Genomic DNA, 72,089 nt, shown 5'->3' on the forward strand with positions numbered 1-72,089 from the left:
CTTCGCAGAGTGGAGTTGATAATTCGTTCACATCATAGATGTAAACAGTGTCCAGGATAGCGTCGACAGTTTTGTCATGCTTTGGCATAGGTGCAGTGATGACATTTGGAGTTTCTGGAGGATCGAACTCAATTTCCCCAGCATCTATCATATCTTGTATTTTATTTTTCAGGGCCCAGCAGTGATCTGCGTCATGTCCTGGACAGTTTGAGTGATAGGCACATGTCGCATCAGGGCGATAATTCGGAGGGGAAGTGTTGACATTCTTTGGAGGACCTTTTAATGTGATCAGATCTGCTTTTAGCAAGTGCTGCAATGCCTGAGAGATTGGCATGTTGATTCTGGTGAAATTTCTTCGTGGTGCATTTGATCTTTTTGAGGTGCAGATGTGGAGATCAGAACTGCCCCTACAGATTGATGCTGCTCACTTTTGTGACTTTTCTGAATTTGTGTTGCATTGACCTCATTTCTCCCGCTGATGGGCCTTTTTGTAGTACCAGAGGAGGAACCTATTTGAATTTTTCCATTTTGAATGCCACTTTCGACACGTTCTCCGGTCAGTATCAGGTCAGTGAAACCTGATGATGAGCTTCCCAGCAAATGGCTATAGAAAGGGCCAGTTAAAGTGCCCATGAACATGTCGACTAGTTCGCGATCAGATAAGGGTGGTTGAACCCTTCCAGCCATATCTCTCCACTTTTGTGCATATCCTTTGAAACTTTCTTTTGGTCCCATATACATGCCCCTTAGTTGAGTACGGGTTGGCGCAAGATCAGCATTGTATTGGTACTGTTTGTAAAAAGCAACAGCTAATTCTTCCCAAGTATGAACCTTGGTATTTTCCAGCTGGTAGTACCACTCGAGTTGTGTACCCGACAGACTTTCTTGGAAGAAGTGAATCCACAATTTGTTATCTGTTGTATGAGGTTGTATCTTCCTCACATAGGATCTCAGATGTAGTTTCGGGCAAGAAACTCCATCATATTTTGCAAAGACAGGAACTTTGAATTTTGGAGGGATAACAACATCCGAGATGAGCCCCAGATCATTGAAATCTAAGCCAGGTACTTTTTGTATCTCCGTAGCTTTCATACGGTCTTCCAGCTGTTGGTATTTGTCATCATCCGGTTCGTCCCCGGAATGATCATCTTCTTCATTTGAAGAGAGAGAGGGTTTAGCAGAACCCTGGTTGCTTTGATTGTCTTCTTGTTCACCATCACCGACTGTTTCAGGGATCGGTGGTTTTTTGATCTTTTTGACTGGGATTTTGATCTTCCTTTTCAGGTGACTCACGCCTACAGATCCTTTGGGCTTCTTTTTCTTCTTGATTATCAGGGCTTTCAGTTCTTGCTGCCCTTTGCCAGTTCCAGAATTGCCACTTGAACTTGGGCATTCTGTGCTTCGAGATTCTTGATGCTTGTCTCAGATTCCATCTCTTCTGACTGAAATAAACAGCGAGGAGATGAGAAATCCGTCATGAGAACCTGCTATGCAATGTGTATGACTGGATGCAATGTATATGAATGAAATGTATATGCAATGTATATGAATGCAATGTATATGCAATGTATATGAATGCAATGTATGAAATGCAATGTGTGTGCAATGTTTCAAGGGTCTTAGAGTTTAGATTTGTTAAAGAAGAAACAAACGTTAGTTAATCAATTTATTCTTTTTTTCTTTGCCTCATTTGGTCTTACAAGACAGAAATAAAATAAATGATCCTTCAGGTCTCCCTCGAGCGCTTTCTCTTTGCCCCCAGGAATGTGTTGATCTGCTGTTCTTCTTGAAGCTGTCCGGTGAGCTCCAATATCCTTCTCTCATAGTCCTGACAGTGTGCTTTGAAGGTGTCTCTTTCCTCTTTGAGTTGAACCCAAGATTTTTGCAACTCTTCTAGGTCAGTTGGCATATCCGGGTGCAGAATAACTTGAGGTTCGTATCCTTCGACCTCTGGTTCAATAGTCACAGGTAGAATAGCGGGATATGGCATAATGATTTTCTGAGCATGAGTGCGGACCCATATGAGGTAAGGTTCCATAGGGATAGAATTCCATTGCCCCAAAGTTTTGCTTTCTATTCTATAGACATTGTCTCATGCCCGTATGAACCTTCGTCGGTGTCTATGAGAATCATTCTCGTAATCAAACACAATGCCACGGATAATCATGTCATGAGGACCGTTGCTCCTTGCATATCCGAATTGGCGTAGAGCTAAAGAGGGATTGTAAGTGATGCCTCCTTTGATGCCAAGGAGTGGCACATTAGGGTACTCTCCACAATGATCAATGATAGTAATGTCTCTTTGAAAGAAGTTGTTCCACCGGATATCTGAATGAGACAAAGACATAATCCTGCGAGACCATTGCATTCTTTGTTCATTTCTCAACACTGATCGGGGAAGATGAAATGTAAACCACCTAGCCAGTAGTGGTATACAGCACATGAGAGTTCCTCGTTTCTTCATGGTACGAGTGTGTAGAGAATGTAGAATGTCTCCCAGCAATGTTGGTACCGGGTTACGGATTAGGAAAAGGTTGATGATGTGTACACTTATGAACTGGTCGGGATTAGGGAATAAAACCAACCCATAGATCAAAAGTGCCATAACTCCCTCAAAAGCTGGATAACTTTTGTTTTCTAGCAGTAGTCGAGCTTTTTCCAATAAGAACTTGGCAAGCAAACCCTTAACTCCACTCTTTGTTTCCCAATTGGACTCGATTTCTGATTTTCGCAGATGTAAAGCAGCAGCAATGACTTCAGGTTTTGGAATCCTTTCTAAACCAGTGAAAGGTAATTGATTTCGAACAGGCAATCCAATTAGTTCAGAGAATTCTTCCAAAGTGGGTACCAACTGGTAATCAGGAAAGGTAAAGCAATGATGTTCAGGGTCAAAGAACTGGAACAGGACCCGTATCATGTCTTCTTCAAATTTTGAGGTAACCAAATGGAGTAAGTGACCATGCCTTTCGGTGAATTGAACATTCCTGGGGAATTCTGACACTAAGTCTTTTAGTTCAGATGGTACCGTTGAGATGTTGATTCGGATGTAATCTCGGGTGGCGGGAGCCATTACCTGCAAAAACAAAGGTAAACTCTTTGATCCTTGAAGTGTTTTGTGAGAAAAATGATATGCTTATGATGCAAACATGTGGCACACAAAAACAAATCAATCAATAGCCTTAGGTTTAAAGGCTTGCATGGAGCTGATAGGTGATACCCTCCCCACTGAAGTTGAGTTGGTTAAAACCTGTCCTAGAATAGTATTCGGGTTCTATGATCCTTGGAAGTAACATCTCAATACGTCGCTCGAGCGGCCGATCAAAATATTCCTCGAGCATAACTAACTTCGATCAATTTCAAAGCTAGCCACTTAATAGGCCACAAGTCAAGTTCAACTAAAAAGGTTCTAAGACAGATTAGTGTTTAATGACATTTCGGAAGCCTAATATACTCCTTGATCGTTTTCAAGGGACATCAGTATAAACCAAAGTATCGCACTAATGATGACTACCAGATCAATCGTATCGGTACATGCCGTACAGTTTCCTTGGTCTATTGTCATATACTTAAGGTATCTCGAGATTCGGGTTAGAATCTTTCACACAAGCAAAATACCCAAACAAACCTTTGAAAAATAGAGCAATCAAGTCAAACAATTGAAAACATCGAAGTAATCTATTCTCTTAAGGTAACCCCTTTTGAAAACATTTTGTTTTTGAAAGTATCTCCCCAGCAGAGTCGCCAGTTATGTGGACCTCCGTTTTTTTCGGGCCATACCTCTGAGCGTGAGAGATACGTGAACTGACTCTTTTTTATCGCTTATGCTTTCGCATTTTTTTTGAAAATTCACAGAGTCGCCACCGACCTTTTATTTTATCCAATTAAGGAAAGGTTTATAAAAGAAACAGAAAAAAGACCTTTAAGAAATTATGGGTAAGGGGGTAGGTTATACAAAGGGAAGGTGTTAGCACCCTTTGTATCCATGGTTATCCATGGGCTCTTAAGTTTGCTTAGCTCACTTGTTTTTTGATTACTTTTCAATTGCTTTAGAATGCTCATATGTGGTTTCAAATACCTTTGTAAATTGAATTTGTAATGATCCTTGTGCGGATGTATACAAAATCGTTTGTTTATCTTTCGAAAGATGTTTTGAAAAGAACGTTAACTTTGTAATGATCCGTGTTTGGATGTATACAAAGTATTGTCTTTTTGGAAAATTTTGTTTTGAAAAACAACAGTGTATGAGAATTTTGTTTGTTTTGATTTGAGCAAGCAAACTAGGAGGTCTACCCTGAGTTGTAAGGTCTTTATCCTTATTTCCTTTAAAAATCTATCCTTTCACCGGATACAAACAAAAGGTTCGATTTTGTACTCGAAACAGTAGAATTTTGACTTTGATTTTGAAAAGAATGAGAAGGGATTACCTTAAGAGGTGCAAGTGTGATTTGTGTTTGAATTCAGATATTTTATCTTTTGGAGTTAGTGATCTAACGGTTCAATTTTATCTTTGACATACACGCAGTTTATATTTGCTGGAAATTAAAATGCGGAAATGTAAAGTGCGGAAAGTAAATCTACGCTATTACATCGATTGTGCAGGAAATGTAAACTAGCCTATTTACATGAATTTGACATCCTATACATTTATCTAGGAATTTAAATTGCAAGAAAAATATAAGGCATATTTTTGGATTTTTTATGATTTGATTTTAATTATAATTAATGCATGATTAATTAAATTAAAATGAAGAAAAAAAGATGAAAATATATTTAAACCTAGAAATTAAGTTTAAAATATGTACAAAATATTTGTCAATTAATTTTAAAACAAAACTAATTTTTTTTGGAATTTTTGAAATTGATTTGAAATTGATTTGAAATTGATTAAGCTAATTAATACATAATTATAAATATAATTATACAAATAATTAAAACTCAAAGAGAAAATTATTCAAAATATGTACAAAATTAGTTTATAATATATAAACAATATTTTATATAAAGAACAATTTTTTTTATGATTTTTGATTGGTTAAGAATAATTAAAAAGCAAATATATAAATATATACTAATTAATTATGCAAAATATTGAAATTTTGAAGAAAAATAAAATATTTTTATTTCAGAAAATAATATATTATTTTAGAAGTCTAAAAATATTTTTTGTGTATTTTTTGGATTTTTAAAACTATTTTTAATTAATTTTGCAAAGAAATTAAAATAAAATAGAAAATAAAAGGATACTGATCAGATGTGGAAATTCATGAGGGGACATGGTAAGGATGAGTGTTCTGGAACGTTGGATGAGCTGGCAAGTGGATCAGAAGGTGACTAAAGTGGGGGACCATCGCACGTGGTACACCTGCAAAACACTGAATCCAAGATCAGTTTAAAAAACACGCGCACGCCCTCCAGCCAATCAGAGGACGCCACGCATCATCTTCTTCCTCAGGATGGGTCTTTTACACCTTTCAATTGCAGGTGGTGTAAAAACTCCAACCTTTTACACCTGTTGAAAATAACGAATGCAAGCAAACATTAATATAAATTTGGCGCGATGCCATGGTTCAATTCGTCTTGTTCATGCGAGTTTGAAGGTACTACTTAGAGTTCATAATTTTGCATGGATCATAAAACCCCAAATTTAAAGGTTCGAACCCTAAAATGGTGATCCTTCGTATAGGCGTCCAAACTTCAATTAAGTTTCCAGAAACGATTAGGACCTCAAACCAAACACAAATATATGTCTACATCTTGCTAAACATGCATGGATTATGAGATATAAGTTAGTTTTAGTTTGAACAAACCGTGGCCTAGGTAGCTCGATTTATGAGGTTTCAGGACTTGGAAATGATTGAGATATGTTCAGTAATGCTTGAGGAAGGTGATTAAGTGTTTAGTTTATATTGAAAATGTATTAAACTAAAAATTCGAATTTGAAATTTCTTTGAAAAGTTTAAGTGGTTACAAGCATGGTACAAGCATAAGAATGGCTCTGATTTCTGTCTCCTTTGATTGTGAAGTGTTTTAGCCTTTATATAGACTATGTTGTGCTTAGAATTGAAGCCAAGAAGCATCTAGTTGCCTTTGTGTGTCCTTTTGAAAAAAGTGTCTTTTTGTTGAATTTGAAAATGACCTGTAATGTCTTTGGTCATATTTTTCAAATGGTGAATGCAATGACCATGGGATCAATTGCATTTGAAAGATAATTGAATTTCCTTCAAAATGAGCTTTGGTTTGAATTTTTTGGATGAAGGATGAGAGAGTTATGACCAGTCAAAGTTGAGTTGACTTTTCAGGCAAAAACCCTAATTTTGAATCTTAGGGTTTTGTTGATTTTTGATCTTTCCTTGATGAATTATGATCATCCAATGATAAAATGATGAATCCTTTGACAAAATATGGACTTTGACAAAAAATTTCATTTTTGACTGTCTGTTGACTTTTTTGGTCAAACGGGTCGTCTGTTGACTGTTTGAGCTGCTGACGGTGCGTCTGAGTGAATTGAAGTTTGAAAATTTGTATGATGGCACTTTGAGATATATGGATGTGCATGAAATCCATTTGAGGTCTCAAAAGCTTGTTTCTCCTGTAAAAACAAGAAAACCCTAGTCAGGGACTGTTTGTGTAGGAGACAGTTAAGCGTACCTGATTTTTGTGCAGTGTTGAGTCTCTGCTAATCGCGTGATATTCAGAAGACTTCTAGAACAAAAATCTTGGAATTTTGAATTGTGAAAGATTGATTTGATTGATGGTACAAAACACTGAGAATTGTACTGCCAGCAGTTTGGCTGTCAACTGACTGTTCAGGTATTGACGTAGCAGTTAGAATGAAAAATCAACAGTCAAAGTTAATTTTCTTTTGTTGTTTTTGTTTTATGTGGAAAATGAAAGTTTATTTACATGACTTGTTAAAAAAAACAGACATAATAAATAACTAATATTTACTGTACGCGAGCAAAATTACCGATAATAACCCTGAAAATCATTTAATGCACAGAAAAATGAATATTTGACTGGCAGAAAACACACAAAATATTATCTGAGTAATTAAGCAATATTATGACAAATAGTACAACATTTAATACTGACAGTACAAATATTACATACTATATTGAACAGTACGACGAATAAACGGTACATTTAAGAAATAAGAAATACGGCAAATTTTAAGAATGACGATTGATAACCCATGCTACAAATAGTAACATGTAGATGATTGGGAGCATAAGCATCCCAGGTCCACAGTGTTCCGGGCTATGTAGACAGAAGAAAGACATGATCACCGTAGCAATGGTGATGACCATAAGAAAACACGTTTCCCACCGCTTTGCCATTTTGTCGGGGAAGAAGAAAGGATGGATTATGAAGTAGAAATTTGAGAGATGAATTAGAATTTGATGTGAGATTTTTAAGAGAAAATGAGAGGTATTTATAGAATGGAAAGAAGGATAGAGACGTTGGGGAATGATGTGATTCCGTACAAAAGGAAAATTTGAGTGGAAGTAAGATTTGAAAGAAAGTGTATGATAGTGTTGGGAAAAAGAGAGATGTAGAGAATAAAGTTAGGATTTGATTTTTTGGAAAAGAGATTTGAAAAGATTTTTGAAAATAATGGGATATAATACAAAAATTAGTGGGAAACAAAAGATAATAATAATAATACTTATTACCAGTACAATCTGAGTTTCCTGATTCTGCGCCTGCAAAAAGATTTAACTCTGTACCAATTGTGTCAGTACTATTTATCTGTAAATAAATAAATAGCATGTGTGAAGTAATAAACAGTATTTGGCGTTTGCGTAAGAATAACTTCAACTGCAAGCCAAATTACTGTATATGAAAAATTCTAAAAACTAAGTATTTCATATGTCAGGATATTTGTTGAAATAAAAATCCATGATTATATGAGACTCTTAATTTCCAGATTGGAGTTTTCTTGAAAAAAGATGCGGGCAAATTTTGGGGTATAACACATATACTAGAACACACTTTGACTACAGTATGTAAGTCTTCGACATATTCTCTGTCGAAACAGGAAGCTACTCTTTGACCCACTAGAGTTCGACCAAATTCTCACAATTTTTTACAACCTTGAATAACAAAAGATCCAAGGCAGTTGACAGTAGCTCAAAACAATGATAATACAATGAAATCAAGGACAATTCAGATTAGTTAAAACAACATAATTTTGGGGATGCCTACAAATTTTTACGTAATCAACTAATACTGATTTTGATTTTGAAATTTTAATTCTGAAAATATTGAAGCATATAATTTTCATGTAAGCAAGCATCATAATTTTGATTATGAAATTGGTACACTGAATCCAAAAAAAATAATGACAAAGTGTTGAGAATATATAGCAAGTGTGAGTAGTGGGAAAATAGTCTCACATTGAATAGGAATGTGGTGACTTGAGCATTTATAAATGGGAGAACCCACTCACCTATCACCTTAAGGTTTTGGACGAATAAGTGGTGTGTCACAATGGTGTCTAGTCCTACACTATATATCAATGCCCCCAACAAATGATATCGTGAGCCTTTGGTTCGAGAAAGGGACCGACTTAGTTGTATCGAAAAATCAACAGCGCCACAAGGGTGGTGAGTAAGAAACGTTATGTGCGGTACAAGTATGAGGGAGCATTGTGGAGTCACACTTGAGGGGGAGTGAGGGGGAGCATTATGGACTCACACTTGAAGGGAAGTGTTGAGAATATATAGCAAGTGTAAGTAGTGGAGAAATAGTCTCACATTGGATATGAATGTGGTGACTTGAGCATTTATAAATGGGAGAACTCATTTGTTAGATCTGTTCAATGCATTATGTATCTCTATCCATATAGAGGTCAAAAACAGAAAACCTTATGACTTCATATCCCATCAACTCATATCTCTTAAACTCATACTAGAATTCAATCAGAGAATGAAAGCGGAAGCGTACCAGAGTTTCCCATTAAAATCGTTGAGGGTTGGAGGTATGTGATATTCCAATTTGTAGGGTTCCTTAGGGTTTTTTTAATCTCTTTAAGAGAGAATCTTGTTAAACCGTGTGTATCGACCGCTCTACAAATAAGGACTATAACCCATATAAATAATCGTATGATTATTTTTTAGTTTTCAATATTCTAATTTAACCCTTCATCATATTAGATATCCGCTTATGGTATCTACACAATAACCTTATATTTAATAACATTTATGTTTTTAACCATAAGTTTAATATTGATTAGACCATTATAATTTTAACTAATTAAATAATAGTCTTAATACATTGTAATATTACATTTTAAATACAATAAAATAATAGAATAAAATTTACGAATAAAACTATTCTCACTAACATGTCAAATCCCATACATACTCGACCACAAAAATAACAGAATAAAATTTACGAATAAAACTATTCTCACTAAGATATACTTGATTATTGACAAGTAATTTGTAACATATTCCTCATAGACCAATCAATATTATAATCAAAGATAAATAAAGGATTCAATATTATCACTTTCTCTTAAAAGATAATTTATTTATCTTTTATAACCTACAAAGTTATCATTATAATATAGCTTTGAATGCTTGTTGAGTTTTGAGGTCTGATCTAATCTTAATAAAAAGTTCAAATCACTTAAATTTTCTGAAACCAAAAAAACAGTTATCGTTATAAATATTAATTTTTATATTAATTAACAATAAAATTATAATAGATTACATAAATCAATTTCACAAAAATCAATCAAAGAGATTTTTTCTTTAGCCACCTCCCTATGGGGGTCACCCCAGCGAAAAACCAAAACTACCCCTGCTTCGAAAATGAACTTCCGAAGCGCTTTTTTTTTTGAATTTTTTTTGTCTTCGGAAATGAACCTCCGAAAATGTCAAAACCGTTAATATTTTCGGAAGTTCATTTTCGAAAATATTTCTGCATATCCAAAACCGCTCGCCATCGCTTAACGACGAGGGAGGCATTAAGTTCACACCTTTTGAGATCAAGAACGACGAAGATTTGGCGGTTATGTGGACAACGTTCGACCGATTTTCTTTGAAAGGCCCGATCGAGTTGGACGCGAAACTTCAAAGATCGGCGGACGATGTTATCAAAATGTTGACTCATCCCCACCTACCTGTGATCAACAATATGTAACTTTAATTATATGTAATATTATCGTTGTAATCTTCACCCGATTAAATAAAGCGAATTGTTGTTGTTTTTCATTTTCTTCTGTCCAGACATATTTTCGGAAGTTCATTTCCGAATTCCCCAAGGGGGGTGCGTTCGGAGATGAACTTCCGAAACACCACATTTTTTGAAAAAGTAACTTTATTTCGGAGATGCATCTCCGAAATCAATATTTTATATTAAAAAAAACACGTTTTCGGAGATGCATTTCCGAAAACACCTTTTTTAAGAAAAAAAGTACAGTTTCGGAAATGAACTTCCGAAACAAGGGGTATTGTGGTAAATTTACCAGGGATGGGCAAGAAGGTTGGGAGGTGGGTGAAAAAATTTTCATAGAATACAAAAGAAAAAGGGTTGATAGGCTTCCTTATATATATATATATATATATATATATATATATATATATATATATATATATATATATATATATATATGTTTGAGTGGCTATAAGCACCACACACAAAGTGGAGTCTGACAGGAATCTTTCTATCTTGTGCTAAGAGAATATATACTACTATACCTTTTCTTTTTTTTTTTTTAAAAGCAATATACTACTATACCTGATTTGCAATACAATACACCCATTTGTCAATTCATGTTAACCACTTAACTATATTATATAAAGTAGGAATGATTAAAAATTAGTTATTAATTCCTAAAAAGTGTAGATCAAGTTAATACTTAATTTGAGTTTTTCATCCAAGTCTTCCTCACCCACCACTAAAAGAACCTTTACATTTGAGGTCCAAATGAAAAGAAAAGAATTCAAACAATTAAATAAAAAAGGAATATGTATTTATATCAAGTATGATTTTATGAGATTACTTGAACATATATTTTACTAAAAACTTAATTGACATGCATTAAGAGTGTAAATTTACATTGTCGCTCTCATAATCACATCTGTTAAATTTTTAATTTTTTTTAATCACAAATAAAATATTATTTGTGAATGATTCTGATACACACTGCTTACGTATTTTACATGACACTACATAACAATTAATTTATTTATTAAAATTTAATTAGAAAGCTAAATAAAACCCGTGACACAGCAAACAAAATTTCCTAATCCATATTTTGTATTAATCTGTTTGCTAACTTTACCTATATTACACATAAATCACAGAACAAAGATTCTATTCGTTTCTTTTAGAGCAAAAACATTTCACGATTCCTTCGAACAAAGAAAACAAAAGCAACCAATCAATTCAATGTTCTCTTCAAGGGTAGTTTCGTCAAACCATACAAAACTAAACTCTATATATCACCATCGAACAAAAACATTCCCATAACAAAACTTTCAAACTTCCAAAAACTCACCTCTAACAAACAATAACACAAACAGATTCAAGGCATGTTCGCAAAGAAGCTTACAACTGTTAACCCCTTCGCGAAGAAACGATCGCAACACGTCGTCGTTTCATCCACACCAAACGCGAATACAAAGAAGCTATGGAGGCTTCCGCATGTTTTCGCCAGAATGCTCGAGCTTCCTTTTCCTTCAGACGCCGACGTTTCGATCGAAGAAACACCGCAGTTTTTCCGATTCGTTGCTTCATGTAACAAGACGAATATTTTCAATTCCGGTGGTGTGCGTGCGCACGCAATCGAGATTCTTCCGGGGATAACTAAGATTGTGATAAAGAGATTCGACGGTGGTGATGTAGTGGTGGATGGTAAGCAGGAGAGACGGTCTTCTTGTAGTGTTGATTTATGGCGGTTTCGGCTTCCGCCTTGCACGCAGCCGGAGAGAGTTACCGCCGTTTGCACCGGCGGGAAGCTGGTAGTGACGGTTCCCAAAATCAAAGGATAGAAGGAGTACATGAGAGGCATGCACTTTACGCTATAGTATGTATATATTCCACTTTAGAGGCTAAATTCTTCACGGGACTCATAATCACACATATGAATTTATAACATATATGTGTGTGGTGTATATATGTATTTGGCCTCTTTTTTCATTCTAAATAAAACGAGGATTTCATGCCATATAAACTTACATGCAGCTCTCTTTAATAATTTCCTCATACACAAAAATCTATCTCTTTACTAATGTTTCAATGAAATAATTTGTCTATACTATTATTTATAGGTTATTTATGAAACTATTTGTCACACATATAGTGTTGTACATAATGAAGAGTAAAAATCATGTATGTTTTGATGTAGACATGGAGCATGGGTTAATTCATTTAGAGTTGTTATATATACTTGAATCCAGTCGTTGAATTAGTCAGGAATTTTCGACCAAAGCATGAATAAAGGCGTAAGAGTTTTGAAATCAAAGGACAAAGAAAGAATGATTAGTCGAAATGAAAGGTGTCGAAGAGTATTTGGTTTGGAAAGATCACAGCTTAGATAGTCGAAATTTACAGGAAAATTATGTGGGGACTTAACCAATTTTTGCTTCAGATTATGTAAGCTAGTGTTGGAGGTGTAGGCACTTGAAAAAAGCAGCTTTTGCAAGCAGTTGCCAAAGACGTGTGGAAGTTGTCAAAAAGCAGTTGTGCATGGAATGAATACGTGGCAAGTTGTGATTAGTCGAACGTTTAGTAGTAATTATTTTTAACATCTATATAAGTAGAATTTGTATTCGGTGTTAGAGGTTGCATTTTGTAACATTGCAAGAAAAACTCAAAGTATCTGTGTGTTTACGGTGATTTCCGGTAAACAACTGCTAGTCCTCCAAATTATTAAATATATTTTAGTTACTCGCAGGATCGACTAGATTGATCCTAGGACATATGTCGAAAAGTGTCTATTGTGATAATTGAAGTCATATTTCTAAGTTTTACTTCTACAAGAAATGCTTTAATCTAAGGCTTGATGTAAAAGATAATATAACAGACAGTGCAATGAGAGAAATTGCATAAAGTAATTCGAAGTAACTGGATTGTAAATGTAAATGATTCGACGGGAAATGTAAAGACAATTAAATGACTCGTGTTTATAAAATGAAGGATAAATATTGAAAATGTAATGGTGTTACACGTACATTTCTCAGCGAAAACTCTTTCTCTTACGCTTGGTACTTGAGTGATTTGTGAGTAATTTGTACAAAATGAACACCCCTGGATCCTACCACTAAGACCCTTATTTATACTAATTTGACCCTAATGGTCCTACTCTAAGGAGATGCCACGTTGCTCGTTTGCATGCGCTTTGAATTCCTGAAGTTCCACGTGTCCTTCTGGATTCAAACGAAGCACTTTAAAATTCAAATCCTCCCGCTCGAAACTTTTTTACGCGAAGCAACGTGTCTTTGCAAAATAATAATAAAATATATCAGAATATCCTAAGTCTTTTCAGTCCTTAGGCTTCGAAGGTAATTCACTTATATTTTACTTCGATTAGGAAAAAAATCCTAACACATAATAAAAAATAGTCATTACAAGCCATTCCTTCCTCGAGACATATGTCTTCGAAGAACACATACATTATGTCGAAATCTCCAGCTAACAAATTGCCCCAATAAATGCCTGTTTCGAAACATAAATAGAAATAGGCATTTCTTGATACTTTTAGATTTCGACCTCTCAATATCTTTGAATTCCAAGATTCTGAATGACGTCAGAGTCATCATGACCTTTCTTTCAAAACGTCTTCTCAAAATCATGCGCCATTATGTCTGATCATTACTCTTAGGAACTAGGAGTGAGGCTATTAACTGCGAAACCGTCTAGCGAACCAATCATCTTTGGCCACGTGCCTCACTAACTCCATTAATAAATTAATTAGAAATTTGAAGGGGCTATTTTCTGACCCTATAAATAGTGACTTTAGTCACTTATGTAACTTTTCCCGTTTCTTTCACAATCACACTCTTTGCTTTCTTCTCTAAAAAACGCCAAATTTCTTCAAATCTCTCTTCATCTTCTTCAAACAAACTTTCTTCATCAATGGCTTCCTCAACTGAACATGCCCAGTAAACACAAATCACAGAAGCTTCTCAACCTGTTCTAGAGCTTCACCATCCAGTACTTGTTGGGAATCAAGAATACATACCAGAACCTTACCTATAGGAAAGACGCTCCATTTATGCTTCTTAGGTAATAATCCTTTACAAAATTTCTGGTAAGGCTCATGCATTCATGGGTCCTCTGCTTGGTCCTAATGCTCATTTACAGGATAACTTTTTCCTAGCTTACTACAAAACTAGGCCCCTAGTTAGTAAGGATAAACTAGATGATAAGGGTAAATTGCTCTTTGTTGAGAACACAAATGTTGTAGGTTCTTCGACTAGGACTTCTCTAGCCCAAGAGACCATTAGGTTAGAGTACATGACTAATACACTTAGGGTATTTAGGTCTATCCCTCTAGCAAAAGATCTTGAACCTTACTACGCCTGGTTAGCTAATGTCGAATCAAAGAAAGCCCCTTTCGGGAAAGAATTAGGGATTTATGACTTAGTTCAGTTGTCGAAGACTGGATTAGCATATAACCGGTCTATGTTGGTAGCGTCCATGTATTTATGGGACGCATCTCACAACACTTTTCATCTCGCATGTGGGATGGTTACCCCTACCCTATTCGATATAGCTGCTATCACAGGGCTTCGACCAACAGGAGTAAACTTCAACCCTAACTACATGGATACTGACACCATTAAGTTTGGCGAAAGTAAAGCCACCTACACCACTTTCATAACAAAACATCATATCAAGGATAGTGACGAAGTCTCTAACGAAGAACACACTGCCTTCTTGGCACTTTGGCTGTCGAGATGCGTTTTCTGCTCGAGGTCTCTACAAGTGGCGAAAAGGTATCTTTGCATGGCCAATCAACTTAATGCAGGCATGAAGCTGGATCTGAGCCAAATGATTCTAGGGTACCTTTATGAGAGCCTGGGTGAATCTGTTGATTTCTTGAGAGCATATGAAGCTGGGACTTCTCTGCTTTTTGCTGGGCCCTTTTGGTTATTACAATTGTGGCTCAATGCAACCTTCGAAGTTGTCCTCCCAAAGAAGGGATTAGTTGACGAAGATGACACAGCTGTCAATAACCAGACGGTCGAATGGACGAGGCTAGCCTACTTAACTCCCCAAGAAAAAGGAGGTCAACTACCAGAGGCATTTCGAGCCTATATAATGATGTTTGCTAAACGTTATAGTTTTAGTCCTTCAATGGCTCCATTTGTCAAAAGGAAAGTAGGCCCTGAATGGTTTACACGAAAATTTCCTGCTTCTTCTCCAGATCAACATGCTGAATAAATGGCCATTTGGGAGGCCTTTTTAACTCCTAAAATGTTGTACCATCGATTGCGAATCACGAAGAGCCATTATGGCCTTCTTAGCTACCAACCCAATCTCGTTTTGAGACAGTTTGGGCTTGTACAAATTAAACCCAAATGTTTGTATGACAAGAAGAGTCATATGTGCTTGCACACCATGTATTCGACCGAAGAGAGCTTCGAATCAAAGACTGCCAGATACATTGGTGTCACCTCTCTATCAGCTCCCATATCTTTCGAACCTACATTCTATACCACCATGGAATTTCACAAATGGTTGGCTGACTACTACAACCAACAAATCTTTGATGTTGCTGGCGTTTCACATGAACTGACTGAGACTTTTGCTTCTACGCAGGAGCATTTTCAGAAAGGTACTTCGACGCATATTAAAGAAATACAAGCATTCCAAAATTTCATTGAAACTATCTATAGGCTTAGTGATCTTAGTCGGACCCTTCATGAGGCAGCGATTACTTTAAGCGAAAAGTTTTCTAAAAAACTGGACAAATTGAAATTACCTTCATATGTTCGTCCTAAATAACGTTATGAGACGGCTTTCAAAATGTATCCCCCAAAATTCCCTCTATTACCCAGTGCTGATTTTGGTGTGGCTTTAAGTCCCCCTTTTCCAGGCTGGTTCGTTTGTGGGAATGTCCCTAAAACTCTTTGCGAAGAATCTAAAAAACATGTCGAACGAGTGGTTCCAACTAAGCACACCTTAGACAGTTTCAAAGGTTGTCTTCATATTGGCCTCGAACACGTTCGTGTTCTGACTCCAATACCCGAAGGTTTAGAACTGAAGAAACATTTCAATTGGTATTTTTCTTTCTTTCTTTTATGTCTTTATATTAACTTGTCTTGCTTTGATTACAACTCTCAATCGAAGACAAAACATCAAGGAACCTGATGCCAATACTCGCAAGCCTGTTGTTCCTTCGAAGGACAAACAGACTAGCGAAGAATTTAACAAGACCAGCAAACCAAAACCTTTGGTAATTAATTTTTCTTTTTGGTTTGAAAAACCTTTGGTTTCTTACGTAATTCTAACATATTTCTTTTCAGAATACTCGAAAACCATCACCCACCCCACAAAAAAAGGAAAGGTGCCCCTGAAAGCATCACCATTGAATCAGATGGTGAGGATAAATCTCCTCCTCACACAAAACTGGTGACCAAGAAAAGGCAAAGAGCCACCACCAGTTTGGTCCAAGAGAAGGAGTCTGGGGCTTCGAAGCCCACAGCTTCGAGTGGCCAAAAATCATTTGACGAACAGCTTCAAAAGCCGGCTGGGAACACCCCCGTCGTCGAAAGCCACAATTATAGCCCAAACAATATTCTTACCAAGGTAGAAACTTACTTTATTATTCTGTTACAAGTTCCATACTGACTTTTGAATTCGATCTAACCTTTTCTGTATGTGTAGGATGATGCAGGCACTATCACCTCTAGTCTCAAAACAAGTAACCCTTTGAATGACATCCCCTTAGTTAACAATCCTCCGGGTGTGTACCTGTGTCTATCCGCTTTATTTAACAAGGTTTTTCTTCGAAATATCTGATTGAGGACTTGATGATACTTGTAGTTTCTCCAAAACAAACTTCACAAGCCAATCCTCTTCTTACTTCAGAAATTGAAAATGATGGTGCTCCAAAAGTTGTTCAGAACACTGAGCCAGTCGAAGACGATCGTTCGAATGATTCATCGCCAGACATTCCCCACATTTATCAAGACATTGACATGGGGGATAACCCTCAGTTGTCCAATATTGATGAGGGAGACGAACAGTCTGTAGAGAGCGAAGAAGTTGATCCTAAGGATGAAAACGAAACTAAGGACAAAGCTTCTAGCCAACTCAAGTCTAAAAAGGAAAAGGATCAACCCTTTTGGAAGGTGATAGGAAAATAGCAAGTGTACTATTTTTGCCTGTTGTAGTAATAAAAGGAGTTTTCTCTGAATGTCGATCTCAAGGACTGCTTGAGGACATAGAGTTGAAAGATGAATTCAATTAAACAAAAGGTCTCTGGTATTTGGTTTGGTTGGTAAAATTATGACTAAAATTTTCAATTAGAAAGAGCAAGAAAATAGTTAAACGAGTAACAGATATGAGTAGTATGCTAGGGGTAGGTGAATGATTCTTCATGCTATAATTTCGACTTATCAATGCAATAATATAATTCACAGCAGTCAATTACTGGTTCTCTAGGGCATCTAATCCTAAATCCTTAGTGGGAAGATCTTTGAACACACACCCTAATTTCTATGTCCATAGTCAATTACGGTTATGATCAAGCATTCAAATATCGAGAATTTTCCGGTTAAGATAAAGTATCCCTAGTCCTAGGTGAAATTTATTATCAGATGTTCTTATTCAGGTCGATAAACAATGGTTGCCCAGCTCAATATATTTATAAAAAACTCACAACCCGTTTTTCCGACGGTTTACGCATTAAGAACGGTAATAAGAACAAATCAATTTAACAATGAATAACAAGATTACTGCATTAACAAACTCGAATTCATTACATTCAGAATCAGGGTCACCCCCCTTAGAAATGGGGGGTTTAGCTACTCATGATTAAAAATAAAACGATGAAAAGAATTGTTATCATTACAAAATCTGTCGAGGAATCAATCTTCAATTGTGTAGAATCTTGAATGATGTGAAACCCTTGCCAAATTCTGAGTTCTCCAGCTCTTCAGATATGTTTTTCGTCCTTCAAAATCTCCCCCCCCCCCCCCCGTGAAAAATAACATTTTTCTGGTTAAATAGTGCAGCTTGGGCTTTTCAGCCAAATTGGGCCTTCATACGCGTATGGAGCAAACTAATACGCGTATGAGCAGAAATGTTTTTTACACTACAAATCGCTAGAGGGCGTATGGGACGCGTACAAGCCAAGTCCATACGCGTATGACAACACCATACGCGTATGAGCAGAACCATTTTTTGCCTTGAGAATCTCAGAACGCGTTTGAGGTGCGCCACTTTGTTGATCCATACGCGTATCAGTTGTGCCATACGCGTATGGTCTTTCTTACCTTAGATTTTCTACTTTCTCCACTTGCCTGGCCCAGTTCCGTGCTCCTGTTTTGAACATCCATACTCTCGAGCCTGAAACCAACACAACTATACCAAAAGAGCGTAAAAAGAACTAGAAAGAGATTGCTTTAAACAAACTATACTTTGACACAATACGACTCAAATGACTTAAAATCATGTGTTAAATCAGACAGTTTTACCTGAATTTTTGCTTTTTAAATGGTGAAATACTACACAACTGGTGACTGATCACAACCCCAAACTTGAATTGTTGCTCGTCCTCAAGCAACTTTGAATCAAAACCAATCATATCACCCCAAACTTATTTGAAACAACTTCTTACCACAATACTTGTGAAATCTTTCGCACCTCGTTCAATCGTCACCCTTGAATTTTTTCAGCTTGTTGCAACCATTGCTCAGACACACTTCCATTTTGAGCATCATTCGACCTGTCAGCTTATTTCAAACTCTCACCAATTCTCTCAAAGGTTAAAGTGTTTACACTCAATTTCATAATATGTAATACTCACTCAATAGTTCGAACAAATCCTATTCTCTGTTAACAAACATAATTCACACACTTTTGAGGTCTTTAAGGTTGTAATGAGGTTAGGGTATAGGTGGGATAAAACAAAAGGATATACAAAGATACAAGTTACAAGTATGCATCACGTTACTTAGCACGGTTACTGTTGGATCTTTATATACTATTTTCCGGTAGTTCAATGCAATTATTTATGAGTACCTTTTCATTGTAAGCTTATTAAGCTCCTCTTCTTTTTTTTTTGTGCCTAATTTTCTTTACGGTATTCATACTGTGAATTCATCTTTTGAATATCAGTGCATAGCTACCCCAAACTTACATGTTGCTATTCCAACAGCAACCCCAAACTTACACCAAAGCCGACAAACAAACAATTGTAATTTGCATACTTGAAACAGGGGAATGAATAATTAAACCAGGGTGTGTTAGAAAGAATAAAAGAAACAATAGTTTTTTTTCTTTTTCAGGCTCGAAATTGGTTAACAAGGGATAATCATGATAAGGTGACTACAAAAGGCTCTAGACTGAAAGAACAAACTTGCCTCAGTGTGTTATTATGCAGTATACAAAAGAAAAGGACGCATGCAAACTCTGAATAGTAGAATCATACCTGAATATCTCTCATGGAAATGAATGAACTATAGGCTGTATCTGATCTCACCATGGTAGGTTGAATTTGACAGGTCTCCTGATATCTCTCTATATGGTGAATTTTCACAAAAGTCATCACAAAGTTGTTTGTTTTTAGGGATGACGTTGACTATAGTGCGTCCGATCTTGAGTCAAAATTATCTATGAGCAAGGTAACATGATTGGATGATTTACACAGATGGAGTCTAGAATCAATGTCACCCAATATAGTTAGAACCACCATCTCTATAAACAATAAATTCAGACTGGATGATAAAAGCATGAGATTCATTAATAAGTTATGCCCAAACGGGCGATTATAGAGAAACTGAAAATAGCACAAAAAGAAACAACATAACAAAAGACTAACAAAAGTACATCAGGACAAAGAGATAAAAACACACTAACACAAGAAACAGAAAATAAAAAAGGGTTCGCTACATATCAGTCTTGCCATCCCTGTCCTGCATGTCCGTATCAAAACTGATGTGGGTCTCGATATCAAAATGATCACCCTGTACGAACGCATCCAATGGAGACACTGGTAGTTGCTGATGTGTAGGTTGCTGCTGAGGTGTGGGTTGCTGCTGAGGTGTGGGTTGCTGTTGTGGCTGTTCCTGCTGAACATAGGATCCCCCCATCTGAAATGGTTGAGGGAATCCTTGAATGTGAACATGTCCGAAATTGGGATCATCAGATGGGCCAGAGTAACAGTCACAGAAACGTTGAGCATCGTTCCACAAATTAGTCTGGTGACACATGTATCGTGTTGGGATACCCCTCTGAATGCACTGGTTTTGCCATATACACCACCCTGACATCATAAACCGATACAAACGGGAGTTCTCATCCATCATTTCTGCAGCAAAAGATGATGAACCAGAAGCTGAAGCTGTTGGTGCAGCGGTGGTACTCTTTGGTGCGGAGGTGGGAATCTGAGGTGCCGCTGTGCCGCTCGGTCCTGAACAATCCGCCCTAGGTTCCTCGCTCTGTATGTTGTGAGGTGCAATGAGGGCCAACCAACTCAACCCCAAAGGTTTAGCCGGCCTCACCACTGGTCCATCAAGATCAGGTACCCCTGCTTTCCTGCATAGCAAATAAATCACAGATGCGTGACCCAGTGCTTTCTTGGAAAAAGATTGCGCTATGTCATCCATGTCTGAAGAGATGATTTGACCAATGTTCACAGGACGATGGGTTAGAAAGAAATGCAGCAACAATGCTCTTTCAGCAATTAGATCAGAGCCACTTTGATTTGTGCTCAGAGTGTGATGGATAAAGAAAGCCCAAGCTTTTGGAATTGGAGCCAAATCCACAACCATCATCTTTGAAGGTGAGGCTCTGGTAGTAGGTTGCTAGTTTTTTTCCTTCTTGAAGCAACATATTTTTCATCTCTTCATACGGTCAGAATCTTTTCATGGACATTTTATTCTCCTGGTATTGGCAATGTTCATCAAGGGGTTTTAATTTCAAGATCCGATTAATCTTGTCAGCACTGAAATTCACTTTTTTACCCCGAACTTTAGACTCCAAAACTGGATTTTCCTCTGAGCCCGTCCTGAAGGCGTTGGCATAAAATTCTTGGACCAAAACTCTGCTAACAGGTTTAATACGCTCGTTCAGATATGTTAACTTTTGTTCCTGAAGAACAACTTGGACTTCAGGTAGTTCCTCAGGTGTTAGTGTCCAGGATCTTTCTTCAATGATGTTTCTGGTGGCTAAACTTTTGAACTTTGCTTGATGTGTAGCAGATCTGAATCTGTTTCGATCATAAGGTGCCATGGTTGAGAAGGAAGAACAATGAAACCTGAAAACTTGGGAACAGACACTCAGAAATCTACAATTTTGCAGAGAAAATAAGAGCAATACGAGAACTGCGCGTATGCAAAAATAGAATAATGAACAAGAAATGTCAGAAAATTATAAATAGTGGGGCCAGAATATGATACGCGTATCATACACGAAATGGAAGGGCCATACGCGTATCATATGCTCCATACGCGTATAGGCAGAGGGGTTTTTGTTGGTAAAAATTTTAGATCTCGTACCAGGCAGACCCATACGCGTATAGAACCTTCCATACGCACGTACCAACGGTCAAAAGTTTAAAATTGCGTATTCAGATCTCGTATGTAAGCTCATACGCATATGGGTACGTATCATCCCTCCCATACGCGTATCATACGCAGACGACTAGAGTAAAAGTCACCAGTTTCCAAAGTGCCATACGCGTATACCAAGCTTCATACGCGTATGGACAGCAAAAAAATTTCATCTCTTTTTCTTTTTCTTTTTTTTTTATTGCGTGAAAATTAAAGAAATTTTTGGTAAAAATAAATTGTACCTTCCTTGGGTTGCCTCCCAAGCAGCGCTTCGTTTAACGTCGCATGGCTCGACGGTCTCCACATCAAGATGTGAGACGAAGATAGTGAATCAGACCTACCTCTTGAATTTGATAGTAAGGTTTCAACCTCTGTCCGTTGACTTTGAAAATATCCCCATTATGTGGGTTTTTTACCTCCACCGCTCCATGAGGGAATACTTTAGTGACCACGGACGGTCCAGACCACCTTGACTTTAACATCCCAGGGAATAGCTTCAACCTAGAGTTGAACAATAAAACAAACTGGCCTTCCCAAAATTATTTCTTCTCGATCCTCTGATCATGCCATTTTTTTGTGTTTTCTTTATATATTTTGGCATTCTCATAAGCATAGTTCCTAAATTCTTCTAACTCATGGAGTTGGAGAATTCGAGAACCATCAGCTTTTTTGGAATCGAGATTTAAGAATTTGGTGGCCCAAAATGCCTTGTGCTCGAGTTCGAGCGGCAAATGGCAAGCTTTACCATAAACAAGTTGATAAGGAGACATACCTATAGGTGTTTTGAATGCTGTCCTGTAAGCCCAGAGCCCATCATCCAATTTCACAACCCAGTATTTCCTAGAAGCACTAACAGTCTTTTCCAATATATGCTTAATCTGCCTGGTAGAAACTTCCACCTGTCCACTCGTCTGAGGGTGATAAGGTGTTGCAATTTTGTGCTTCACATTGTACTTTCTTAACAAATTCTCCATAAGCTTATTCAGGAAGTGAGTGCCTTCATCATTAATCAAAGCTCTCGGTACCCTAAACCGGGAGAAGATATTGTGTCTGAGAAAACTCACAACTACTTTAGCATCATTTGTGGCTAATGCTATAGCTTCTACCCACTTGGACACATAATCGACCGCCACCAAGATGTAATTATTTCCAAATGATGGTGGAAACGGTCCCATAAAATCAATACCCCACACATCAAACAGTTCTACCTTAAACATGGAATTTTGTGGCATCTGGTTTCTCCTTGTAATGTTACCTGTTCTTTGGCATCTGTCACATTCTCAGACTAAGTAGTGGGCATCCTTGAATAGAGTAGGGCAATAGAACCCGGATTGGAGGACTTTTGCTGCCGTTCTATCTCCACTAAAGTGTCCTCCATACTCAGAATCGTGACAAGCCTTCAGTATATCTCTCTGCTCTTCTTTGGTAACACATCTTCTGATTAGGCCATCCACTCCCCTTTTGTATAGGAATGGGTCATCCCACAAATAAAACATGCAATTATAAAGAAACTTTTTCTTTTGGTTAGCACTAAAATCATCAGGTATAACTCCACCTACCAAGTAGTTTGCATAGTCAGCAAACCACGGGATTCCAGTAACAGCTAGGATTCTTTCATCAGCAAATGTGTCTTGGATTGGATGTTCCTCCAGTTTCCTTAATCGGGGACATGCGAGATAAGTGATCTGCAACAGTATTCTCACACCCCTTTTTATCCTTGATTTCAATATCAAATTCCTGAAGGAGCAGTATCCACCTCAAAATTCAAGGCTTGGATTCCTGCTTAGCAAACAAATACTTTAAAGCAGCATGATTAGTATAAACAATAACTTTAGACCCAAGCAGATAAGATCTGAATTTGTCAAAAGCATAACTGTAACACCCTTCAAAACCCTGCGACAATTTAAATAATTATATCAGAGTATCATGAATACAAGGGTGCCACAATTCAATTTAAAACAATTTATCATAAATCAATTGCCATGCTTCACTTAGGAACGAATCATCAATTTAACAAAATCATGTTTCTACACAGTGGAACATTAACCAACGGATAAGCATAACATCATCTATGCAATACCTCACAAAATTAATCCGATAACAACAAAATAGAGTATCATCATAAACTCTAAACTAGCGTTCCCCCAGTGTTACAATATCAGAGCATGACACTGACGCTATACAAAACAAACTGGCCTATGAGCTAATCCTCACCAAGCCAAAAGCCGTTACTCGCCAATCTGAAAATGTCAACAGTAAGGGTGAGTCTCATTCAAATTAACAAATGTTATTGAATCATAAATAATAACACATCATAGTTACATCATTCACCCAATTGAAAACATATTCAGAATTCAGACAAGTTTCATCCTCATCAAACTAACACATCATAACAAAATCATAACACTGGAAAACATCCAATCATGTTATAAAATCATGCATATGAATGAACTGAAACTATGCATATGGTACCAACATCATCAATGGGAATAACCCACCGACCGATCCATCCTCATCCAGATACGGCCCTGCCATCACAAACTCCACACAACGGGAATTATGCCCTTCACTGAATCCCCACATCATCAGGATTCAGCCCTCAACAAATGATTATGAATGAATTCAAACATTATATGAAACATACTTATACCATCGTCAAGTCTATGAGTAACATCATCCAATACTCAACCATCATCATCATCATCATCATCAAAGTATGTTTATATACATTAGCATCATTCAAATACAATCAATCAATCATCATCATCATCATCATCATTAAAGAACATACATGTATCCACATCAATCATCATCATCATCAATAAGAAATAACATACATGTATCCACATCTTCCAAAACAATCAATCATCATTATACAATTCTCAACAATCATCACATAATCATATTCTCAACGCATCTTATATTGTCACATTTCATCATGTATGTCAACAATACATCATCCATCAAAACTAACAAACAGTCACATCATACTCATATCCTCGCATAGGATGTCTCATAAGCTTCGTCATACAATTCAAACAAATCATCATACGACTCATATTTTAAACATAGCATACATCGTCATATCTTATCATATATATCCACAACACATCATACATCAAAACGAGCAAATGATGATAAAATAAATTCAAGATGCTGCTCATTTCATTATTATAAAACAAAGAATATTTCATAAGCTTCATCCGGCTTGAAACGGCACTAAAAACAGGACAACGGTTCGAAAGTTATGCATCTTTAAACTTTTCAAAAATTACTAGCAGCATGCGGCACCACGCATTGTTCGCGACGCGCTGCCAGGAAACGACACCTTCGCGGCGCCAACAAGGGATGCGGCACGGAATTAGTGAAATAATTTTCCTTAAGCTTTCTGCCAAGCAGTTCGCGGTGCCAACAATTGGACGCAACGCGAACTGACCAGATCAGAGATCCCCATCGCAATTGACAGCATACGAACCTGAATCCCAAATTCCTCAACCTCGACCAAATCGATTCAAGTTAATAAAACACCACAAAACCGCCACACAACATATATCATACACACATATAACATATATTATGCATCATCAAACATCATACAACACCAAATTCATGGAATTCATCAAAACAGATAATTATCCACAAACATCCCCAAAATCCCAACTCTATCATACGACTCAATTGACATGAAATAATATACCTATATCAGTCATATTATCCATAACCCGATAATAGATGTTAATCGGAAGAGTCCCTCCTTACCTTAATCAAGAATCTGGACTTTTCCCCTTCTTCTCCATCAAACCCGTAAGCCCTTTTTCCTCAAATTCAACAAGAATCTCCCATCTTCAAACTCGCTTAACTCCCTCATCAAAAACCTCCTTGACACAAATTAATATATCAATTCGAAGGAAATTTCGTGTAGAATCCGAATCTTCAAGAATTACCTGATTTGGAGTTACGAGCAAAGAGTTATGACATGATTTGTGGGATCTGCTCCATGAATACGAAAATAGGTCTTTGCCCATGAGCTCTCTCCTTCTTCCTCTTAGGTTTTCCTCTTCTATTTTCCAATTTTCTTCTTTTTCTTATTTTATGAAAATAAAGCAAAATAACTTTAGTAATAGGGCCTATCAATCACACCCCTCCCATTACTAACCACAACTTGGCCCAATAGCTTATTTTACACAATTTCCAACTTAAGTCCAATTAAAATACCAATAATCCAAGAAATTAATTTAAACTCCCATTAAATTAATAAATGTAAAATATGGGGTGTTACAACTCTCCCCCACTAAAAGAGTTTTCGTCCTCGAAAACCTACTTCCAGTGAGATGTTCCAAATAGGAGTTCTTCGTCTAACTCTCTAGTTTCCAAGTAACATTCCCGTCAGTCGATCATCAAAATCCATTTGATATTACCAACAGAAACATGTTTCATACAATCAAATCCCAGCTCTTACGTCGCATTTGACCATCCAAAAGTACACCACTCGTTATATCTCCAAAAGGTTAACAACATTAGAACATTGAGGTACAACCTATACACTACGGCCGGTAACTGAATAATATAATTACGCAACCCATGTCATGACTACATCTGATCAACACTGCAGTAATGCATTCCATCTACCGAACGTACCAACCTTAAACATACTTTTTCATTTGAACGATAAAATAATACTTACACTTTTCATCAACCGCTTCCTTCAAGAAACTCAATAATCATATTCCTATACCATTGAATTTCAACTATCTGACTCCTCTCAAGTCACACCAGCAATTATCCAACACGTTACATTTCGCTTTCACCGCACTACTCTGGTTACTCGTTACAACCATCATTACCAATTAGATTTCTGAGTTATACCCACTCTGGCCCTCTTTACTCATTCGTTCAAGAATCATTCTTTACCATTCATGGTACTAATCTACCATTTAGCATTACTTAGTCGCACTAAAAAACAAATTCTTGATTTACTTCCTCTATTTAAACATTCTAACCATCAGAACGAGTACACACAAGTAGTTATAATCACACTCATCAGCCTCGATATACTACTGCTTACAAAATAGCTCAAACTGATTCCCGTCATTCTCTAAGAATTAAATCAACTTCGTCCTTCATAGAGTATAATTCCTCATTATATCTGGAAATCTACAATAACACCTTATAATAACACAAAATTATTATAGCATCATATAGTATCAACTCATCGTCTTAACTTCGCCGAATACATACTCGTCAACCACATACAACCACAATAACATGCTCATCATCTCGGCAATTATTCAAAAGAGTTCTAATTCTCTAGCACGACATCCTTGCATCCATTAGATTCTAAATCTAACATATAGATCAATTCATGTTCTCTACGTAGGCTCCCGACATATTAATTCCTCACTGCCCATGAGTAGTACTCGCACACTACTCCACATCACACTTTCGCTGCGCGACTCTGATTACCCGTCTTAAGTCATCATCCAATATATTGCACTCTTTCGTATTCACTTCTTCATAAGTTCACATAACATGGTGAGTGATTATTCTCACGGCTTAGTATTCATCATATCTTAAACCATTAAGGTAACAAACAAGCTCATCCCATCTATATGATTCCGTCTACTATCAACAAGAGATTAAGGGTGATCAAGTCCTCAATTTGTCAATAGATAGTCGACAACCATATTTAAGCATAAACTGTCGTTACTACATAATAGTGTCCTTTCTGAGTTTGCACCCAAACTCAGTAACATCGTCATAGTTCAATAATTCACTTTGAGTCTTTACAACTTGCACATCCCCTCCTCATTGGATCTTGTCGGTGAGACACCAACGTCCAAACATTTCACACAATCCGCTTCATAGTCATTTAGCATCACACACTTGTTAAGTACTTCTCAACTTTAGAATCACTAATATACTCGTACATTACTATTCATCTCGTTCCAAATCAAAATCCTCATCTTAGTAAAAGACCACGACAACATTCATAACTCATGGTTTTACTCCCAATCTCATGACGTCTTTCGCATCCCAATATTATTTCACTCGGAATATCAACAAAGTCTTCCTCATATCAATAGGTGTTAGAAATTCTCTACAATTCCTCTTTTATACTTGTCGTTACTTGGGCATCACAAATACGACTTCAACCGTTCTAAAGTTTATTTCACCTTTACTACTAATTCACTCCTCACTAAAATCCATCGGCACTCAAATCATCTTTATGACCGAACATCTCATCACTTTATTCGTCAACAACATGTTCTATTCAATTTCGTTTCAAACAATCGCGGTAATAACCATTCTGATTCAATAAGCTTCATGCTTCCTTAACCGACTTTGGAATCTCTCCTCATAGGATTACTCTACTGTATTTATAACTCTCCCATAAGTTATAACTTAATCTCTCCTCTTAGTAGGTTCAAATGGCACATTAATCCGACACTCGGAACTCAAGATATGAATTTTCCATCGTCATCCGAAATGCAACATCGACATCATGCAGCGAAAATCTATACGATATCTCCAAAACTCCTCAAATGGTACATTTAATTCCTAAAATTGCTTCTCAATAACCCTTTTAAATATTCCTTCAATCCGTTCAACTCTGACACTGACACCCCGTGCAGTACCAACAAACAAGTCTAGTTCTAAGAACAAGCGTAACCGTAACTTCACCTCTTTCCAACGTCATTCTGTCACAATTAAATATGTTACAGCTGCTGCAACCATTTTTATAACAAATTTCATCTCTTTAGCTTTCCGAAGCTTCAAACGGAACTCAAATCGGATGTCCAGAACTCCATTTATGAATTTTCGAAGTTTCATAACGATACAACAATTTTCCTGCGTTTTCTTACGGAAATTCCGCTCCAAAACTCATCATCTGCAAACCAATCACATTCCAAACATCCCCTTATCACATCCCTTCGCTCCCAAGCTTCTTATAACTTGAGCGACACATTCCATCGCCGAAACATCAGGACAGCGATCTTCTTTGTAAACTTACAACTAAACCTCTTCCGAGACGCAAGGCTACTCACTAACAACTTCGCAGTCCGCCAGCAGAGTTGATACATTGCAGTTTTCTAAATTCCCTCTCCTATAGATAGTCATCAATTACATCTAATCATCCTCCTTCAAGATGCTCCAACTTAATTACCAGCCAAGTTTTAATTCCAAGTCACCTTCGATTCGGGAAACAACAAACTCCAACAACGCTTGCACTATTGCCAACAACAGCCTACTGAATCAATCGCCTTACAACTGAAACATAACCGAGAAGCGAAGCTTCTCCTCCACTTGTTTCAAACCAACTTCCGCAACAAACAACCAAGTATCGACAGTGATTCACTCACATGTCGCGTACCAAAGGGATAATACGCGGACAGTATTCAACTGTCGTGCAACTCAACACAATTGGCCGGACGGACCGACCTGCTCTGGTACCACTATTGTAACACCCTTCAAAACCCCGCGGCAATTTAAATAATTATATCAGAGTATCATGAATACAAGGGTGCCACAATTCAATTTAAAACAATTTAACATAAATCAATTGTCATGCTTCACTTAGGAACTAATCATCAATTTAACAAAATCATGTTTCTACACAGCGGAACATTAACCAACGGATAAGCATAACATCATCTATGTAATATCTCACAAAATTAATCCGATAACAACAAAATAGAGTATCATCATAAACTCTAAACTAGCGTTCCCCCAGTGTTACAATATCAGAGCATGACACCGACGCTATACTAAACAAACTGGCCTATGAGCTAATCCTCACCAAGCCAAAAGCTGTTACTCGCCAATCTGAAAATGTCAACAGTAAGGGTGAGTCTCATTCAAATTAACAAATATTATTGAATCATAAATAATAACACATCATAGTTACATCATTCACCCAATTGAAAACATATTCAGAATTCAGACAAGTTTCATCCTCATCAAACTAACACATCATAACAAAATCATAACACTGGAAAACATCCAATCATGTTATAAAATCATGCATATGAATGAACTGACACTATGCATATGGTACCAACATCATCAATGGGAATAACCCACCGACCGATCCATCCTCATCCAGATAAGGCCCTGCCAGCACAAATTCCACACAATGAGAATTATGCCCTTCACTGAATCCCCACATCATCAGGATTCAACCCTCAACAAATGATTATGAATGAATGCAAACATTATATAAAACATACTTATACCATCGTCAAGTCTATTAGTAACATCAACCAATACTCAACCATCATCATCATCATCATCATCATCATCATCATCATCATCAAAGTATGTTTATATACATTAGCATCATTCAAATACAATCAATCATCATCATCATCATTAAAGAACATACATGTATCCACATCAATCATCATCATCAATAAGAAATAACATACATGTATCCACATCTTCCAAAACAATCAATCATCATTATACAATTCTCAACAATCATCACATTATCATATTCTCAACGCATCTTATATTGTCACATTTCATCATGTATGTCAATAATACATCATCCATCAAACTAACAAACAGTCACATCATACTCATATCCTCGCATAGGATGTCTCATAAGTTTCTTCATACAATTCAAACAAATCATCATACGACTCATATTTTAAACATAGCATACATCGTCATATCTTATCATTTATATCCACAACACATCATACATCAAAACGAACAAATGATGATAAAATAAATTCAAGATGCTGCTCATTTCATTATTATAAAACAAAGAATATTTCATAAGCTTCATCCTGCTCCAAACGACACTAAAAACAGGACAACGGTTCGAAAGTTATGCATCTTTAAACTTTTCAAAAATTACTAGCAGCACGCGGCGCCATGCATTGTTCACGATGCGCTGCCAGAAAACAACACCTTCGCGGCGCCATGCATTGTTCATGATGCGCTGCCAGGAAACAACACCTTCGCGGCGCCACGCATTGTTCACGATGCGCTGCCAGGAAACGACACCTTCGCGGCGCCAACAAGGGACACGGCGCAAACTGAGTGAAATAATTTTCCTTAAGCTTTCTGCCAAGCAGTTCGCAGCGCCAACAATTGGACGCGGCGCGAGCTGACCAGATCAGAGATCCCCATCGCAATTGACAACATACGAACCTGAATCCCAAATTCCTCAACCTCGACCAAATTGATTCAAGTTAATCAAACACCACAAAACAGCCACACAACATATATCATGCACACATATAACATATATTATGCATCATCAAACATCATACAACACCAAATTCATGGAATTCATCAAAACAGATAATTATCAACAAACATCCCCAAAATCTCAACTCTATCATACGACTCAATTGACATGAAATAATATACCTATATCAGTCCTATTATCCATAACCCGATAATAGATGTTAATCGGAAGAGTCCCCCCTTACCTTAATCAAGAATCTGGACTTTTCCCCTTCTTCTCCATCAAACCCGTAAGCCCTTTTTCCTCAAATTCAGCAAGAATCTCCCATCTTCAAACTCGCTTATCTCCCTCATCAAAAACCTCCCTGACACGAATTAATATATCAAATCGAAGAAAATTTCATGTAGAATCCGAATCTTCAAGAATTACCTAATTTGGAGTTACGAGCAGAGAGTTATGACATGATTTGTGGGAGCTGCTCCATGAATACGAAAATAGGTCTTTGCCCATGAGCTCTCTCCTTCTTCCTCTTAGGTTTTCCTCTTCTATTTTCCAATTTTCTTATTTTTCTTATTTTATGAAAATAAAGCAAAATAACTTTAGTAATAGGGCCTATCAATCACACCCCCCCCCATTACTAACCACAACTTGGCCCAATAGCTTATTTTACACAATTTTCAACTTAAGTCCAATTAAAATACCAATAATCCAAGAAATTAATTTAAACTCCCATTAAATTAATAAATGTAAAATATGGGGTGTTACATAAACTACGGCCAACAAATCCTTTTCGGTAGTTGCATAATTCATTTGGGCCGGATTAAGGACATGACTAGCATAATATATCACATGCAATAATTTGTCCTTTCTTTGTCCCAAAACAGCCCCCACAGCAATATCACTGGAATCACACATTATTTCAAAAGTTAAAGACCAATCGGGGGCTATTACAACAGGTGCAGTACTTAACTTACTCTTTAGAGTCTCAAAAGCTGCTAAACAATTATTATCAAAAATAAAGGGCTTGTCTTTGACAAGCAAATCAGTTAATGGTTTGGCCACTTTTGAGAAGTCTCTGATAAACCTACGATAGAAGCCTGCATGCCCTAAAAAACTCCTTATCCCCTTTTCATTCACATGGGGTGAAAGATTAGCTATCACCTCCACTTTGGCTTTGTCCACTTCAATTCCTTTATGGGAAATCTTCTGGCCAAGCACGATACCTTCCTGCACCATAAAATGGCATTTGTCCCAATTGAGAATAAGGTTAGTTTCCTCACATCTTTTCAAAACAAGAGATAAGTTAGCTAAACAAATATCAAAAGAAGAACCAAACACAGAAAAATCATCCATAAACACCTCTATATGCTTTTCAAGCATGTCGGCGAATATAGATGTCATACATCTCTAAAAAGTGGCTAGGGCATTGCATAACCCAAATGACATCCGTCTGTAAGCAAAAATACCATAAGGGCATGTGAATGCAGTCTTCTCCTGATCTTCTGGGGCTACAGCAATCTGATTGTACCCCGAATATCCATCCAGAAAACAGTAATACTCATAATCATCAAGTCTCTCTAACATCTGATCAATAAAAGGAAGAGGAAAATGATCCTTCCTTATCGCAGTGCTGACTCTTCTGTAATCAATGCATACTCGCCACCCTGTTACTGTGCAAGTTGGAATCAGTTCATTTTTTTCATTCAAGACCACTGTGGTTCCCCCTTTCTTTGGTACCACATGTACTGGACTCACCCAAGAACTATCTGAAATAGGATAAATCAATCCTGCCTCCAACAACTTTACAACTTCTTTCCTCACCACTTTTCTCATTGCTGGATTTAACCTCCTCTGAGGTTGTACAACTGGTTTCTGATTATCCTCCATCAGTATCTTATGCATGCATACCGTGGGGCTAATTCCTTTTATATCCTCAATAGTCCAACCAATAGCACTCCTGTGCCTCTTAAGTACCTGTATCAACTTTTCTTCATCTTTTTCATTTAACTCAGAATTGATAATAGCATGACATTTTTCTCCAAATTCTGGAAAGACATATTTAAGATTAACAGGTAGTTGTTTTAACTCAGAACTTGTACCTGTTTTGTTTCCCTTTTCAGTCTCTATTTCTGGTGAACCTCTTAAATCCTCCCACCGGTGTGGTTTGGATTTCAACCAAGGTGGTTGTGCATCTAGCAGAGCAAGAATTTCTTTTTCCTTCTCATTATCATTGTCCTCAATCTCCCTAGTTGACGAACACAGAACTCTTTCTAACAGTGATTCTGGGAAACTACTCTGAATATTGTCGGCTACTATCTGATTAATCACTTCCACTTAGTGGTTTGTACCTAAATCCTCTTTGTGCTTCATAGTGTCTCTCACATTAATTTTCAGCTCCTCATCATAAACCTTAAGAGTCATGGTACCATTCTCAATGTCTATCATACATCTACCTGTCTCTAAAAATGGTCTACTCAGAATCAGAGGTATCTCCTCATCTTCTGGCATTTCCAGAATTACAAAATCAACAGGAAAAACAAATTTATCAACTTTAACCAGAACATCCTCAACGATCCCAAATGGTTTCTTCACTGAGTGATCGGCAAATTGAAGTGTCATTCTGGTGTCTTGAACTCTCCTAATCCCGAGTTTCCTGTAGATGGACAAAGGCATAAGGCTCACACTAGCCCCCAAATCAATCAGATCCCTTTTAAAGGACCTATCTCCAATGGTGCACGGAATAGTAATCGAGCCTCTATCTGGCTTCTTCACTGGAATCTTCATACCCTGCAAAATAGCACTACACGTTTCAGTTAGTATAACAGAGTCAGTGTCAGTGGTGCGCTTCTTGGATATGATGTCCTTCATGAATTTGGCATAAATAGGCATCTGCTCAAGTGCCTCAGAGAATGGGATGTTGATTTCCAACTTCCTGAACATTTCTACAAACTTCTGAAAGTTTTTCTCATCCTGCTTCTGCTTCTTGTTCCTTTGTGGAAATGGGAGCTTTATTATGGGTTTTGGCATAGTGGGTTTTTCCTTTACAACTGGCTTCAATACTACTTCTTCTGCAGGTGGTGTTTTGTTTTCTAAGATTTCAAGATCCATTTCAAGCAGTTTATCTTCTTCCTCATTTCGCTTTTCAGGGACTTCAGCTGCTTTTCCACTTCTTGTAGTGACTGCACTCACATTATTATGCTCTCTTGGATTTGTCAAAGTTGCACTCGGTAGAGCACCTGGTGCTTGAGAGCTCGTGATCTGCTGTGCTATCTGACCAAGTTGAAGTTCTAGATTTTTTATAGAAGCATTAGTGTTCCTCTGGTTATTTCTTGTCTCTTCCTGGAATTTAAAATTTTGCACTGCCATTTTTTCAATGGCAATCTCCCAATCTGCTTTCTTCGATCCTTGTTGCTGATAGGATTGTTGAGGTGGCTGATATTGTTGCTGGTAAGGTGGTTGTTGCTGAAGCATATACTATTGTTGTTGAGGAACTTGCTTTGGAACATTACCCTGCTGATCCTTCCAAGAAAAATTTGGATGATTCTTCCACCCTGGATTATAAGTATTGGAGTAGGGTTTATTTTGTCTTAAGAACTTTATAGCCTCCATTTGTTCCGCAGTAGCAACACAATGAATGGCAAAGTGTGGTCCGCCACAGATTTCACAGACCATCGCTTGAACAGGTTGAACTTGAGCTACCGTATGGGTACCTAAATTCATACCTTTTAATCTTCTCTACACTCCAGCTTTAATTTGATCTTCCATGTTCACCACCATATTTGCTAGTTTTAAATCAATTTTTCCTTCAGGTTGACTCACAGTACGATCATATAGCTCCAAATGCTCATTTGCAGCAATAGCCTCAATAATCTTCTTAATACCAGTGGCTGTTGAGAAATTAGTTGAGCCACCGGCAACAATGTTTATAAGCTGTTTTGTCTTGACTCGTAGACCATTCACAAAAGTCTGCATTTGCTCGGTTGGATCCATGTTATGAGTAGGACATGCAATCAAACACCTCTTAAACCTTTTATATGCATATCCAAGTGATTCTCCATCCTTCTGTTTAAAATTCAAAATGTCATACCTCTTACGGATATACACAAAAGCTGGAAAATACTCATTCAGAAATGTTGTCTCCATCTGTTGCAAAATAGTAATACTTCCTGCAAGTAGGGAATAGAACCATTCTTCAGCATCTTCAGATAAGGTGAATGGAAATATGACCAACCTTTTTGCCTCTTCTGAATGTCCCTCAATTTTTAATGATGTGGTCATAGTAGGGAACTTTTGTAGGTGCTTGTTGGCATCTTCATTGACCTTGCCTGAAAAAGGTTTACTTTCCAGCTGACAAATGGTTGACGGGTGCAACTGGAAGTGAGCAACATTTAGCGGTTGATTTACTATCGTCAATCTCACTGCTGGATTATTTTCTCTGCCATAATCACCCAAAAGTCTTTCCGGAGGAGGTGGGTCATCCATGATATGAACTTCTGGATGTGAACCTGTGTCTGACTCTGAATCTGAATTTTCGGAATGAACTACAACTTCTTTCTCTTATTCTGATTCTGCCAATCTTTCTCGTTTAGCTTGTCGGAGCCTAGCACGCAAAGATCTTTCTGGTTCTGCGTCAAAATGAAAATCAGCTGAGGTCTTACCTCGCATACACAGATTAGACAGAGGTTAGTATGAGAAAAGTACAAAAGTAACTGTAATATTGAAAATAAAATTTTAGTCGCGGAGCAACAAAATTTTAATTGAAATAAATATGTTAACTCTATTATCTTTGGCAGTCCCCGGCAACGGCGCCAAAAACTTGATAGGAAAATAGCAAGTGTACTATTTTTGCCTATTGTAGTAATAAAAGGAGTTTTCTTCGAATGTCGATCTCAAGGACTGCTTGAGGACATAGAGTTGAAAGATGAATTCAATTAAACAAAAGGTCTCTGGTATTTGGTTTGGTTGGTAAAATTATGACTAAAATTTGCAATTAGAAAGAGCAAGAAAATAATTAAACGAGTAACAGATATGAGTAGTATGCTAGGGGTAGGTGAATGATTCTTCATGCAATAATTTTGACTTATCAATGCAATAATATAATTCACAGCAGTCGATTACCGGTTCTCTAGGGCATCTAATCCTAAATCCTTAGTGAAAAGATCTTTGAACACACACCCTAATTTCTATGTCCATAGTCAATTACAGTTATGATCAAGCATTCAAATATCGAGAATTTTCCGGTTAAGATAAAGTATCCCTAGTCCTAGGTGAAATTTATTATCAGATGTTCTTATTCAGGTCGATAAACAATGGCTTCCCAGCTCAATTTATTTATAAAACACTCACAATCCGTTTTTCCGACGGTTTACGCATTAAGAACGGTAATAAGAACAAATCAATTTAACACTGAATAACAAGATTACTGCATTAACAAACTCGAATTCATTACATTCAGAATCAGGGTCACCCCCCTTAGCAATGGGGGGTTTAGCTACTCATGATTAAAAATTAAACGATGAAAAGAATTGTTATCAGTACAAAATCTGTCGAGGAATCAATCTTCAATTGTTTAGACTCTTGAATGATGTGAAACCCTTGCCAAATTCTGAGTTCTCCAGCTCTTCAGATATGTTTTTCGTCCTTCAAAATCGTCTCCCCGTGGAAAATAACGTTTTTTCTGGTTAAATAGTGCAGCTTGGGCTTTTCAGCCAAATTGGGCCTTCATACGCGTATGGAGCAGACTCATACGCGTATGAGCAGAAATGATTTTTGCACTACAAATCGCTAGAGGGCGTATGGGACGCGTACAAGCCAAGTCCATACGCGTATGACAACACCATACGCGTATAAGCAGAACCATTTTTTGCCTTGAGAATCTCAGAACGCGGATGAGGTGCACCACTTTGTTGATCCATACGCGTATCAGTTGTGCCATACGCGTATGGTCTTTCTTGCCTTAGATTTTCTACTTTCTCCACTTGCCTGGCCCAGTTCCGTGCTCCTGTTTTGAACATCCATACTCTCGAGCCTGAAACCAACACAACTATACCAAAAGAGTGTAAAAAGAACCAGAAAGAGATTGCTTTAAACAAACTATACTTTGACACAATACGACTCAAATGACTTAAAATCATGTGTTAAATCAGACAGTTTTACCTGAATTTCTGCTTTTTAAATGGTGAAATACTAACACAACTGGTGACTGATCATAAGGTCACCCATACATGCGACTATTGCGACCAATACTCCTCCACTATCTTCTCCAGCTGAGTTGGAAACTCTCAAGGCTACAAATCTTGCTGGCTTTCTCAAAGCCATGATGAGTGCGAGGAGTAGTTCGTCTAGCAAGGGTGGGGCGTCTTCGACAGCTTCTGGTGACAAAATTGCAGAATCACCTAGACACAGTCTTCTTCTCCAGATAAAAGAGAAATTCTTTGACATTGACTTGGTTCAGGCGATACGAAAGAATGCCACCATTTTCTTTGGCCTAAAAAGCTTGCTAAAAAAAGTAGATTTGCTCGACATGTATGAAGAGGTTTCACAGGTGCTAATCTCACTGGGCTTCTTGCTTTTCCAGCTCCAATCAGATCACCTGCGAAGGCACGAGGTTTCTCAGAAGCTAAATGGATAAGTGAGTGCCCAAACTTCTTCTTGGAATGCTGTCAGTGAATCAACTAACAAAGTCGAAGCTATGGAGCTTGAACATTCAAAGTATCAGACGGAGTATAAAGCCTGCGAGGATAATATCAAGTCTTGGAAAGAAGAGATTGAACAATTGAAAGAAAAGATATGAGTTGCAGAGGATTGTCAGGATGAGATCTGAATGCTAGATCGACAAGAAATAGACGAAGAAGTCCAAATGTGTATTCAACACATCGAGAAGGACCAACAATTGGAGCCAGAAATCGAAGAGTTGAAGAGACAACAAACCCTAATCGAACATCGTCTAGTTGTGTCTTCCTCTCAGTATGCCCAGATGAAAGCTTCTCTTCCAATTGACTTCGATACGTGATTGATTCCAGCATATCTTTTGGTTTTTATTTCACAGACTCTGTTGTACTTTTCTTCGTATTACTTCTGGATATTTACTTCATAATTTTTTGTTTTGTAATATCAGAATATTGTCATTTTGGCACTCGCACTTACACCATTTTGGCTTTAAAACGCTCCTTTACTATTACTTCGCCATTATTTTAATTTCTTGTATGAATGGTTTATACTTTTTCAAGTACTTCCCATTTACCATTAGGATCCTTCGATCCTCTACCAGTTCTTCTATTTCATAGGCATTGTTTGAAAAAACTTTTAAAATTCGAAAAGGGCCTTCCCAATGTGGGGACCATTTACCTAAGGCTTGATTCTTTCGTTCTATAGGCAAAATAACTTTCCAAACTAAATCATTTATCACAAAAGTTTTACCTTTCACCTTTTTGTTATATGCTCTGGCCACCCTTTCCTTTTGTCTCTTTATCATCTCTAAAGAACGCAACCTTTCTTCGTCTAGATCTACCAATTTGTTCATAATCATTTCCCAGTACACACTTGGAGGAATCTCTTCTTGTTTTTGAATTCTAACCGGCTGCAAATAGATTTCGACTGGTAACACTGCATCATGTCCAAATGTGAGTTGAAAAGGTGTAGTGTTGGTTGCTTCTTTAGGTGATGTTCAACAAGCCCACAGTGCTTGATCTAGGGTCTTATGCCAATTTTTTGGTTTTCTTCCCACATGTTTCTTTATTAAACCAATAATCACTTTATTGGCTACTTCGACCTGACCATTTGCTTGAGCATAATAGGGTGTAGAAGTTAGCAATTTGAACCCCATTTCTTTTGCATATTCCTGCATTTTTCGACCAGTAAACACTGAGCCTTGATCTGTTGTTATACTCTCTTGGATTTCAAATCTGTAGAGTATTTGTTTTTGGATGAATTCAATCACAAATTCTTGTTCTACATTTATTAATGGTACTGCTTCAACCCACTTTGTAAAATAATCTATTCCTACCAAAATATATCTTTGGCCCTTGGATGAAGTAGGTAGAATTTCTCCAATTAAGTCCAATGCCCATCCTCTGAAAGGCCATGGCTTGATGATCGAACTCAACTCGTTTGCAGGAGAATGTTGGATACTTGCGTGCATCTGACATTCTTGGTCGCCCTTGGCGAAGTCTATGCAGTCTTTTATCATAGTGGGCCAATACATCCCGTAGCGAAATAATAACCATTTAATTTTGTGCCCAGCTTTATGGGATCCACAGGTTCCACTATGTCCATTAGATAATGCTAAATAGGCTTCAGTTTCGCCTAGACATTTTAACAAAATTCCTTCAATAGTTTTCTTGAATAATTCGTTCTCCATCAAGAAATAAGACAAAGCTCTGAACTTAATCTTTCTCTCTGTATCTGTCGAAGGGTCTTTAAGGTAATTAACAATTGGACTTCTCCAATCTGTATCTGTTAGAGCATCTATATTCAACACTTGAAATTCCTCTTGGTTGGCGAAGCCTAGTTGTGTGTTTTCTAAATCAGTCAGAGATAATCTGGTGGTCGTTGCTTTTCCTCTAACTTGAATCAATTCTTCTAACCTTTCCTTCGACACCTTGTATCTCGAAGCTAATTGTGCCAAATCATTTGCCTCTTGATTTTTTATTATGGGGACATGCTTTAAATCCACATATTCTAATTTTTTAGCAGCCTGTTTGTCATGATGAAGTACATAATCAGGTTTTCCTTTATACACTTATATTCTTTCGTCAGTTGCTTTATTACTAACTCAGAATCTCCTTTGATTTTGACTCTAGTTGCCCCCAATTTCTGCAAAGCTTCAAGTCCTGCAAGCAATGCTTCATACTCTGCTTCGTTATTAAAACATAGGGGACCTTCGATTTTATAGTTGAGTTTTATTGGAATTCCTTCAGGAGAAATTATGAGGACTCCAACTCCACTTCCCTCTTTGTGAGTTGATCCATCGAAGAACAATCTCCATGATTTTATTTCAGCATATTGTTGATGGCTTTCGACCACTGCATGGTCCACAATGAAGTCTGATACTATTATTCCTTTCATTAAAGGTAAAAAGGTCAAAGAGTACTCAGTAAGGGCCACAGCCCATTTGCCAATTCGACTGTGCAATATTAACTTTGACAACATGTGCTTAATGACATCGAAATAAGAGGAAACATAAACATCAACTGGTTTTATATAATACTTAAGTTTTATACAAGAAAAATGCAAACAAAGAAAGAGTTTTTTTATAGCAGTATATCTAGTCTCTGCATCATTCAGTACCCTACTTAAATAATAAATGGCTCTTTGATGCCATCTTCATCCTCTTGTGCTAACATACTACCTATGGTAGTGTCAGAAGCTGATGTGTACTGTCTCGTATGCTTCTTCCCATTCGGGGGTGACAAGATAGGTGGGTGCATTAAATATTACTTTATTCTATCGAAAGCTTCTTGATGCTCCTTTTTCCACTCAAATCTTCCTTGCTTTAGACGAAGGAGAGGAGAAAAAGCTTGCGTTCGACCACTCAAGTTAGAAATGAATCTTCTTAGGAAATTTATGTTTCCCAATAATGACTATAACTCCTTCTTTGTTGATGGTGCTTTTGTCTCTATGATAGCCTTTGTTTTATTCTGGTTGATTTCTATCCCCTTCTTATGGACCACCAAGCCCAGGAAGTCTCCAACCTGCACAAAGAAGGCACATTTAAGGAGGTTCATCTCTAGGCCATGTTTCCTCATTCTTTCGAATGATTGGCAAAGATGATCGAGATGACTGTCGTCTGAAGCAGATTGTATGACAATATCATCTACGTATACCTGCATAAAAGTCTCTATAAAATCATGAAATATAGAGTTCATTGCTCTTTGGTAAGTTGCCCCATCATTCTTTAAACCAAAAGGCATAACAACCCATTCATAGGTGCCTATTTCCCCAAGATATCGAAAAGCTATTTTTGGCACATCTTCCTCAGCAATGAAGATTTGGTTATATCCCTAATATCCATCTAACATACTAAGATATTCGAAGCATGCGGCTGAGTCTATTAGCATTTCTACCACAGACAAAGGATATTCATCAATAGGAGTTGCTACATTTAAATCACGAAAATTTATACATACCCTTAAAGAACCATTCTTTTTAATAACAGATACTATATTTGGAATCCATTCGACATACCTCGTGGTCCTAATGAATCTGCAATGAAGGAGTCTTTCGATTTCTGCTTTGATCTTTGTGAGGATCTCTGGTGTGAATCTTCTTGGCGTTTGCTTGATGGGCTTTTTTCCATCCTTGATAGGCAACCTTAATTCGACCAAGTCTCTCTTCAAACCAAGCATTTCATCATAATCCCAAGCGAAGCAGTCTTTATTATCTTTTAGTAGTGCGATGACCTTTGTTTTCAATTGATGTTTGTGATCCTTTTTAAACTTCTGTCACTAAGATCTACTTCTTCGAGGGGATCTTGAGCCAACATCTTTGCACTTGACGCCATCGGGTCTTTTTCGAATCCCTAAGGTTCTTCGTCGTAGACGACATCCAACCTTTGACTTACTTGTTCGCCTGGAACCTGTTCATCAGAAATATGTTCGTCAGGGGGTTTTAGGATAACGTTCACCCCAGGACCTGGTATTTGTGTTTCTTCTCTGGATTTGACAACTATGTTTGCTATTTCGGCTTCGAGAGCCGCCCTCCTTTTGTTCTCGGCTATATAAGCCGAAATCTTTTTGAAAAACGAAGACTCAGACATATTCAACGTCTTCGTCCCAGCCAGTTGGCCGTGTTCTAGGTAGCCCTTCGATATGTTCTATGTCTTCAGGTTCTCTCACTATCTCTCTATTCCACTGAAAACCGTTGGGATGAAGAGTCAGGTAATACAGAGCATTCTTATTTGGGGAATATATATCTTCAGCCACCTGGCATGGCCCAATGTTGGCCATGTTCTTATTTTCTAAGTCCTTGAACTTTCCAACTTTGACTTTTCTTAACTTTTTGATTCTTGGTTGATTTTCTTGATTTTTATTGATCAAATAACTTCGATAATCATATGTTAGTGATTTTGATCTTCAAAAGTCCATGGTTGACCAAATTCCTTAAAAGTCAAAGATAATCTTGAATAGTTGACTTTTTCCAAATGAATTGTATTTTTGTGATTTTCTATTGAATCAAGCTCTCCTCTTCAAATGAATGACATGAGTGGATTATAATGTTGAATTGGAGATCCTTGAATCAAAGTTTGAGCTATGGAGCCATGTCCTAATTAAAAGTCAACTTCCCACATGAATTAGGTCAAAAACCTAATTTGTGCACTTAATGAAATTGGAAGTTGTCTATCTAGAATTGAGCCACTATTGGACTTTGATTTTAATGGGGATAATCATTTGAGCATATGAGAATGCCTGAGCTCCTTTGTGGGTCTCAAAACCCTAATCTTGTATGAGTCTCTTGATCAACCACCTACCTTGGGAAAGAAGTAACAAGTAAAACACAATATCGTTTTTTGTATATTTTTTGTTAGTAAATGAAATATGAATAATGGTGATGATGATGACGATCATCACACTATGCACAAAATGATGTGGGATCTCAGGGTCAAAAATTGGGGTACAACAGCATTAGCAACATAATTCACAAATTCTCAACATGTTCTTCTTCTCATTTAGAATATATTAAAATATCTTCAATGAAAACCACAACAAACTTATCTAGATACGAATGGAAAGTTCGATTCATATACTCCATGAAAACACCTGGGGGGCATCGACACACCAAACGGAATCACAATGTATTCATAATGACCATACCATGTTATGAAAGCCGTCTTCGAAATATCATTTGGTTTAACACGAAACTGATGATAATCTGACCTCGAATTAATCTTACTAAAAACACGAGCACCCATCAACTGATCCATCAAATCATCAATCCTAGGGAGTGGAAACTCATTCTTAATAGTCACCTTATCAACTTCCTAGAGTCCACCCACAATCTCATACATCCATCTTTCTTCTTAACTTACAACACAGAAGCACCCCACAGAAAATACTCGGTCGAACAAACTTATTCTCAAGCAATTCTTTCATTTGTTTCTTCAACTCAACCGATTTTGACGCCGACATCCTATAAGGAGCCATTGGCATCGGACTCGTACCTGGTAATAAATCTATGGAAAACTCTACCTCACGCTCTGGATGTACATCACTAATGTCATCTAGAAATACATCTTGGAAATCCACACACATCATGTAACTCACTAACTACTCCTTTACTCTTAGTATCCAACAAAGCAACACCATAAAACACAATCACTCCATCCTTCACAGACTCATCTACTTTCTTAGCCGATAAAAACATTAGTCCTCCACTGTCACCAAACTTAGGTCCACACTCTGGAGGAAAGCCACATATATCTTCAAGAAAAACATCAGGGAATACACATCACTGGCATATCACTAGCCGTCACATTGCTCTCTATTCTCTGAGAAGCAAACATCAACAATACCTTATCGTTCTCCCTTAAAGACATCCCAACTTGATCGACAGACAAGAATCACAAATCCATACTCTCTTCAGGTTCATAAACAATATTGTCTCAATAACACTTGCACTTTTGCCATAAGGGGCACACCGAACTAACACTTCACAACAGAAACATCTTAGAGAAGCAAATGCTTCTCCCCTGCTTGTTTCAAACCAACTCCTGAAGATAAATAGTTAGAAAAACAAGCAAGCACTGACAATGTTTCACACATATGTCATGTACTAAGGAACAAACCACATTAGACTGTTAGAACAAGATTTGTTCTGATCAATATTCTTAGTTTTGATGATAACAAGGATATGAATTTTGTGTAAGATAATGTGGTACTCTAATACATTGCAATTTCCCTTTCAGGAAATATATAAAGAGTATGCACAAATCAGCGCTCAGAAGCTTTGTCTCAGAAGGTTCAGCATGCAACATCAGAACATGGTCTGGCAAGACATCAGAAGATGGTCAAGGCAGAATCAGAACATGGGTCTATGGAAGCATCAGAAGAACTTGAGATCAGAAGCAGAAGCACTGAAGTTCTCATGGTATCACGCTCAGAAGCACTTCAAGGTCAGAAGACAAGAAGATGCTTTGCACCAAACTGTTTGACTCTGATGATATTCAAATATTTTATTCACAAACATCAGATCAGAAGAAAGTACAAGTGGCAGGCTACGCTGACTGACAAAAGGAACGTTGGAAGCTATTAAAGGCAACGTCAGTAGACACAGCGTGAACAAGGCTCGAGGTAGTTGACAAAAGCGTGAAACATTAAATGCAATGCTGTACGGAATACGCAAAGCATTAAATGCGCCCAACGGTCATCTTCTCAAACGCCTATAAATATGAAGTTCTGATGAGAAGCAGGGTTACCAACTCTGAAACAACTCTGAACCAAATTGTGTGAATATTAACTTGCTGAAACGTTGTTCAATTCAAAGCTCAGAAACTTCATCTTCATCAAAGCTCACTACATTGCTGTTGTAATATATTAGTGAGATTAAGCTTAAACGTTAAGAGAAATATCACTGTTGTGATTATAGCTTTTAAGAAGCATTGTAAAACTCTTATTTGATTACATTAATTTGTAAGTAACTAGAGTGATCAAGTGTTGATCAGGATACTCTAGGAAGTCTTAGCTTGTGTCTAAGCAGTATTAAGTAGAGTGATCACGTGGTGGTCAGGATACTCTAAGAAAGTCTTAGCTTGTGTCTAAGCATTTGTTCCTAGAGTGATCAGGTTGTGATCAGGATACTCTAGAAGACTTAGTCGCGGACTAAGTGGAAAACCATTGTAATCTGTTGCGATTAGTGGATTAAATCCTCAGGTGAGGTAAATCACTCCGCGGGGGTGGACTAGAGTAGTTTAGTTAACAACGAACCAGGATAAAAATAACTGTGCAATTTATTTTTATCGTTCAAGTTTTTAAGACTACACTTATTCAAACCCCCCCTTTCTAAGTGTTTTTCTATCCTTCAATTGGCATCAGAGCGCCGGTTCTAAGGTGCAAGCACTTAACCGTGTTTAGAAAAGATTCAGGAAGAGAAAAATGCTTCAGTAAAAGATGGCTGGTGAAATTCCAACAAATCCAGCTGCATCTACATCTGGCTCTGCTGAGCAATACAATGGTAACAATGGTTATACTAGACCACCAGTATTTGATGGTGAAAACTTTGAATACTGGAAAGATAAACTGGAAAGTTACTTTCTTGGTCTAGATGCTGATCTATGGGATCTTCTGTTGGGTGGTTACAAACATCCTGTTAAAGCTACTGATGTAAGGCTCACGAGAAGCGAAATGACTGATGATCAAAAGAAAGATTTCAAAAATCATCACAAATGCAGGACTGTTTTGCTGAATGCTATCTCTCATGCTGAGTATGAGAAGATATCTAACAGGGAAACTGCCCATGATATATATGAGTCATTGAAAATGACCCATGAGGGAAATGCTCAAGTCAAGGAGACTAAAGCTCTTGCTCTAATCCAGAAGTATGAAGCCTTCAAGATGGAGGATGATGAAGACATTGAGAAGATGTTTTCAAGATTTCAAACTCTGACTGCTGGATTAAGAGTTCTCGACAAAGGCTACACCAAGGCTGATCATGTAAAGAAGATCATCAGAAGTTTGCCCAGAAGATGGGGCCCAATGGTGACTGCATTCAAGATTGCCAAGAATTTGAATGAAGTTTCTTTGGAAGAGCTTATCAGCGCCTTGAGAAGCCATGAAATAGAGCTGGACGCAAACGAGCCTCAGAAGAAAGGTAAGTCTATTGCATTAAAATCTAATGTTAAAAAATGCACTAACGCGTTTCAGGCTAGAGAAGAAGATCCTGAAGAATCAGAATCTGAAGAAGAAGATGAACTGTCCATGATCTCCAGAAGGGTAAACCAACTCTGGAAGAGCAAGCAAAGGAAGTTCAGAGGCTTCAGAAGTTCAAAGAAATTTGAACGAGGAGAATCTTCTGGTGACAGAAGATCTGACAAGAAGAAGGCTGTCTGCTATGAGTGCAATGAGCCTGGACATTACAAGAATGAGTGTCCGAAACTTCAGAAGGAGAATCCCAAGAAGAAGTTTCATAAGAAGAAAGGTCTTATGGCAACATGGGATGATTCTGAATCAGAATCAGGATCAGACTCTGAAGGAGAGCAGGCAAACTTTGCGCTGATGGCGACAGAAGATGATGGATCAGAATCTACATCAGAATCAGATTCTGAAGAGGTATTTTCTGAACTATCTAGAGAAGAGTTAGTTTCCAGTCTAACAGAGCTTCTTGAATTAAAAGCTCATCTTAGTATCAAATGCAAAAAGCTGAAAAAGCAATTTGAATTTGAAACTAAGAAGCTTGAGTTGGAAAATTCTGAATTAAAAGAAAAAGTTTTAAAATTATCCAATAATGATGGATCTCCTTCTGATTCAGAAAAATCCACTCCCAGTCTGAATCATATTCTGAAAGAATATGATTTAAGTTTCAGGAAGTTCTTATCTAGAAGTATTGGCAGAAGTCAGCTATCTTCTATGATATATGTTGTGTCTGGGAACAAGAGAGTTGGCATTGGTTATGAGGGTGAAATCCCATACAAGCTTGAATCTGTGGATGATATGAAAATATCATACAAGCCTCTGTATAACCAATTTAAATTTGGCCACTCCCATGATATTAAGCACACATCACATGCACAAAGTTTTCACATAACACACACCAAGAAGCATGTGACACAACCTAAGAAATATCATGGAACTCAGAATAAGAAGTATCATACCGTTCCTCCTGCTAAATATTTTGCTAAACCCAAGTTCAATCAGAACTTGAGGAGAACTAACAAGAAAGGACCCAAGAAATTGTGGGTACCTAAGGAGAAGATAATTTCTGTTGCAGATATCCTTGGCGGCAAAGAGGACAGAAAGCAAAATGTCATGGTACCTGGACTCTGGGTGCTCGCGACACATGACGGGAAGAAGGTCTACATTCCAAGACCGGGTGCTTAAACCAGGTTGAGAAGTCAAGTTTGGAGGAGATCAGAAGGGCAAAATCATTGGCTCTGGAACCATAAGTCTTGGTAACTCTCCTTCCATAACTAATGTAATTCTTGTAGAAGGATTAACGCATAACTTATTGTCCATAAGTCAATTAAGTGACAATGGTTATGATATAATCTTCAATCAAAAGTCTTGCAAGGCTGTAAGTCAGAAGGATGGCTCAATCCTATTTACAGGCAAGAGGAAGAACAACATTTATAAGATTGATCTTTCTGATCTTGAGAAGCAGAAGGTGACTTGTCTTATGTCTGTTTCTGAAGAGCAATGGGTTTGGCACAGAAGATTAGGACATGCTAGTTTGAGAAAGATTTCTCAGATTAACAAACTAAATCTGGTCAGAGGACTCCCAAATCTGAAATTCAAATCAGATGCTCTTTGTGAAGCATGTCAGAAGGGCAAGTTCTCCAGACCTGCATTCAAGTCTAAGAATGCTGTCTCTACCTCAAGGCCGTTAGAACTCTTGCACATTGATCTGTTTGGCCCAGTCAAAACAGCATCTGTCAGAGGGAAGAAATATGGATTAGTCATCGTTGATGATTATAGCCGCTAGACATGGGTAAAGTTCTTGAAACACAAGGATGAGTCTCATTCAGTGTTCTTTGAATTCTGCACTCAGATCCAATCTGAGAAGGAGTGCAAAATCATAAAGGTCAGAAGTGATCATGGTGGCGAATTTGAGAACAGATTCTTTGAGGAGTTCTTCAAAGAAAATGGTATTGCCCATGATTTCTCTTGCCCCAGAACTCCACAGCAAAATGGAGTTGTAGAGCGAAAGAATAGGACTCTACAAGAAATGGCCAGAACCATGATCAATGAAACCAATATGGTTAAGCATTTCTGGGCAGAAGCAATAAACACTGCGTGTTATATTCAGAATAGAATCTCTATCAGACCTATTCTAAATAAGACTCCTTATGAATTGTGGAAGAACAGAAAGCCCAACGTTTCATATTTCCATCCTTTTGGATGTGTATGTTTTATTCTGAATACTAAAGATCATCTTGGTAAGTTTGATTCCAAAGCACAAAAATGTTTCCTTCTTGGATATTCTGAACGCTCTAAAAGGCTACAGAGTATACAATACTGAAACATTGATTGTATAAGAATCAATCAATATCAGGTTTGATGATAAGCTTGGTCTTGAAAAACCAAAGCAGTTTGAGAATTTTGCAGATTTTGATATTGATATATCAGAAGCAGTAGAACCAAGAAGCAAAGCTGCAGAAGCTGGCAGTCTCAGAAGCAATGGATCAGAAGATCGAGTTGCTGCATCTTTAGAGAATCTTAGGATTTCTGAAGAACCAACTATCAGAAGATCACCTAGACTTGCCTCAGCTCATTCAGAAGATGTGATCCTTGGAAAGAAAGATGATCCTATCAGAACAAGATCATTTCTAAAGAATGACAATCAGAAGCAGTGATCAGAATCAGAAGGCGTACAGTCCATTCAGGAAAATTACAGCTGTCATCTATTATCTGATGGTGAACACGTGTATGTACGGTTAGTACAAAGCGTGCAGTTGAAAAGACGCCGACCTAGGTAACTGTGTTAAATCATTTCATTTACCACGTTCTCTCACCTAACGTCACTTATCAATTAATGAAAATTGATTTCTCTTGATTCTGTAACTGTTCTTTTTTTCTAATCTTATTGCATTTTTTTAAAAAACCGTCTCTATATATTCTTTTCAAACCATCTCATATATCTTTTTCGCTCCGTGTCTCTCTTTCTTCTTGCATACTTTCTTTTGAAATCTTCTTAGTCGCTTCTAAAACCCTAACCAAAAACCCAGAATTTGTTCTTCCTAGCTGTTCATTCTGTTTCAATGGCTGCTTCTTCATCTCAAAATGTTGGTTCATCTACTCTTCTCCATATTCAAGATGAAGTTAATCAAGAACTCACTCCAGTTGTTGCGTGCTCCATTCCTAAGGATAAATTAGAAGTTCTATGTGAACTCATGGTTGATTTTGATAACATTGAAGAAAACGCATTTCATCTCAAAGAAGATATAATTTTTCAAGGATGGACCTCGTTGTTTGCTGAGTTCTGTGGACCAGTCTACCCAGATCTTGTCAAGGAATTCTGGGTACATGCAGTTGTCGCCCCTAAATCAATCTTGTCCTTCGTCCATGGAAAGTTTGTGGTAGTGACTGAGAACATCCTAAGGATGATGTTTGATCTGAGAAACGCTGAGGGAGCTTTTGAAATCGATAAAAGGGTAAATTGGGAAGATGTTTTATCTACTCTCTACCCAGACACAAATGAAACGAAGAATGTCAAGGACTTGAGAGATCTCTACAAAATCTGGACCAAGACTCTTCTTGGGTGTTTCTATCACAGGAAAGGGACACATGCTTCTGACTTCATCAACAATGAGCACAAATACATTATGTATTGCATTGCCACTAAGAAGAAGGTTGATGCTATTTACATTATCTTCAACCATATGTGGAAGGCCGTGAAGGAGTCCAGAAATGCCTTCAGAGAAAAAAGTTGTACCATCATTCCGTTTGGTAGAATTATCTCAAATCTTCTGGTTCATTCCAAGATTGTTGAGAACCTGGAATCTGAAGGTATTATCAAAGACCTTGCTGTCACAACTGGGGCCTGTCTGAATGCCTTCACTCTAAAGAAAATGAAAGTGATTAAGGTCATCACTAAGACTCCCCAACCTCTTGCTGGAACAAGAATCAGAAGAGAACCAGTTCTAACTGAATTTGAAACCTTCTTCAATAGTGAGGTACCAGAAGTCAGAACTAGGTATCTGAAGTCACAAAAAGAGGATAAAAGTCTTAAAGATCAAGAGAAAGGTGCTCCAATTATAGTAAATCGCAAGAAGGAAGAAAGGACCAAAAGAAAGTTTGATCATCCTGCTGCTACCACTGAGAAAGAAGTGGTCCCAGAAGAAGTCATTGCAAAGGTTGTTAAGGCTGTTTCTGCTGATTTTGAGAAGAATAAGAAGGAAGCTGAGAAAAAGAAGAAGAAGTCAAATAACAATGCTGAGATTGTTGAAGTTGTTGAGAAGAAGAAAACCATAAAAAGGAAGTTGATTCTTCAAGAATCTGATGAAGAAAATGTTGTTTAAGAGGCTGTGAATCAACAGGAAGTTCTGGCGAGCGTCAGAAGGAAAGAAATCTCTAGTGGCAAAACAAAAATTGTTGAAAAGCCGAAGAGTAAGAAGCAGAAGAAGACTGAGGCTGTGGTCAAAGCCCTTCAGAAAGCATCCAAAGGTATATGTATTTCTGAACCTGATTCTACTCCTGCTGGTATTTCAGAAGTTGCACCAATAGCGGTTGCCCCTATCCCTGAACCAGAAAAAGACACATTAGAATCACCTATAATTGTCCATGTTCTTACACCTCCATCTTCTCCTGTAACCATTCCTTCTCCTCCACCCACCATCAATCCTGTTCTGGATATACCACCCCTTCAAACTCTCTTTCCACCTCACACAAATATCTCCATCTCTCAACCTCCTCCCCATGCCACCTTTGAACCTATTCCTTCTACCTCTCTAAATAACCATAGTGACTCTATTCTTCCAACCTCTGCATCACATGAACAGCTGCTCCGTGATTGCAACTACACTCCCAAGCCTCGTCCTGAAGCTGAAGTGGTAGTGTTAGATTCTGATACTGAAGCAGAATCTTCTTTTAGGTTGAATAGAGAACCTCAACCGTACTTCATCCCCAACCCTGCCTTTTCAAAAATCCAATTAAAATCCCAACCCATCTACCCTATTGGTGAAATTTTTGAAAAAGTAAAGAGGAATCTCAGAAGTATCTTTGATACTCTCAGAATTGCTGAAAGTTCTGGCTTGAATGATGTTGCTATGCGGAACTTCTGGAGGATCTTACGCAGAGAATCAGATGCTCTGTTTTTAGAACTTCAGGAAGCCTGTATAGAAGCTGCCCCACGGCCTTGTGGAATTCTGAGAAGCTATGAAGACTTCTGGTTTGTTCGTCTCAGAGGAAGACATCTTTTGGAAGAGAAGCCCTTTTTGGATGAATTGGATGTAGCAAGACTTGCTGCTGCAATGGAAGCTAACCCTTGCAGGGAGATTGTTGTCTGGATACCTCAATATCCAGTTCTGCTCGGGGATTTCAAGACCCTCTTTGACTTTCTGAGGGAAAACCCTTCTAAGGAAGACCCAAGCTTGGTCATTCTAGAAGTTGTTGACCCACCAGAAGTTGAAGGTCCTTCTGCCCCCAGGAATCTTGCTGCCATTCTTCAGGCTCTTGAGAATGGAGATTCGGAAATTCCTGCTGCAGAATATGAAGATGCTTCTATGCAAGAAGCAGATGTAGAAGATCATGTTGCTGAATCAGTTCCTGTTGAGGAAATCCCTGCAAATGATCTATCTATGGAAGCTACAGATCACAATGCTATTCCTGTGGATAGAAGCGGTGAAGCTTCTTCTGATGAATCTTCTCGTCTTGCAAGGACACAGGAAGATATTCAGAAGAAACAGGATGAGCAAAGCTCAGTCAATGCTGAGTTTAGAGCTTTCATGGAGAGGCAAGATGGATACAACAATGTGGTTCAAGAGATGCTGGCTAAGATCCTGTCAAGGCTAGGGCCGTCTTAGATTGAGTCTATGTTGTTTCTTGCTTTTTTGCTTTTGCTGCATCTGTTTTTGTGCATCTTGTCTTCCTTCTTTTCATGTACTTCTGTACTTGTCTGTTTGAACTTAAATGAAAATCATCTTTTTCTTCCGTGTGTTTCTTTTTGTTTTTATCTGAATCTTTTATGTTTTTGATGATATGACAAAAAGGGGGAGAAATATGTGATAACTGATTTGATTTAATCAGTTGCTTTACTAACAGAACTTGCAAAGTTCTATGTTTCTAAGTTGTGTTGTTGCAGGAATCGAAGATTCAAGATCAACATAAGAAGCAACAAGATGAATCAAGCTCTTGGAGTCTTGAAGCAAGCTGAGTGCAAGAAGGAAGAATGTTCAGATATTCTGATAATAGAATATGATCCAAATCATTGTCTATTTGCTCTGATACATTGTCTATTGGATCTGATATATTCTATATGGCTTATATGGCTCTGATACATTGTAATACGGTGAACTGACTTTAATTGAAAATGTTGCGGTTAAGCATGAGTCGCCACCGACTTTTATTTTATCCAATTGGAAAGGCAAAAAGAACAGGAAAGACCTTTGAAAGATTTTGAGTTCGGGGGGGAGGTTATACAAAGGGAAGGTGTAAGGCACCCTTTGCATCCATGGTTATCCATGGGCTCTTAATTGCTTAGCTCACTTTGAAAATGTTTGATTTGTTTGAAAAACAGTGTGCGAATAGTAAAAACTCCGTTAAGGACTTTAGCTTGTAAATAAGCGTAGCCTTGTTTGAAATTGTTTTGAAAGGAGGTGTGAAAAGTATTTTGAATTTGAAATGATTTTCGAAGAAGAACTTTAGCTTGTAAATAAGCGTAGTCTTTTTGAATTTGATTTGAAAAGAGTGAGAAAATAGTTTTTGAATTTAGAGCAAGCAATTAGTAGCAACTACCCTAAGTTTGTCTTTCGTGTTCTTTAAGTCTTTCGAGCGAAAGGGTCTATCCATACCATGAGAGGGCAGGAAGTCTTTCAATTGGATGTTAAGGGTCATCGAGGTTTATCGTTCGCCACAAGACTGTCCCTTGCCATAAAGAGGGCAGGTAGTCTGAGGGGAGGATATAATAGTCATTAATCTTTTTAGGCATCATGCGAGGATACCTTAGCAATTGGGACAATCATCATGTTTTTACCGAGGCAACATCGAGGGACAAAATTGATGATGATAATGAACTTAGGGCAACGTTTGTTTTGCTTAGGTATCCTCGGAATAGAGGGACTGTTTTGCTTAGGTATCCTCGGAATCGAGGGACTTTGACTATTTAGTACAATTAAAGGCAACAAGGCAACAGGCAACGAAGGCAACCAGAGGGATTACCCTAAAGGTGTGTGGGTGCAACAATCACGTGGTTAACTTCGATTACATTTATCTTGTATAGTTAATGATCTATGTCCAGTTCATGGTTTGCACTCCCTAAATTACTAACCACGCAGTAAAAATAATATCATAATTTAAGTGCCTTCAAGGCCAATCAATACAACCAGTAAACAGTTACATAATAATAGGGGAAGAGAATAAGAAACCAGCGGATCCCTTAATAGGGTTTGACATAAGTAATAATGAGCAAAGAGTTTAGGGTTACCAAACTCGTAGCTTTGGCAGTTTGACAAACCTTTAGCTTTGATTAATGAAGGTTGTTGGGCAGAGGTTTGCCTTGAAGCATGAAGCATTGACTCTCATCATTAAGGAATTGACAGAAGAAAAATAAAGGAAAGAAGTGAGTGTACGGCTAATTCAAGGTAAAATAAAAATAATATTTAATCAAAATAAATAATAAAAATAAAAGAAAAGAAAAAGTTTAGAAACTTAGCTTCTTGATTGACATGGCGTGTTGTCGGAAGATTGTGATGAACCCTGAAAAATTGCATAAAGGAGAGAAAAGGATGTCAGTGTAGGAATGATCCTCGTAAACCCTAATTGGTTAAAAATCTATAAACCCTAAAAAAGGTTTACAAACCCTAGTCCTGAACCTAACAAATTTATTCAAGAAAACTTATTGTGACCTAAAGGGTTTTTGTAAGGCTAAAAACATTAGTGAACAACACCTACCAACAACAGTGATTAGTTGTCATGCTACAAAGAAATAATTAAAATAAAAATCGGGTTTTTGAACATAAAAATATTAAATATAAAAAAGTGAATACATGTGAGAATTTGAAAATAAAATCGAAAATTCGATAAAATAAATTAAAAGAGTCATGAAAATATTTAATAAATAAATAACATACTAAAATAAATTTTTAAAATAATAATGAGAAATATAAAGAAAAGAAAATAGATAAAAGATTTAGAAATAAAATAAAATAAAAAGAATTCTTAGCTCTGATTAGGTGTTGTGAGATTCTGATGGTCCATGGTAGGGAAGCGCCATCTGAAGCGTTAGATCAGACCACATGAACATCTGAAGGCTGAGAGTGAGGATGCAGCGCAGCCTCCTGTAGGCAACAGGCACATGATCCTGCAGTTTTAATTCAAATAAAAATAACATGTAGGGATGGGGGATTGAACCCACGACCCTAGTGTGGACAACCAAAACTAGCAACCAATTCATCCACCTGCACATGTTAATACATATGTGCAACAAAATCAATAAATATAAAAACTATTTAATTTCCAGAAATTCAAACCAGTGTACGCGCGGGCCCCTGGGTATGCAACGTAGCCAATCAGAGATGGAAGGAGAATTAGTGGAAGTTTGACTGGCCAATCAGATCATTTGCGCGTGGATAGAGAACGAGTGCTGCTGACCGACGAGTACCGATTAGCCACGTGTGGAAGGCTAATGGTCATCTTCTTCGTTGATCTCCCAGCCCAGAATAGCTATGATTTAGCTACAAACCAGCGGCGATTTCTGCAATTTTATTTGGTAGCCAATCTGCGATTTTCGTAACCTGCAAAATACAGCCAAAAAAGAGGAGAATACAACCCAGACTTATTAAAAATCACGCTACGGTTTCAAAGAAACCATTGGTTTCGACTAATGATGCCCGTAACCATGAGAACGAAGCTTCTTCTTCCTCACGCATCAACCATGGTGAACCTCGATCCCTTCACCAAACTTCTAGAACGATGGATCAAAACATCTCTAAACAATAGTATGATCACGAATGTATGCATAGAATTAACTTAAATATCATGAATTGAGAGTTTAGAGTTTTTGAAACATGAACAAACCGATGGGGATTAGAACGTCCTTCTGAGTGTGCATGGGACATCAATGGGGTCATGAACGCGTCTCTGGAACCTTTAGGAGGATGATAGCGTGCCTATCTTTGAAGGGAAATCGTTGAAGAAGAAGTTTGATCATGCCCTAGTTTCCTTGAAAATTTTGCAACGTGAACCCTCATATCCTTCCCCTAGTTTCGTCCCACCAAAAACCTCTCTCTTTTTGCTGAACGTGTTTGACTATATATAAGGGCCAAATTAGGTCAAGAAAAAGGTCCACAAGAAGCCCATAATTAAATGAAGAAATTTGATTCAAAAATAATATGCAAACTTGCTATTTTTGTGTGAATCTCTTGCCAATCATGTCTCCACGAAATTTGAAGTAAATATGGACTATTTTGATGATTGAATCTAATTGGAATGTCTTCTTAAATCAAATATTTTTTCCTCACTTTAATTATTTGATTTATATTATACTTTAAATAGAAAAATTCAATATAAAATCAAATAATTATCACAAATTCGTGTCAATTGGATATTGGGCTATACACATCATGAGGATGGAGATTGGATCTTAAAAGTGTGGGCCTCTTTGCAAAAATATTCTTTTTGAAGCTTTTTTCTTCACATTTTTCCCTTTGAAATTGCCCAACTTTGACAATGCCTATCTCTCTCAATTTTTTGAGGTATGGGAGTGTTCTAAGACTTTTTAGAGACCTTAGAGAGTCCTCTAACCAATTTCGTTGGTCTCGTATCAAAATCATTTTCCATTCTCATTTTATGACCTTTTGAAAAAAGTGTCTTTTGTTGACTTTTGGAAAGGACCTATAATGTATGAAGCCATATCTCTTAAACCATTGACCTATGGGCTCTGATTCTTGGACCATTGGATAGAGGAATGAATTCTCTTCAAAATGAGCTTTGGTGGGAATTTTTCTGATGAAGTATGAATATTTGGTGAATTTTCAAAGTTTGGTTGACTTTTTTAGTTCATGCCCAAAATAGTAACTCTTGACTTTTGACTTCTCTGATCTTTCCTTGCATCATCATGATCAACCCTTGATCAAATGATGATTTTAGGGTTATGAGGATGTTGTTGACCCAATACCTTGAGTTTTGACTATATATTGACTTGAAATGACTGTTTTGCCCTTGAGAGTCGACTGTTGACCTAATCAGGATTTGAGGGACTAAATTTGCTCTGTTTGACTTGAACCTTTATATGGAGATGCTTTGGGATGTTGGTGACCCTATGGAACCACCTTGAGCCATTGATTTCAATGATTTTCTATTGAATTAGTCAAACCCTAATTCAGAGCTTTTGTATAGGAGAGTGTGTCTATGAGCTTTTGCATATGGATTTGAATTTTGAATAAGAGAAATAATGTGGGCAAATTTTGGGGTATGACAGCTGCCCCTGTTCAATTATCTTAAACCTGAAGATGTAGAGTGGTTCGTATGCCAGTCGGTATCTGAAGGTGGAAGATGATTGAACACTAGAATACCCAGGAATTTGCCCTAGCTGCTGATGGAAGGATTTTGTCAGAGATGGGCTTGAAGATGCCATCCAATAGGTTATACATTTGAAGTGTTGGAGGAGTAGTTGCTTTAGTGTTGATCGAGTCATTACTGTTCGTAGTAAATTTGATCGTGTCAGTACCGTTCGTAATACCTGAATTAGATCTTGGAGATATGATCGTGTCTATACCGTTCGTGATAATAGAATTAGATCTCTTATCGTGTCAGCATCGTTCGTGGTATCTGAATTGGACTTCTTAGAAGCAGTTGATCGTGTCCACACCGTTCGTGATGATGGAATTAGATCTCTGAGGTTTGATCGTGTCAGCACCGTTCGTAGTAACCGAATTAGATCTTGGGGAGATAATCGTGTCTATATCGTTCGTGATGATAGAATTAGATTCTCTTGTCGTGTCAGCACTGTTCGTAGTAACTGAATTAGACTGGGAAAGTCAGTGATCGTGTCTACACCGTTCGTGATGATAGAATTAGATTCTCTTGTCGTGTCAGCACTGTTCGTAGTAACTGAATTAGACTGGGAAAGTCAGTGATCATGTCTACACCATTCGTGATGATAGAATTAGATTCTCTTGTCGTGTCAGCACTGTTCGTAGTAACTGAATTAGACTGGGAAAGTCAGTGATCGTGTCTACACCATTCGTGATGATAGAATTAGATCTCTGGGAGTTGACCGTGTCAGTACCGTTCGTAGTAACCGAATTAGATCTTTTGTCGTGTCAGTACCGTTCGTAGTAGCTGAATTAGACTATGGAAAGTTGGAGATTTCGTTCATTTGTCTGTATCTGTATCCTGCAATAGGTATAGTTAGCCTTTATGCAATGTCATGATGCATGTATTATGTAATGACTCCCTCAAAATAAATGGGGAATTTCGTATGTTATGGATAAGTTCATTATGAAGTAATGTATGCAATGTATGAATATGTTTATGACATATGATATGTGAACATGATTTATGTTGTCTTGATTGAGAAAATAAATCTCTATGTCTTCGTGATTTTGATGTCTGATCTTATTTGAAGATGCTCAGCTGGGAATTTATGATTCTTGCTTGGGGATGATCAGTAACTTGATATTCCCTGATTGGGAATAAAGACATTAATAAACCATGTTGGCGAAGAGCAAAGTATTGGAGAAACGACAGCGTTGAAGATGTAAACTCTGTTGGGGACCCATATCTGTGTAGGGACGAGAACTTTTGAAGATATCTTCTTAATGATTACTTTGTGGGGATATGATCTTATGAACCTGGCTCTGTGGGGAGATGTGGGTGTCTTGAAAGTTGCCCCCAGTATCATAATAACTTACTACTTGATTCAGGACACGCCACTGAGTATTGATCAAGATGTTGAACTGGACTTGCATAGATTTGCCCTAGTTAGCAGGGAACTTTGGAAAGATTCGCCTTGCGAGGACTTTATGAGATGTGCAATATGGGTGGCATGCCCCTAGTAATCATAAACTTAGGATAATGCCCCTGACTGACCGAGCGATGGCTTCTGACCAACTTGGGTGCATGCCCCTGATTGTTTTGGCATCCTTGAGAGATTCTCGGAATATTGAATTGATTTCCCCGGATTGGTTGGGAAATAGTTTGAAACCCACTTGAGATGTATGCCTTTGACTGTTTGGCATTTGAGAGATTCTTTGAATCTTGACCTGATTGTCCCAGATTGATTGGGCAAAGCGTGCCATGCCCCTTGTATACGTAGGAGAAATTGCTTCTCGGAGTAATCTTGTCTGTCGGGATAACTTTCAGTCATTAGTTGTACCATGTGCAAGTTCTTTCTGATGCAAACATTTGAAATTATGTAGCAGAATATGTTTAATAATGCATTCATGAGATGCAATGCATACGTTTGTCTTGAATTTTTTTGAAAAACGTTAAAACAGAAGATGTAAAGGCGTGATATTTGTAAAAACATGATATTTGTAACAACGTGATGTTTGTAAAAACGAAATATCAACTCGGCATCTTTAGTAAACCTTAAGGAGTCAGGATACTTTTTTTTTTGGTGAAAGTATGCTTTCGAACTAACCATGCTTCAGTTAGGACTTTCAAGGGTTGTAACGTGGCTTGGTTCATGGTTTAAGAAACAAAGGATAAAGGCTCAAAGTTTATTTATACCCACCCCTCTTCGTGATGATCTTCAGTCCTAAACTCAGTTTATTCGGCTTATGCATTCAGGTTCCAAGAGACTTCTGGATTTGCACCTTTGATAATGATGATGATTCACAAGCAGAGAGAATTTTTGAGATGGCAGTCACTTCTTCCTTTTAGTAGTCATAACATCGTGTTGTTCAGGAATTTATTGACTTCTTTTTTCATCTTTTTGATATCCTTAACTTTTGCCTGAACTGTCTATTTTGAACTTACAGTCAGCGGGATGCCTTGATTTTGATTTTTTTTTTTTTTTTTGCCTAAGTCATCTTTTGATTTTTGACTTAGCAGGCTTTTCTTTGTATATATGTTTTTTCATTTTTTTCTTTTTGAAAGATATTGACTGCCTTGTTTAATGATTTATGAAACCTCTTTGGGCTCTTGATTGACATCTCCAACACTTCTTTGATGTGTGCGGATGAACGCTTGTGGTTGAAACCTTTGTGGAAAGGTGTACTGAATGATTTTTCTTAAAATAGAATGCAAAGCCAAATTAACTGAGAACTGCCCTGCCCCAGATTATGATTATGGGTTTTAATTAGCACAAGAAAGAAACTTCTACTTCTTAGGCTCAAAAGGGGTTGACAAGGGATTAACATCCTTATATCTCCACTGTTTAGGAATTGAAACAATGCCTGTACATCGTCAGCATAGTCCGTTCAAAAGCATAATGTATGAGGTTGCGGTATCGTTTTCGTCATCCTCCCTCAAAAGGTATACAACTTTGCAGGAGTTGAATATCACAGAAACATATGCAGAATAAAGTCATAATTTAAAATGAGTGATAACGAAATAATTTATTCAAGACAAACATATGCAATGCACTGATGATGATTATTAAAACAGATAATGTCTATCATGATTCGAATGTTTAAACAAACAGGAAGGAACTTGCAAATGAAAGTAGATCTAATGATCCAAAAGTTCGTCCGTCTAGACGTCAATCAGTCTTGTCATGACTAGGCATAGGAGCGGTGATCACCACAGGAGTTTCAAGAGGATTGAATTTTGTTTCTCCGTCATTGATCAGATCTTGAATCTTATTCTTCAATGTCCAGCAATTGTTTGTGTAATGTCCCGGACTGTTGAAATGGTATGCGCATCTCGCATTGAGTTTACAGCCAGAGGTGTTAGAATTCTTAGGAGGGTCCCTCCGAGTAATCAATTCGATCTTCAATAGATGTTGTAATGCTTGAGCCAATGACATATTGATCTCGGTGAATTGACGCTTGGGTACGTCTGGCTTTCTTTGTTGTTGTGGAACTGGTGTAGAGATTCAGAGTGTCCGGGGTTCGAGCTTCCGGAATGTGTATCTGATTGAGAAGACCAGAACGGGTCATGCTTTAGACCATATCTGTAGAGGAGTGTCAGAACGAGTCATACATTAGACCATATCTGGGGAGGAATATCAGAACGAGCCATACATTAGACTATATCTGTTGAGGAATAGCAGAACGAGTCGTACGTTAGACCATATCTGTTGGAATGTCAGAACGAGTCATACATTGGACTATATCTGTTGAAGGATATCAGAACGAGTTATTCATTGAACCATATCTGAAGGGGAATGTCAGAACGAGTCATACATTAGACCATATCTGATGAATAATGCTAGAACGAGTCATACATTAGACCATATCTGATTGAAGATACCAGAACGGGTCATACATTGGACCATATCTGATAGGGAATACCGGAACGGGTCGCACATTAGACCATATCTGATAGAGAATGCTTGCTTGTTAGAGTCGATGAGTTACTTGACAAAGTTTTTGGAATGTAAAAAGGCTTGTCAGAATGAATCTCCAGCTCGATTATATCTGAGAGGAATGATTGTCGAGGCGGAACCTGAAAGCAAAGTTAGAAATATGCAATGTCATGAATGCAAATGAAATGTTTTCAAGGATCTATAGGAAATTTAGTTAGCAACAGTTAGAGAATGATTTGGTTGCGTCTTTATCTGAAGAATTCTGGACTTTGTCTTGGAGCGTCCTTCTTTGAGAATCGAGCTCACCATATCGAGTGGGTCATCGCCTCTGATTCGGGATATTTCTGATTTTGAAGGTACATGGCTAGAGGAAAATAAATCCTCTTGCCCCTTGATAGGTATGGTGCCTATAAACTGAAGACATATGGCTAGAGGAAAATAAATCCTCTTGCCCCTTGTTAGGAATCTGGCTCTTAAGGACGGCACCTGGAATTGCGCGCCCTAAATACTTGAGATCCTTGAAAAAGGTTAGTTAGGTAAAGAGTTCAAGTTGTTAGCGTACACAAAAAATCCTGCAAGGAAACCAAGCGGTTAGGGTATAAACAAATCCTGCGAGGAAACCAAACGGTTAGATAATGAATACAAACAAGTCACACAAGTAGCCTTAGGTTTAAAGGCTTGCATGAAGTTCAAAGGTAAGTACCCTCCCCATTGAAGTTTAGTTGGTTCAACCTGTCCTAGACAAAGATCGGGTTCTAGGGTGCTCATATCCTTGATCTTTCTCGTGGGCATTATCTCAACATGGCACTCAATCGGCCAGCCAAAAACATCCCTAGAGTCCAATCTCAATGAGTGTAGCATCGAGTATCAACCGGCTTCAGTCAGGAATCCAAAGCCAGCTATCTCGCTACTTCCTATAGGCCAAAGTCAAGTTCAACTAAGGTTCTAAGGGCGAATTAGTGCTTGTGACACCACGCGGTAGCCAAATGTCTCCTCGATCATATTCAAGGGCCATCAGGACAAACCAAAGCGTCGCACTAACGGTGGCCACCAGTTCAACCATAACGATACATGTCGTACAGCCTCCCTGGTCTCATGCCACATACCTAAGGTACACTAGATCCGGGTGTAGGATCTTTCACACAACAGAATACCCAAAACAACCTTTAAAAATAAAGCAAACAAACAAACAATTATTAAAGTGAACTAGCTCTAAGGTAACCCCTCTTTTTTTATTTAATCCCCAGCAGAGTCGCCAGTTCTGTAATACGGTGAACTGACTTTAATTGAAAATGTTGCGGTTAAGCATGAGTCGCCACCGACTTTTATTTTATCCAATTGGAAAGGCAAAAAGAACAGGAAAGACCTTTGAAAGATTTTGAGTTCAGGGGGAGGTTATACAAAGGGAAGGTGTAAGGCACCATTTGCATCCATGGTTATCCATGGGCTCTTAATTGCTTAGCTCACTTTGAAAATGTTTGATTTGTTTGAAAAACAGTGTGCGAATAGTAAAAACTCCGTTAAGGACTTTAGCTTGTAAATAAGCGTAGCCTTGTTTGAAATTGTTTTGAAAGGAGGTGTGAAAAGTATTTTGAATTTGAAATGATTTTCGAAGAAGAACTTTAGCTTGTAAATAAGCGTAGTCTTTTTGAATTTGATTTGAAAAGAGTGAGAAAATAGTTTTTGAATTTAGAGCAAGCAATTAGTAGCAACTACCCTAAGTTTGTCTTTCGTGTTCTTTAAGTCTTTCGGGCGAAAGGGTCTATCCATACCATGAGAGGGCAGGAAGTCTTTCAATTGGATGTTAAGGGTCATCGAGGTTTATCGTTCGCCACAAGACTGTCCCTTGCCATAAAGAGGGCAGGTAGTCTGAGGGGAGGATATAATAGTCATTAATCTTTTTAGGCATCATGCGAGGATACCTTAGCAATTGGGACAATCATCATGTTTTTACCGAGGCAACATCGAGGGACAAAATTGATGATGATAATGAACTTAGGGCAACGTTTGTTTTGCTTAGGTATCCTCGGAATCGAGGGACTGTTTTGCTTAGGTATCCTCGGAATCGAGGGACTTTGACTATTTAGTACAATTAGAGGCAACAAGGCAACAGGCAACGAAGGCAACCAGAGGGATTACCCTAAAGGTGTGTGGGTGCAACAATCACGTGGTTAACTTCGATTACATTTATCTTGTATAGTTAATGATCTATGTCCAGTTCATGGTTTGCACTCCCTAAATTACTAACCACGCAGTAAAAATAATATCATAATTTAAGTGCCTTCAAGGCCAATCAATACAACCAGTAAACAGTTACATAATAATAGGGGAAGGGAATAAGAAACCAGCGGATCCCTTAATAGGGTTTGACATAAGTAATAATGAGCAAAGAGTTTAGGGTTACCAAACTCGTAGCTTTGGCAGTTTGACAAACCTTTAGCTTTGATTAATGAAGGTTGTTGGGCAGAGGTTTGCCTTGAAGCATGAAGCATTGACTCTCATCATTAAGGAATTGACAGAAGAAAAATAAAGGAAAGAAGTGAGTGTACGGCTAATTCAAGGTAAAATAAAAATAATATTTAATCAAAATAAATAATAAAAATAAAAGAAAAGAAAAAGTTTAGAAACTTAGCTTCTTGATTGACATGGCGTGTTGTCGGAAGATTGTGATGAACCCTGAAAAATTGCATAAAGGAGAGAAAAGGATGTCAGTGTAGGAATGATCCTCGTAAACCCTAATTGGTTAAAAATCTATAAACCCTAAAAAAGGTTTACAAACCCTAGTCCTGAACCTAACAAATTTATTCAAGAAAACTTATTGTGACCTAAAGGGTTTTTGTAAGGCTAAAAACATTAGTGAACAACACCTACCAACAACAGTGATTAGTTGTCATGCTACAAAGAAATAATTAAAATAAAAATCGGGTTTTTGAACATAAAAATATTAAATATAAAAAAGTGAATACATGTGAGAATTTGAAAATAAAATCGAAAATTCGATAAAATAAATTAAAAGAGTCATGAAAATATTTAATAAATAAATAACATACTAAAATAAATTTTTAAAATAATAATGAGAAATATAAAGAAAAGAAAATAGATAAAAGATTTAGAAATAAAATAAAATAAAAAGAATTCTTAGCTCTGATTAGGTGTTGTGAGATTCTGATGGTCCATGGTAGGGAAGCGCCATCTGAAGCGTTAGATCAGACCACATGAACATCTGAAGGCTGAGAGTTAGGATGCAGCGCAGCCTCCTGTAGGCAACAGGCACATGATCCTGCAGTTTTAATTCAAATAAAAATAACATGTAGGGATGGGGGATTGAACCCACGACCCTAGTGTGGACAACCAAAACTAGCAACCAATTCATCCACCTGCACATGTTAATACATATGTGCAACAAAATCAATAAATATAAAAACTATTTAATTTCCAGAAATTCAAACCAGTGTACGCGCGGGCCCCTGGGTATGCAACGTAGCCAATCAGAGATGGAAGGAGAATTAGTGGAAGTTTGACTGGCCAATCGGATCATTTGCGCGTGGATAGAGAACGAGTGCTGCTGACCGACGAGTACCGATTAGCCACGTGTGGAAGGCTAATGGTCATCTTCTTCGTTGATCTCCCAGCCCAGAATAGCTATGATTTAGCTACAAACCAGCGGCGATTTCTGCAATTTTATTTGGTAGCCAATCTGCGATTTTCGTAACCTGCAAAATACAGCCAAAAAAGAGGAGAATACAACCCAGACTTATTAAAAATCACGCTACGGTTTCAAAGAAACCATTGGTTTCGACTAATGATGCCCGTAACCATGAGAACGAAGCTTCTTCTTCCTCACGCATCAACCATGGTGAACCTCGATCCCTTCACCAAACTTCTAGAACGATGGATCAAAACATCTCTAAACAATAGTATGATCACGAATGTATGCATAGAATTAACTTAAATATCATGAATTGAGAGTTTAGAGTTTTTGAAACATGAACAAACCGATGGGGATTAGAACGTCCTTCTGAGTGTGCATGGGACATCAATGGGGTCATGAACGCGTCTCTGGAACCTTTAGGAGGATGATAGCGTGCCTATCTTTGAAGGGAAATCGTTGAAGAAGAAGTTTGATCATGCCCTAGTTTCCTTGAAAATTTTGCAACGTGAACCCTCATATCCTTCCCCTAGTTTCGTCCCACCAAAAACCTCTCTCTTTTTGCTGAACGTGTTTGACTATATATAAGGGCCAAATTAGGTCAAGAAAAAGGTCCACAAGAAGCCCATAATTAAATGAAGAAATTTGATTCAAAAATAATATGCAAACTTGCTATTTTTGTGTGAATCTCTTGCCAATCATGTCTCCACGAAATTTGAAGTAAATATGGACTATTTTGATGATTGAATCTAATTGGAATGTCTTCTTAAATCAAATATTTTTTCCTCACTTTAATTATTTGATTTATATTATACTTTAAATGGAAAAATTCAATATAAAATCAAATAATTATCACAAATTCGTGTCAATTGGATATTGGGCTCTACACATCATGAGGATGGAGATTGGATCTTAAAAGTGTGGGCCTCTTTGCAAAAATATTCTTTTTGAAGCTTTTTTCTTCACATTTTTCCCTTTGAAATTGCCCAACTTTGACAATGCCTATCTCTCTCAATTTTTTGAGGTATGGGAGTGTTCTAAGACTTTTTAGAGACCTTAGAGAGTCCTCTAACCAATTTCTTTGGTCTCGTATCAAAATCATTTTCCATTCTCATTTTATGACCTTTTGAAAAAAGTGTCTTTTGTTGACTTTGGGAAAGGACCTATAATGTATGAAGCCATATCTCTTAAACCATTGACCTATGGGCTCTGATTCTTGGACCATTGGATAGAGGAATGAATTCTCTTCAAAATGAGCTTTGGTGGGAATTTTTCTGATGAAGTATGAATATTTGGTGAATTTTCAAAGTTTGGTTGACTTTTTTAGTTCATGCCCAAAATAGTAACTCTTGGCTTTTGACTTCTCTGATCTTTCCTTGCATCATCATGATCAACCCTTGATCAAATGATGATTTTAGGGTTATGAGGATGTTGTTGACCCAATACCTTGAGTTTTGACTATATATTGACTTGAAATGACTGTTTTGCCCTTGAGAGTCGACTGTTGACCTAATCAGGATTTGAGGGACTAAATTTGCTCTGTTTGACTTGAACCTTTATATGGAGATGCTTTGGGATGTTGGTGACCCTATGGAACCACCTTGAGCCATTGATTTCAATGATTTTCTATTGAATTAGTCAAACCCTAATTCAGAGCTTTTGTATAGGAGAGTGTGTCTATGAGCTTTTGCATATGGATTTGAATTTTGAATAAGAGAAATAATGTGGGCAAATTTTGGGGTATGACATACATATTTTGTGTTCTGATACACAATTATGTTCTAACTCATTCATGCTGACTTTTGTCGTTTAATTTTGTTCTGTAACATTTCAGGATGTAGAGATGCTCTGATGATGCTCTGGTACATTCAACAATGTTCTGATACAATCTAGCATGAAGTGATGTAAGAAGAAATTCAAAGCTCTGAAGCTATCCGAGGGAAGCAGAAATCAGAAGCTGTGAATGTTCTAAAGATCCAGAAAACTCAAGTTCTGAAGCTGTCCTAAATGGAAGCATGAATCAGAAGCTGTGAATGTTCTGAAGATCAAAGAAATTCGAGTTCTGAAGCTGTCCTAAATGGAAGCAGGAATCAGAAGCTGTGAATGTTCTGAAGATCAAAGAAATTCAAGTTCTGAAGCTGTCCTAAATGGAAGCAGAAATCAGAAGCCGTGAGTGTTCTAGGGATCTAAAGAAATTCAAGTTCTGAAGCTGTCCAATGGAAGCAGAAGTCAGAAGCTATGAATTATCAGAAGCAAGAAGCTTATGTGATCGTCTCTACCGAAATAATCAGGGAAGTCTTTTATTATTAAAGTTCTTCGAGTATTTATTTCAGGGGGAGATTATTCATCTCAGGGGGAGATTGTTAATCTCAGGGGGAGACATATTCACATGCTTATGCTATAGCTGTGTAATTTGTCTTTAGCCGTCTGCTCTTTCTGATCGCAAATTCATATCATTTATATAGGTTTTTGTCATCATCAAAAAGGGGAAGATTGTTAGAACAAGATTTTGAAGGATAGAAAAACACTTAGAAAGGGGGGGTTTGAATAAGTGTAGTCTAAAAACTTGAACGATAAAAACAATATGCACAGTTATTTTTATCCTGGTTCGTTGTTAACTAAACTACTCCAGTCCACCCCCACGGAGTGATTTACCTCACCTGAGGATTTAATCCACTAATCGCAACAGATTACAATGGTTTTCCACTTAGTCTGCGACTAAGTCTTCTAGAGTATCCTGATCACAACCTGATCACTCCAGGAACAAATGCTTAGACACAAGCTAAGACTTTCTTAGAGTATCCTGACCACCACGTGATCACTCTAATTACAACTGCTTAGACACAAGCTAAGACTTCCTAGAGTATCCTGATCAACACTTGATCACTCTAGTTACTTACAAATTAATGTAATCAAATAAGAGTATTACAAATGCTTCTGAAAAGCTATAATCACAACAGTGATATTTCTCTTAACGTTTAAGCTTAATCTCACTAATATATTACAACAGCAATGTAGTGAGCTTTGATGAAGATGAAGTTTCTGAGGTTTGAATTGAACAGCGTTTCAGCAAGTCTTTCAGAGTTAGTTCTTTCAAAATCGTCAACCTTGCTTCTCATCAGAACTTCATATTTATAGGCGTTTGAGAAGATGACCGTTGAGCGCATTTAATGCTTTGCGTATTCCGTACAGCTTTGCATTAAATGTTTCACGCTTTTGTCAACTACCTCGAGCCTTGTTCACGCTGTGTCTACTGACGTTGCCTTTAATAGCTTCCAACGTTCCTTTTGTCAGTCAGCGTAGCCTGCCACCTGTACTTTCTTCTGATCTGATGTTTGAATATAATATTTGAATATCATCAGAGTCAAACAGCTTGGTGCATAGCATCTTCTTGCTTTCTGACCTTGAAGTGCTTCTGAGCGTGATACCATGAGAACTTCAGTGCTTCTGCTTCTGACCTCAAGTTCTTCTGATGCTTCCATAGACCCATGTTCTGATTCTGCCTTGACCATCTTCTGATGTCTTGCCAGACCATGTTCTGATGTTGCATGCTGAACCTTCTGAGACAAAGCTTCTGAGCGCTGATTTGTGCATACTCTTTATATATTTCCTGAAAGGGAAATTGCAATGTATTAGAGTACCACATTATCTCACACAAAATTCATATCCTTGTTATCAACAAAACTAAGAATATTGATCAGTATTCTTAGTTCTAACAGATTTGTTCTGATCAATATTCTTAGTTTTGATGATAACAAGGATATGAATTTTGTGTGAGATAATGTGGTACTCTAATACATTGCAATTTCCCTTTCAGGAAATATATAAAGAGTATGCACAAATCAGCGCTCAGAAGCTTTGTCTCAGAAGGTTCAGCATGCAACATCAGAACATGGTCTGGCAAGACATCAGAAGATGGTCAAGGCAGAATCAGAACATGGTTCTATGGATGCATCAGAAGAACTTGAGATCAGAAGCAGAAGCACTGAAGTTCTCATGGTATCACGCTCAGAAGCACTTCAAGGTCAGAAGACAAGAAGATGCTTTGCACCAAGCTGTTTGACTCTGATGATATTCAAATATTTTATTCACAAACATCAGATCAGAAGAAAGTACAAGTGGCAGGCTACGCTGACTGACAAAAGGAACGTTGGAAGCTATTAAAGGCAACGTCAGTAGACACAGCGTGAACAAGGCTCGAGGTAGTTGACAAAAGCGTGAAACATTAAATGCAATGCTGTACGGAATACGCAAAGCATTAAATGCGCCCAACGGTCATGTTCTCAAACGCCTATAAATATGAAGTTCTGATGAGAAGCAAGGTTACCAACTCTGAAACAACTCTGAACCAAATTGTGTGAATGTTAACTTGCTGAAACGCTGTTCAATTCAAAGCTCAGAAACTTCATCTTCATCAAAGCTCACTACATTGCTGTTGTAATATATTAGTGAGATTAAGCTTAAACGTTAAGAGAAATATCACTGTTGTGATTATAGCTTTTAAGAAGCATTGTAAAACTCTTATTTGATTACATTAATTTGTAAGTAACTAGAGTGATCAAGTGTTGATCAGGATACTCTAGGAAGTCTTAGCTTGTGTCTAAGCAGTTGTAATTAGAGTGATCACGTGGTGGTCAGGATACTCTAAGAAAGTCTTAGCTTGTGTCTAAGTATTTGTTCCTAGAGTGATCAGGTTGTGATCAGGATACTCTAGAAGACTTAGTCGCGGACTAAGTGGAAAACCATTGTAATCTGTTGCGATTAGTGGATTAAATCCTCAGGTGAGGTAAATCACTCCGCGGGGGTGGACTGGAGTAGTTTAGTTAACAACGAACCAGGATAAAAATAACTGTGCAATTTATTTTTATCGTTCAAGTTTTTAAGACTACACTTATTCAAACCCCCCCCCTTTCTAAGTGTTTTTCTATCCTTCATAGACAACTTGACCGGACGGACCGACCTGCTCTGATACCACTAATGTAACACCCTTCTAAACCCACATATATCTTGCATATAATTTACGAAAATAAATAAAAATAAAACGACCAACAAGGGTTGCATATCTTCATATAAGCATCATATAACAAACATTATGCTCCGTAACATGGGTTTTCAAAAGCATTTATGAAAAATACCTCATTAATAACAACAATAACACTTCAACTACTCCCAGCGGAATTCATAGTCTAAAAAACCTCTTAATTTAGTTCATCAACATCAAAACCTTTTTGGTTAATATCAAATGACATTATCAAATGTATTCAACATAGTAAAACTCATAAAATAGGTTTATCATAACAATTGAACTTTAACTCAAGCGTTTCCCACTCAATGTTACGATATCAGAGCAATACCTATAACAATAACGAAAATAAATGAATAACTCCAAGCTATCCTCAAACTTCTATGAGCTATTCTTGATTACCTGCAAGTTACCTACGTATAGAGGCAACATTTCCAAGTAGAAAGGGTGAGTAATCACAAATCATTATAAAAGGTATAAGGAATAAATATAGTAGTTACACAAAAATTATCAAAGATTCCACATATCATCACACTTCACATATATACTCACATTTTCACATCATAAATTCATCTACATCATCATCATGTCATCAAATCAGCAATCTTCACCAAGACGTCATTAATTCACACATCATGAAAACATTACTTAATCAATCATTATGCAATGTCACAAAGAATGCAATGCAACAACATTGACTCATGCATGTGGTACCAAAACTTCACTGATGACCAAGTCATCTTCCTCAAAGATCCTCACCATAGGATCGATTCCCTCTTGGAACCAGAGCACGTCATAATAATGCACCCAATACACACAATGGGATTAAGGCCATCACTGGACAAACATCCTAACATCATTGGACAAATGTCCTATTATAATCCATGAATGTGTGATGCACAACACCAATAATAATTTGACCACAACTAGTCAATTGCATCATAATTCATGTAGTCATCATAAATACATCCTTCACATAGCATGTATGTACATCAAAACATGCTTAACATCAACTTCATTTAACACATCACATATTCACCATCACATAATCATCATCATATACTTATCATCATATAATCTTCATCATATAATCATCATCATGTAATCATCACCATATAATCATTATCATGTAATCATCACCAAACACTTCATAATAAATGCATCGTCATCATAACAACATTAATTCATCATAGAAAGCATACATCATATTACATCAAGGCATAATCATATCAGTTCATTAAAGAAATCATACATCATATTACATCAAGGAATACTCGTATCAACTCATCATAGAAAGCATACATCATATTACATCAAAGCATAATCACATCAGTTTATCATAGCACCCTAAACCCTAAAAATAAATTATATGATTCATTTTATTTAACAAAATTATAGTTCATCGCGTTAGCTTTCTAACGCTTCGAACGAGGCACGTTTCTGGTACATAAGTCCAGAGGGCTATTACGGGCACCCGTAATGGCAGTTACGGGCCGTAATAGAGCCCAGAAAATCATATTATTTTCGCGATTTTGTGCGATCTCTCTTGTTTTTCAGCCCTTTAATACACCCCAAACCCAAAGTTTTGACCTCCAACAACCCCAAAATATATCCTTTCATATGGTACTATAATCAAGGGAAATAAACACTTCACAAAGTCAATTTATCATCTCTAAATCACTATTAACTTACTCAAAGTCAGAACTCTCAAATCATCAATCCAAGGCATAATAGCATGGTAGTTACATTACTTTTCATCAAGATCATCATACAAGACAATACATCATACTAGACATCATATGCATCAATTCTTGGCAACAACTTCACAATTTCATTAATTTCCAACAAAATCATCATGTTATCATCATCAATCAAAACCCCAAACACAAACTTACAAATACCTAAACTCATATCAATCATAATGACAAGAATTACACCCCTTACCTTAGATTCTAGCTTTGATTTTTGTTCCAAGCTCTATGGTTGATTCTCTTCTCTTCTCTTCGTGCCCTAGCCCTCTTTCACCGTTTCTTTCAAAATCTCACGATTGCACAGAATAAACACTAACACTTACTCTTCCCAGTTTAACCTTTGGACCCTTTCTATGGTCTTCCCATCTTACCCTTACTTAACTTCTTACAAGTTACTACCTTGCCCTCGTGGCCTATACACCACACTATTATCTCTATTTATTTAATTAAATAATAATGCTAATTAGAGATTATAAATATTTATATTATTCTAATTAACGCCTTAATCCATACTACTCCACATGCATCACACATAGACATCACACATCACATTCATCCAATCACCTCATATATCCACAGATAAATCATACTAATATATTCACATTAAATCAATTAAATAACTAATTAAATGATTAATCTAGACTTCGGGATGTTATAAAAATCCTCAATTCCAAGATCTGTTTTTGACAAGAGGGGGGGGGGGTCCGTCGATGCAATGAGGAATACAAAAGGCAATACCAGCAGCCTCGACCAAAAAATTTTCTTCCTCCGTCAGAAACCCCACAAGAAAAGTGGGTGAAACCCGTGAATCAGAAAGGAGGAAAGAGGCCTACGTGAAGGTGCTTGATCAAGAGATGGATGTAAAAGTTTAAGAGAAAGGAGGTGAATCGAAAGGGTATGTTATTTCTCCTAATTACAAGGGAAAAATCCTATGACTAGAATGCAGTGGAGGCATTATCAAAGGAATAAGAAAGCTGAGAAAGAGGCATCGACATCACAATGGGAAAGCCATCGAAACTCCAGAGAAGAAGAAATACTACCCAAAAGGAAGGCTGAGTGAAAAATAAAAAGTCATAGCAAATCAGAGGTTGGCCATGAAGGTAGCTCCTTTAGGGAAAAATGAGATAGTTTCGACACAGAGGACGAAGTATACCCCCTTCCCGAGGAAGAAGAGCATGACTATAATCCCCTCTTAAAGGATGAAATGGTAGACGATAACTTTGATAAATATTTTGTTATTAGTTGTGGCATTGTATCGATATTACCTGCTGAATATGATCGAATATCAGAGGTTTCTGAAACTGACGAAGATTTCCTACCAAATGAAGCGTCTAGTGAGAAACCATTGTGTTACTATGTTATGAACAGTGGTGTAGTGGAAGAGCAAAAGGATGTTTTTGAAAAGTCAAGTCAAAGAATGATCTACCATCTCAAACCATTGTTCATAAGGGCA

At 37.5% G+C, this 72,089-nt stretch overlaps 2 protein-coding genes across 2 annotated transcripts; one reads left to right on the forward strand and one right to left on the reverse strand.

Annotated features, from left to right (window-relative positions):
- Nucleotides 1-11,470: 11,470 nt before the first annotated feature.
- On the forward strand, nt 11,471-12,248 carry LOC131618773 (uncharacterized). The gene has a single exon (XM_058889937.1). It carries the CDS (start codon nt 11,544-11,546, stop codon nt 12,000-12,002), a length of 459 nt encoding a protein of 152 aa, XP_058745920.1. The 5' UTR covers nt 11,471-11,543; the 3' UTR covers nt 12,003-12,248.
- Nucleotides 12,249-22,276: 10,028 nt separating this feature from the next.
- LOC131656610 (uncharacterized) lies at nt 22,277-22,969 on the reverse strand. The gene has a single exon (XM_058926283.1). The coding sequence runs from the start codon at nt 22,967-22,969 to the stop codon at nt 22,277-22,279; it is 693 nt and encodes a 230-aa protein (XP_058782266.1).
- Nucleotides 22,970-72,089: the final 49,120 nt, after the last annotated feature.

The sequence above is a fragment of the Vicia villosa genome, linkage group LG1 (assembly GCF_029867415.1).
Source record: "Vicia villosa cultivar HV-30 ecotype Madison, WI linkage group LG1, Vvil1.0, whole genome shotgun sequence".
Classification (NCBI taxonomy): Eukaryota; Viridiplantae; Streptophyta; class Magnoliopsida; order Fabales; family Fabaceae; genus Vicia; species Vicia villosa.

Bases quoted from the DNA above. Each gene is read 5' to 3' on its own strand.
- LOC131618773 (XM_058889937.1), top strand. From the start codon at position 11,544: ATGTTCGCAAAGAAGCTTACAACTGTTAACCCCTTCGCGAAGAAACGA.
- LOC131656610 (XM_058926283.1), bottom strand. From the start codon at position 22,969: ATGCCACAAAATTCCATGTTTAAGGTAGAACTGTTTGATGTGTGGGGT.